The sequence below is a fragment of the Oncorhynchus kisutch genome, linkage group LG1 (genome assembly GCF_002021735.2).
Source record: "Oncorhynchus kisutch isolate 150728-3 linkage group LG1, Okis_V2, whole genome shotgun sequence".
NCBI lineage: Eukaryota > Metazoa > Chordata > Actinopteri > Salmoniformes > Salmonidae > Oncorhynchus > Oncorhynchus kisutch.
This window is the reverse complement of record NC_034174.2, coordinates 2,900,630-2,969,732: the sequence shown is the minus strand read 5'-3', so window position 1 is coordinate 2,969,732 and position 69,103 is coordinate 2,900,630. Positions and strand designations below refer to the sequence as shown.

The following is a 69,103-nucleotide window of genomic DNA, read 5'->3' as shown; positions in this document are numbered from 1 at the left end:
TGTTGTTATTATTCATGTTGCTTTTTGAAGTTTTGATGGTGGAAGTTTGGCCGTATTACTTTGGGTTGACTTGGGATTCAACATCAACATCAGTCCTCGATGGTGCAGGTACTAGGACCCAGTTGGTAACTGGCTGATGTGGTACATATTGGAGACGGTCCTCGATGGTGCAGGTACTAGGACCCAGTTGGTAACTGGCTGATGTGGTACATATTGGAGACGGTCCTCGATGGTGCAGGTACTAGGACCCAGTTGGTAACTGGCTGATGTGGTACATATTGATGTGATGATGATGATGATGATGATGATGATAATCATTGGTGTTTATAAAACAGATTTCAAAGCGCTTTTAATTATAGTTATAATTATCATTATATATAGCAGCATGTGAAATGATGGGGTACAACGATACGTTGTGAAATGATGGGGTACAACGATACGTTGTGAAATGATGGGGTACAACGATACGTTGTGAAATGATGGGGTACAACGATACGTTGTGAAATGATGGGGTACAACGGTACGTTGTGAAATGATGGGGCACAACGATACGTTGTGAAATGATGGGGTACAACGATACGTTGTGAAATGATGGGGTACAACGATACGTTGTGAAATGATGGGGTACAACGATACGTTGTGAAATGATGGGGTACAACGATACGTTGTGAAATGATGGGGTACAACGATACGTTGTGAAATGATGGGGTACAACGATACGTTGTGAAATGATGGGGTACAACGATACGTTGTGAAATGATGGGGCACAACGATACGTTGTGAAATGATGGGGCACAACGATGCGTTGTGAAATGATGGGGTACAACGATACGTTGTGAAATGATGGGGTACAACGATACGTTGTGAAATGATGGGGCACAACGATACGTTGTGAAATGATGGGGTACAACGATGCGTTGTGAAATGATGGGGTACAACGATGCGTTGTGAAATGATGGGGCACAACGATACGTTGTGAAATGATGGGGCACAACGATACGTTGTGAAATGATGGGGTACAACGATACGTTGTGAAATGATGGGGTACAACGATATGTTGTGAAATGATGGGGTACAACGATACGTTGTGAAATGATGGGGTACAACGATACGTTGTGAAATGATGGGGTACAACGATATGTTGTGAAATGATGGGGTACAACGATACGTTGTGAAATGATGGGGTACAACGATGCGTTGTGAAATGATGGGGTACAACGGTACGTTGTGAAATGATGGGGTACAACGATACGTTGTGAAATGATGGGGCACAACGATACGTTGTGAAATGATGGGGCACAACGATACGTTGTGAAATGATGGGGCACAACGATACGTTGTGAAATGATGGGGCACAACGATACGTTGTGAAATGATGGGGCACAACGATACGTTGTGAAATGATGGGGCACAACGATACGTTGTGAAATGATGGGGCACAACGATACGTTGTGAAATGATGGGGTACAACGATACGTTGTGAAATGATGGGGTACAACGATATGTTGTGAAATGATGGGGTACAACGATACGTTGTGAAATGATGGGGTACAACGATACGTTGTGAAATGATGGGGTACAACGATACGTTGTGAAATGATGGGGTACAACGATACGTTGTGAAATGATGGGGTACAACGATACGTTGTGAAATGATGGGGTACAACGATACGTTGTGAAATGATGGGGTACAACGATACGTTGTGAAATGATAGGGTACAACGATACGTTGTGAAATGATGGGGTACAACGGTACGTTGTGAAATGATGGGGTACAACGATACGTTGTGAAATGATGGGGTACAACGATACGTTGTGAAATGATGGGGTACAACGATACGTTGTGAAATGATGGGGTACAACGGTACGTTGTGAAATGATGGGGTACAACGATACGTTGTGAAATGATGGGGTACAACGATACGTTGTGAAATGATGGGGCACAACGATACGTTGTGAAATGATGGGGTACAACGATACGTTGTGAAATGATGGGGTACAACGATACGTTGTGAAATGATGGGGTACAACGATATGTTGTGAAATGATGGGGTACAACGATACGTTGTGAAATGATGGGGTACAACGATACGTTGTGAAATGATGGGGTACAACGATATGTTGTGAAATGATGGGGTACAACGATACGTTGTGAAATGATGGGGTACAACGATACGTTGTGAAATGATGGGGTACAACGATATGTTGTGAAATGATGGGGTACAACGATACGTTGTGAAATGATGGGGTACAACGATACGTTGTGAAATGATGGGGTACAACGATACGTTGTGAAATGATGGGGTACAACGATGCGTTGTGAAATGATGGGGTACAACGATGCGTTGTGAAATGATGGGGTACAACGGCGCGTTGTGAAATGATGGGGCACAACGATACGTTGTGAAATGATGGGGTACAACGATACGTTGTGAAATGATGGGGTACAACGATACGTTGTGAAATGATGGGGTACAACGGTACGTTGTGAAATGATGGGGTACAACGATATGTTGTGAAATGATGGGGTACAACGATACGTTGTGAAATGATGGGGCACAACGATACGTTGTGAAATGATGGGGTACAACGATACGTTGTGAAATGATGGGGTACAACGATACGTTGTGAAATGATGGGGTACAACGATGCGTTGTGAAATGATGGGGCACAACGATACGTTGTGAAATGATGGGGTACAACGATACGTTGTGAAATGATGGGGTACAACGATACGTTGTGAAATGATGGGGCACAACGATACGTTGTGAAATGATGGGGTACAACGATACGTTGTGAAATGATGGGGCACAACGATACGTTGTGAAATGATGGGGTACAACGATACGTTGTGAAATGATGGGGTACAACGATACGTTGTGAAATGATGGGGTACAACGATACGTTGTGAAATGATGGGGTACAACGATACGTTGTGAAATCCCCCCCCCTCTTTTATTTAACTGAACAACGGTTTCAAAGTTTTGATAGGTTTTAAGTCCAAAACTCACTATAGCGTAGGTCACTACAGTCTTTTAAAGACATATTCACTGACGTTGACTGAACTCTGTCAGCCCTCCGCATGGCGGCTCAAATGGCCTTTTAAAAGTGCACTGCGCTGTAACCTGCCTTGGATTGAGTCCACGATTTGGGACCTGCCTTTATAAATTGAAGTTGATCACTTAAGAAACACTGTTGAGTTACACCCCCTTTTGCCCTCAGAACAGCCTCAATTCGTCGGGGCGTTGGACTCTACAAGGTGTCGAGCGTTCCACAGGGATGCTGGTCCATGTTGACTCCAATGCTTCCCACAGTTGTGTCAAGTTGGCTGGATGTCCTTTGGGTGGTGGACCATTCTTGATACACACATGAAAAACCAGGCAGCATTGCAGTTTTTGATACAAACCAGTGTGTCTGACTAGGGCTGTGGCAGTTATATTCTGTCAGCTGGTTATTGTCAAGCAGAAGACTGCCCGTCTCACGGTAATTGACCGTTAATGAACATAAACATGTTGATCATCTCCAGGCCTCCATTCAAGCTCATGATGCACCTTTGGAACATCTACAATTTGAAGTCTAATAAATCACCTGATTAAACATCATCACAATAAACGTATTTATTTATTTTAGGCAGGTCTAAAGAAACACTATCTGAAGAAAATGTATTTCAGAAGAACAGAATATGAGTTGGCCTGCTATGTTATCTGGCTATAGACTGTAGGCTTGTTCATTTATCAGACTAGATACTGTATGTTATCTGGCTATAGGCTTGTTCATTTATCAGACTAGATACTGTATGTTATCTGGCTATAGGCTTGTTCATTTATCAGACTAGATACTGTATGTTATCTGACTGTGGGCTTGTTCATTTATCAGACTAGATACTGTATGTTATCTGACTGTGGGCTTGTTCATTTATCAGACTAGATACTGTATGTTATCTGACTGTAGGCTTGTTCATTTATCAGACTAGATACTGTATGTTATCTGACTGTAGGCTTGTTCATTTATCAGACTAGATACTGTATGTTATCTGACTGTGGGCTTGTTCATTTATCAGACTAGATACTGTATGTTATCTGGCTATAGACTTGTTCATTTATCAGACTAGATACTGTATGTTATCTGACTGTGGGCTTGTTCATTTATCAGACTAGATACTGTATGTTATCTGACTGTGGGCTTGTTCATTTATCAGACTAGATACTGTATGTTATCTGGCTATAGACTTGTTCATTTATCAGACTAGATACGGTATGTTATCTGGCTATGCTCCATGTCATAGGCTGTAGACTAGTTCATTTAGCAGACAAGATATGTTTATAAATCCTATACCATTATTTTATACTGTAAAACACTTACAGTATCAACTTTTTGTGCAATTGGCATGCTGACAGCAGGAATGTCTACCAATGCTGTTGCCAGAGAATTGAATGTTAATTTCTCTGCCATAAGCTGCCTCCATAGTTTTAGAGAATTTGGCAGTACGTCCGACCGGCCTCACATCCGCAGACCAGCCCAGGACCTCCACATCTGGCTTCTTCACATGCAGGATCGTCTGAGACCAGCAACCCAGACAACTGAGGAGTATTTCTGCCTGTAATAAAGCCCTTTTGTGGGGGAAAAACTAATTCTGATTGACTGGGCCTTGTTCCCAGTCCAACCGTAGTGGATCGTTACCATAGGCTACTGTACTGACGTTACCATAGGCTACTGTACTGACGTTACCATAGGTTACTGTACTGACCTGGGCGTTACCATAGGCTACTGTACTGACGTTACCATAGGTTACTGTACTGACCTGACGTTACCATAGGTTACTCTACTGACGTTACCATAGGTTACTGTACTGACCTGACGTTACCATAGGTTACTGTACTGACGTTACTCTACTGACGTTACCATAGGTTACTGTACTGACGTTACCATAGGCTACTGTACTGACGTTACCATGGGTTACTGTACTGACCTGACGTTACCATAGGTTACTCTACTGACGTTACCATAGGTTACTGTATTGACCTGACGTTACCATAGGTTACTGTACTGACGTTACCATAGGTTACTCTACTGACGTTACCATAGGTTACTCTACTGACGTTACCATAGGTTACTGTATTGACCTGACGTTACCATAGGTTACTCTACTGACGTTACCATTGGTTACTGTACTGACCTGACGTTACTGTACTGCTGTTACCATAGGTTACTGTACTGACGTTACCATAGGTTACTGACCTGACGTTACCATAGGCTACTGTACTGACGTTACCATAGGTTACTGTACTGACCTGACGTTACCATAGGTTACTGTACTGACGTTACTGTACTGACGTTAGCATAGGTTACTGTACTGACATAGGTTACTGTACTGACGTTACCATAGGTTACTGTACTGACGTTACCATAGGTTACTCTACTGACATCACCATAGGTTACTCTACTGACGTTACCATAGGTTACTCTACTGACGTTACCATAGGTTACTCTACTGACGTTACCATAGGTTACTCTACTGACGTTACCATAGGTTACTCTACTGACGTTACCATAGGTTACTCTACTGACGTTACCATAGGTTACTCTACTGACGTTACCATAGGTTACTCTACTGACGTTACCATAGGTTACTCTACTGACGTTACCATAGGTTACTCTACTGACGTTACCATAGGTTACTGTACTGACATTACCATAGGTTACTGTACTGACCTGACGTTACCATAGGTTACTCTACTGACGTTACCATAGGTTACTGTATTGACCTGACGTTACCATAGGTTACTGTACTGACGTTACCATAGGTTACTCTACTGATGTTACCATTGGTTACTGTACTGACCTGACGTTACCATAGGTTACTCTACTGACGTTACCATAGGTTACTCTATTGACGTTACCATAGGTTACTGTACTGACGTTACCATAGGTTACTCTACTGACGTTACCATAGGTTACTCTACTGACGTTACCATAGGTTACTCTACTGACGTTACCATAGGTTACTCTACTGACGTTACCATAGGTTACTCTACTGACGTTACCATAGGTTACTCTACTGACGTTACCATAGGTTACTGTACTGATGTTACCATAGGTTACTGTACTGACCTGACTTTACCATAGGTTACTGTACTGACCTGACTTTACCATAGGTTACTGTACTGACCTGACTTTACCATAGGTTACTGTACTGACCTGACTTTACCATAGGTTACTGTACTGACGTTACCATAGGTTACTGTACTGACCTGACGTTACCATAGGTTACTGTACTGACCTGATGTTACCATAGGTTGCTGTACTGACCATAGGTTACTGTACTGACCTGATGTTACCATAGGTTACTGTACTGACCTGATGTTACCATAGGTTGCTGTACTGACCTGACGTTACCATAGGATACTGTACTGACCTGACGTTACCATAGGCTACTGTACTGAACTGACGTTACCATAGGTTACTGTACTGATGTTTGAAGTGTGAGAAGATAGGGAAAGAGGTGTTTTATTAGCTAGAGAACATCAAATTCACTTTTTTAAAACTATTGAAGGATACTGTAAGCCTAGTTATCACGTTTCACAATGGATTTATTCATTACACTAAGGTAAGATGTGTTTTTAATTCTGGTGCCGCTCTGAAACTCAAGCTTGTTAGCTTGCTAGTGTAAGGGACGTCACACTGCTCGCTTAGCAGTACAACTTCCTCCCGATTCGGCCCAAACTTACCAGTCGGTGCCACATGAACAGCTAGCTATTCGCTGGCGCAAGTGGGGATATTTCAGGCTGAGAAGTAAGTTTCACACATCCCCATGTGCTACAGTCACTACTCAAATGTACTCAACAGTGCCCCCCAGTTGTAGATCCAGGTCATTGCACCACTGTGAAGGACTTGCTCCGAATACAACAGGTGTAGATCTTACTGTGAAATGCTGACTTACAAGCCCTTAACCAACAATGCAATATTCAAGAAATACAGTTATGAAAATATTTACTAAATAAACTAAAGCAAAAATATATATTTATAAAATAAAAAGTAACAGAAGAAAATTGCATAATAATAACAAGGCTATATGCAGGGGGTATCGGTACTGAGCCAATCTGTGGCGGTACAGGTTATTCGAGGTCAGTTGTAAAGTGACTGTGCATAGATAATGTGCAGTGGGGGGAGGGTCAATGTAAATAGTCCCGGTGGCCATTTGATTAGCTGTTCAGCACTCTTAAGGCTTGGGGGTAGAAGCTGTTAAGGAGCCTTTTGTTCCTAGACTTGGTGCTCCAGTACTGCCCGGTAGCAGAGAGAACAGTCTATGACCATTTTTGGGGCCTTCCTCTGACACCGCCTAGTATATAGGTCCTGGATGTCAGGAAGCTTGGCCCCAGTGATGTACTGCACAGCATCTGACGCACTACCCGGGTAGTGCCTTACAGTCAGATGCCGAGCTATTGCCATACCAGGCGGGGATGCAACCACTGCTTGCTTAGCAAGTACCTCTTTCTCCCGATTTGGCCCAGACCTGGCACAAACTTGGGACCTCTGCCTTGCTAGCACACATGACTGCCTTCCTGAAGTGTCTTACCAGTTGGTGCAATTCGAAAAGTTAGCTATACACTGGCGCAAGTGGGGACATTTCAGGCTGAGGAGTAAGTTTCACACATCCCCATGTGCAACACTAGCTCAAAGGATATTCAAGATTCCTTCATAGAAGCCTCTCGTCCTAGGTATAATTCTATGGACCTAATTCAGATAATGCTTGTAATAAAATGCTTAGCGCTTCAAGCCTGCTCCTCAACCCTCTCTCTCGCTCTCTCCCAACCTGTCAAATTTCTGTCACATTTTGCAACATAAGCTACACATCTCTGTCCATCATGCATGAGAACAACTAGCTTGTCTGCTCCATCCGCACTGATTGGTGAAGTCATTTAAATGAGCTAAAGGTAAAAATTGGTTGATTTCACAGGTTAAAAAATTAACAGAAAGGAGCAATATAAACCATTACTTTTTGGGGGTTAGATCCGGTTCAGAACTTAATTTTGCTGGTCAGAAACACTGGAACAGAACAAAAAAAGAGTGGTTCTGTTCAAAACGAAACGATTGGGCAATAATTTCGGTTCCAACCCCTGCGAAGCCCATGTTGTCACAGACGCTATAATGGCACAGATACAAAGATGAGTCCTCTACCGATATCTATGGCCTGTTGTGCACTCGCGTATCTGCCGTCTCATTGGCTAGAATGGTCCCACCTGATATCGTCTCCTCCCGCCTGCTTTACATATTTGTGGACATCTATTGCCATTATTAGACTGGTTACTCGAATATCTCGTCAATATAATAGAAAATCTTTGACCGAACTAAAAAAGCTGACTTTTTACGGGACGGGTGAACGTTCACAAACGCCCCTTCTTCCTTATATGGGTGTTCATTCCACCCAGTTTCCTTTTTGTATTTGTATTATCCCCGCCTCTTTTCACTGAGTCAATTCGCCCCATTGCAGCCATTTTAATCTAGACTTCAGTTGCCAGTGGACTGAATGATGCTTGTTTAAGACCGTTGAAAGGTAAGTTTTTATTTAGATTTAAAAAATGTGCGTCTCTTGGTAGCTGTCAGTGTTTCATCTGATGACATTTCCCTCCAATTCTGGGCTCCAATTTCGCGTTGAACGCAGAGAAAGCGTAATGAAACACAAAATCGCATAGCAAACTGTGTTGCTTGATAACTGAGAGGGAAGTGTGTGTTAACGTCAGTCTACTAGTGACCCGGCTGTCGCTAGCTAGCTTTGTGTGAAGTCTAATTTACGTCTTATTACTGAGATTTTAATTTTAAAATACATTTGATTTTCTTTGTTTGTAGTTTATTGTAAACCCCTTTCTGTTCTTACTAAGTTTATTTGTTCATATTTACATTTAATTTAAAACTAGCTAGTTTTGGGATGGGAGTTACCAAAGGTTTTCATATGGGGGGATTTGTTCCTTCATACCACAAGGGGCGCTACCACCAATGTTGGGGTCGTTATGTGTAATAATTCACGACTCGTTACTTCTAAGAACAGTAATCCATTACGTTTAAGCCTAATTTATACCCTACGCAAAACTAAACAAACTACATGCAAAAAGTTAAATTTAGCTACGCAAAATGGCAATAATCCGCTGTAGTTGTTTAGCAAAAAATACAGAAACTTCTCAATTTGTAACTCGGCAGAATTACGAAAGATCACCAATTAACATTTTAGGCCTACTTTCCATCGAAAGTAACTTGTTATATCACTGAAAAATGATCAATATTTAGATCTCACAGTTCAACTGTTGTGGGGGTGAGCCGCGCCCACTGCTTTCCTGTGCTACAACTGCTACACCATAGAGGCTAAATGTGTAGTTTGTGTTTTGTAGTCTCTGATTAGTACTAGGATGCTCACATTATAGCCTACTACCTTTTGTAAGAAGGCATCGCCTAGATCTCTACGGAACAGCATGGGAAACAGTTGGTTGGCAGCCTATTCAGCACAGCGAACATTTTCCCTCCCTTGATTGAATATTGAGTAGTCAAGACACTTTTTGAAGACCATGTTATTGACCAAAGTGATATGGTAGCTAGTAGAAAATACTTTAGGGGTGGCTGCTAACTGTTAATAAATATAGCTAACTAGCCTAGTTTGTCATTTGAGAGGTCTGTATTCATATACTTGTGAAAATATAGTTTACTCTCATTTAAGCCTTTTTAACGTAAAACTAGACTGAAGGCCAATTATTAACTGAGAAGGGAATTTACCAGAACACATTTTCACTGCACTTGACATTAGCGCTGTCAGGTCATTTTATATTTGTATACCCAATGATTATTGATGAAGACCATCATGAAAATATAATAACCTAACAAATAAATGTATATTTTAAATTAACTTCAAGTCCACAAACTTGACCCAAAAGCAGCAAAGTAACGGTAAGCCTGGTTTTCATCTAACGTCAACATCAGGAGAGATGGGAGAAGAAAAACGTACCGTTTCAGTATTATGTTGTGGAACAAACCGCTGATTGAAGGCGGTCAAAAAGATGACGCGTGTATTTTTTAAATATAAAAACATACTAACTTTGTTGCTCCTTATTTCAGCAAGGTGTTGTACTGACTCTTCGGTTGCCTAGGCAAAGCTCCCCCCCTCCTCCCTGCAGCACATGCAATCAGGAGCGGAGGTGAGCAGAATTAGCCGTTAAAAAATATATATACAAGTGTTTAGTCTGTTTTGCTATTAGAATGATTACATTGGTGGCCGTGGTCATTTGGATAACCAATGAAGTCATCAAAAATTCCAAGACCGTCACAGCCCTACTTTGCGGTATACCATATTTTACTACACAGACTATACAGTGCCTTGCCAAAGTATTCACCCCCCTTGGCATTTTTCCTATTTTGTTGCCTTACAACAACCCCCCCCCCAAAAAAAATATATATATATTTTAATTTCAAGGTGTATCATTTGATTTACACAACATGCCTACCACTTTGAAGATGCACAGTATATTTTTATTGTGAAACAAACAAATAAGAATAAAAAACAACTTGAGTGTACTATAACTATTCACCCACCAAAGTCAATACTTTGTAGAGACACCTTTTGCAGCAATTACAGCTGCAAGTCTCTTGGAGTATGTCTCTATAAGCTTGGCACATCTAGCCACTGGGATTTTTTCCCATTCTTAAAGGCAAAACTGTTCCAGCTCCTAGAAGTTGGATGGGTTCCTGCTGGTGTACAGCAATCTTTAAGTCATACCACAGATTCTCAATTGGATTGAGGTCTGGGCTTTGACTAGGCCATTCCAAGACGTTTAAATGTTTCCTCTTAAACCACTCGAGTGTTGCTTAGCAGTATGCTTAGGGTCATTGTCTTGCTGGAAGGTGAACCTAAGTCCCAGTCTCAAATCTCTGGAAGACTGAAACAGGTTTCCCTCAAGAATTTCCCTGTATTTAGCACCATCCATCATTCCTTCAATTCTGACCAGTTTCCCAGTCCCTGCAGATGAAAAACATCCCCACAGCATGATGCTGCCACCACCATGCTTCACTCTGGGGATGGTGTTCTCGGCATAATGAGAGGTGTTGGGTTTGCGCCAGACATAGCGTTTTCCTTGATGGCCAAAAAGCTACATTTATCCTCGTCTGACCAGAGTACCTTCTTCCATCTGTTTGGGGAGTCTCCCACATGCCTTTTGATGAACACCAAAAGTGTTTGCTTATTTTTTTCTTTAAGCAATGGCTTTTTTCTGGCCACTCTTCCGTAAAGCCCAGCTCTGTGGAGTGTACGGCTTAAAGTGGTCCTATAGACAGATAATCCAATCTCCACTGTGGAGCTTTGCAGCTCCTTCAGAGTTATCTTTTGTCTCTTTGTTGCCTCTCTGATTAATGTCCTCCTTGCCTGGTCCGTGAGTTTTGGTGGGCAGCCCTCTCTTGGCAGGTTTGTTGTGGTGCCATATTCTTTAAAACATTTTAATAATGGATTTAACGGTGCTCTGTGGGATGTTCAAAGTTTCTGATATTTTTTTATAACCCAACCCTGATCTGTACTTCTCCACAACTTTGTCCCTGACCTGTTTGGAGAGGCTCCTTGGTCTTCATGGGGCCGCTTGCTTGGTGGTGTTGCAGACTCAGGATCTTTCAGAACAGGTGTGTGTGTATATACTGAGATCATGTGACAGATCATGTGACACTTAGATTGCACACAGGTGGACTTTATTTTAACTAATTATGTAACTTCTGAAGGTAATTGGTTGCACCGGATCTTATTTAGGGGCTTCCTGGCTAAGGGGGTGAATACATATGCACGCACCACTTTTCTGTTTGTAATTGTTTGAAACATGTTTTTTCATTTCACCAATTTGGACAATTTTGTGTATGTCCATTACATGAAATCCAAATAAAAATCTATTTAAATTACAGGTTGTAATGTAACAAAATAGGAAAAATGCCACGGGGGTGAATATTTTTTGCAAGGCACTGTACTAAACACCCCCTCTTTGCCCTCAGAACAGCCTTAATTCGTCAGGGCGTGGACTCGACAAGGTGTTGAAAGCATTTACAGGGATGTTAGTCCATGTTGACTCCAATGCTTCACACAGTTGTCAAGTTGGCTGGGAGGGCGTCGTAATGATATAAATCATTTAGCCAACTGAAAACAGTCCTTTTACCAGATGAACTAATGACAAGAGCAGTTGATTGTTATTAAAGAGAGTCCAGACGTGTTCGTTTAGGACATGTCTCTGAATGGCCGTATAAATCAGACAACGCCCGCCCCAAGAGCGGATATTTAATCCTGTTGTTTCTACTGAGCTCGACAGGCCCAACACTTGAGTTAGGGCTGGGTAGGGATTGTTTTCTCATTAACTAGGTTATGGTTAGGGATCGAGTAGGGATTGTTTTCTCATTAACTAGGTTATGGTTAGGGATCGAGTAGGGATTGTTTTCTCATTAACTAGGTTATGGTTAGGGATTGTTTTCTCATTAACTAGGTTATGGTTAGGGATTGTTTTCTCATTAACTAGGTTATGGTTAGGGATTGTTTTCTCATTAACTAGGTTATGGTTAGGGATCGAGTAGGGATTGTTTTCTCATTAACTAGGTTATGGTTAGGGATCGAGTAGGGATTGTTTTCTCATTAACTAGGTTATGGTTAGGGATCGAGTAGGGATTGTTTTCTCATTAACTAGGTTATGGTTAGGGATCGAGTAGGGATTGTTTTCTCATTATCTAGGGTATGGTTAGGGATTGTTTTCTCATTAACTAGGTTAGGGATCGGGTATCACTGAATTTAACACTAACATTTAGGTTTAGCGGTATCCAGATTGCCACACAATTTTTTTTATACTGACCTAGTGCCATACTGAGATATTTGGTAATACCGGCACTGAACACAAGGGGTGACATTTTCTATCTCCATGTACATGTAGAATCCCATAGAGAATGCCTACAAGCACATTGCAGACATTTTTATTTTTATACAGTCTGATCTAAGCTATTTGCAGAACAGACACCCCAGCTTAAAGTTATACAAGTAACTAAAAAATGCTACACAGTTTGCTGCACAAAATAAATATTACACAGCAAGGCTCTAGATCCAGGAGGGGATTATCTCTACTGTTAATAAGAAAGCGAAGCTTGATTTTTGGAAGAAACTAAGCTAGATCAGGGGTTCCCAAACTTTTTTCTCTCAGGGCCCCCTTCCAGCATTGGGGAATGCGCTGCCACGTCTATTTCTATGGGCTGTTCATGACACAAGCCGTTCACACCCTTCTTGTTGACGGAGGACCCCATGGGTTCGCAAACTGCAGTGAGATTATTGTATGGGAGAATATACAAACACAGTTGAGATTTTGAAAAATAACATTTTACTGGTTTGTTTTCATTTTGATATGAGATGAAAATGTAATGAATTTAAGGTTATTTGTTTATATAAATGTACTGTCTAGGACTGAGGTTCCACTAGCGGCACCATTTCTTGTTAATCCAGCCACAGTGTCTGATTTCAAAAATGCTTTAAAGCGAAAGCTCCACAAACGATTATGTTAGGTCTCACAGAAAAACCCAGCCATTTTTCCAGCCAAAGAGAGGAGTCACAAAAAGCACAAATAGAGAGAAAATGAATCACTAACATTTTATGATCTTCATCAGATGACACTCATAGGACTTCATGTTACATAATACATGTATGTTTTGTTTGGTAAAGTTCATATTTATATCCAAAAATCTTATTTTACATTGGCGTGTTACATTCAGTAGTTTAAAAACATGCAGTGATATTGCAGAGAGCCACATGAATTCACAGAAATACTCATTATAAATGTTGATGAAAATTCAAGTGTTATGCATGGAACTTTAGATAAACTTCTCCTTAATGCTAGTGCTGTGTCAGATTAAAATTTTTAAAAAACTTTACAGAAAAAGCATAATCTGAGAACGACGCTCAGAGCCCAAACCAGCCAGAGAAATATCCGCCATGTTGGGTAGTCAACATTATTCATAAATAGAATTATAAATATTCACATACCTTTGATGATCTTCATCAGAATGCACTCCCAGGAATCAAAGTTCCACAATAAATGCTTGTTTTGTTCGATAATGTCCATTTATGTCCAATAGCCTCTTTTGTTAGGGCGTTTGGTTAACAAATCCAAAATTGCGTTCAGGTCCAGTCGGACGAAAAGTTCAAAAAGTCATATTACAGGTCGAAGAAACTTGTCAAACTAAGTATAGAATCAATCTTTAGGATGTTTTTATCATAAATGTTCAATAATGTTCCAACCGGAGAATTCCATTGTCTGTAGAAAAGCAATGGAACGAGAGATACCTCTCATGTGAAACCGCGTGACTGAGAACGAGGCTGCTGCCAGACCCCTTAGTCAAACAGCTCCCATCCGGCCCCCCTTCACAGTAGAAGCCTGAAACAACATTCTAAAGACGGTTGACATCTAGTGGAAGCCTTAGGAAGTGCAACATAACCCATATCCCACTGTGAATTTGATAGGGGCTGAGTTGGAAAAACTACTGGATTTTTTTCTCCGGTTTTTGCTTGCCATATGAGTTCTGTTATACTCAGACATAATTCAAACAGTTTTAGAAACTTCAGTGTTTTCTATCCAATACTAATAATAATATGCATATATTAGCATCTGGGAAAACCAGGCCTGGTTTTCATAGCTGACTTTGAAAAGGCAGATAAATAAAGTATGACTGGAGTTTATATATAAATGCCTAGAACATTTCAATTTAGGAGAATCTCTTATAAAATGGATTAAAGTCATGTATAGTAACCCTAGGTGTAAAATAGTAAATAATGGCTACTTCTCAAAGTTTTAAACTCTCAAGAGGAGTAATACCAGGTTGTCCACAATCGGCATATCTATTTATATTGCCATCGAAATGTTAGCTGTTAAAATCAGGTCCAACAATATTCTTAAAGGATTATAAATTCAGGGCTTAACACCATACAATGACCCCTTCAGCTCCACCGCCTCATAGAGGATCTAGATACTTTTTCTAACCTCTCCGGATTACAACCAAATTATAAATGCGTATTAGACAACAAAAAAATACAACTTTGGCATTACCATGTAGTTTACCAATAAGATGGTCTGATGGCGATGTGGATATACTCTGGATACATATCCCTAAATAAATACATTCTCACTCAATTCATTTTTTATAGAAAGTTAGCAAAAAGAGAAGCTCTGGCTAACATGGAAAGAAAAATACATGTCTATTTGTCAAACTCACCTTGATTAACTCTTTAGTAATTTCCCATTTTACCTATTTGCTTATGGTTTTGCCTACACCTAGTGACCTGCGTTTATTATTTTATGAGCAAAAAATATTCAATTTAATTCGGAATGGTAAGTCAGACAAAATTAAAAGGGCCTATTTATATAATTCATATATGAATTCTGGGGGGGCAGAAATCATTAAATATTAAAGCTTTAGACCTCCCACTAAAGGCGTCAGTCATACAAAAGTTATATTTAAATCCAAACTGGTTCTCTAGTAAGTTAGTAAGAATTTCTTAGTGCATGTTCAAGAATGGCCTTTTCCCTTTATTCAGATTACAACCTCTCACTTTAGGTTATTTGAAAATGAAATAATCTCCAAAATATGGACATTTATTAAAACCAGCCATAGAAAGTTGGTTGCAATTTCAGTTTAATCCACCAGAATAGGCAGAACCAATAATACAGCAAATATTGTGATTTTAAACTGAAATATACTAATTGATTTAAAAATGGTAGAATCTTTGTAAATTATATAATAAATAAGACTGGTGGTGTTATGTCACACATGCAGCTAACACATAGATATGGAAATATCTGCTCTAACCAAAATGACAACCAACTAATTGCAGCATTACTGAAGGGGGAAAAAGCAAGGAACTTGTCTATCGGCCCTGCATTAAAGACCACAATTGGTTAAAGAAAATGTGATCAATAAAAAAAAAGTGCACCAATTTCATTTCAGGACCAAAAAATTGGCAGCCGTACCATATAGATTGAAAGAAAATAGGGAAGAGATTTTCAATGTACTGAATATATGGCACATGGTTTATGAACTGATACGACGCCAGATTCAAGACTAAGAATTTTTCAATTTAAATTACTATACAAAATTCTTGCAAAATTATAACCAATATGTTATATAAATGGCGTACACAACCTTCCCAGCTCTGCAGATTTTGCTGCGAAGAGACAGTCATTAGATAATTTATTATGGTGCTGTCCATATGTAGCTGGTTTTTGGTCACAGGTCCAGGAATGGCTGAAGAATTGAAATATCTACCTGGGGCTAACCCTGCAGATAGCACTACTGGGCTGGGTTGAATGGAGCTGAAGGGACTGGATGGTGTTAAGAGACAGATGGGAGGGGTTGAATGGAGCTGAAGGGTGGGACTATAATAACCTAGATGACTAAATATACTCTGTCCATAAAATGCATATAGGTTCAGAACCTTTTAACAGAACATTTAAAAAATAAATGGAAAATTAGAAATTGAACTGGATTGACATCAGAAATGGAGGAAGGCCAGGACTTAAAACAAACTAAATAACTATTCTAAAATAGTCAGTAAAATGTATATAGTACGTATAAACTGGAAGTAGAAGCCTAAGTGTTCATTTAGTTTATTCCAATTAGGGGAGCGGTGGTAGTAGAATATAATAAAGGAATATGTAAATGTTTAATCCATTTTAGAATTAGCCTGTAACCTAACAACATGTGGAAAAAGTCAAGGGGTCTGAATACTTTCCAAGGAACTATTGGAACATGCACACATACAGTGCCTTTGGAAAGTATTCAGACCCCTTGACTTTTTCCACATTTTGTTAGGTTACAGGCTAATTCTAAAATTGATTAAATCATTTATTCCCCTATCAATCTATACACAATACCCCATAATGACAAAGCAAAAACAGGTTTGTAGAAATATTTGCTAATTTCAACAACAACAAAAATATGACATTTGCATAAGTATTCAGACCCTTTTATTCAGTACTTTGTTGAAGCACCTTTGGCAGCGATTACAGCCTCCAGTCTTCTTGGGTATGACACTACAAGATCCTCTCAAGCTCTGTCAGGTTGCATGGGGAGCGTCACTGCACAGCTATTTTCAGGTCTCTCCAGAGATGTTCGATCAGGTTCCAAGTCCAGGCTCTGGCTGGGCCACTCATGGACATTCAGAGACTTGTCCCGAAGCCACTCCTGCGTTGTCTTGGCTGTGAGCGTAGGGTCATTGTCCTGTTGGAAGGTGAACCTTCACCCCAGTCGGAGGTCCTGAGCGCTCTGGAGAAGGTTTTAATCAAGGATCTCTCTGTACTTTGCTTCGTTCATCTTACCCTCGATCCTGACTAGCCTCCCAGTCTTTTCCGCTGAAAAACATCTCCACAGCATGATGCTGCAACCACCATGCCTCACCGTAAGGATGGTGCCAGGTTTCCTCCAGATGTGACACTTGGCATTCAGGCCAAAGAGTTCAATCTTGGTTTCATCAGACCACAGAATCTTGTTTCTCATGGTCTAAGACAATTTAGGTGCCTTTTAGCAAACTACAAGCTGGCTGTCATGTGCCTTTTTTTTACTGAGGAATTGCTTTCGTCTGGTCACTCTACCATAAAGGCATGATTGGTGGAGTGCTGCAGAGATGGTCCTTCTGGAAGTTTCTCCCATCTCCACAAACCATCGGGTTCTTGGTCACCTCCCTGACCAAGGCCCTTCTCCTCCGGTTGCTCAGTTTGGCCGGGCAGCTCTAGGAAGAGTCTTGGTAGTTCCAAACTTCTAACATTTAAGAATTATGGAGGTCACTGTTTTGGTACCCTTCCCCAGATCTGTGCCTCGACACAATCCTGTCTCGGATGGTCTACAGAGAATTCCTTTGACCTCATGGCTTTGTTTTTCCTCTGACATGTACTGTCAACTGTGGGACCTTGTATAGACAGGTGTGTGCCTTTCTAAATCATGTCCAATCATTTGAATTTGCCACAGGTGGACTCCAGGTTGTAGAAACATCTCAAGGATGATCAATGGAAACCGGATTCACCTGAGCTCAATTCCAAGTCTCATAACAAAAGGACTGAATACTTATGTGAATAAGGTATATATTTAAAAATAAAAAAATAACGTGGAAATTTCTTAAGCTATTTTGGCTTTGGGGTGTTGTGTGTAGATTGCTGAGGATTTTTTTTTTTTTATGTAATCATTTTTAGAATAAAATGTGGAAAAGTCAAGGGGGTCTGAATACTTTCAGACGGCACTGTGTATCTGTATTTATATTACCAGTCAACAGTTTGGACACAACTACTCATTCAAGGGTTTTTCTTCATTTTTACAAGTTTCTACATTGTAGAATTAATAGTGAAGACATCAAAACTATGAAATAACACATATGGAATCATGTAGTAACCAAAAAAGTGTTAAACAAATAAAAATATATTTGAGATTCTTCAAAGTAGCCACCCTTTGCCTTGTTGACAGCTTTGCACACTCTTGGCATTCTCTCAACCAGCTCTACCTGGAATGCTTTTCCAACAGTCTTGAAGGAGTTCACATATATGCTGACCACTTGTTGGCTGCTTTTCCTTCACTCTGTGGTCCGACTCATCCCAAACCATCTCAATTGGGTTGAGGTCAGGTGATTGTGGAGGTCAGGTCATCTGATGCAGCACTCCATCACTCTCCTTGGTCTGCAGCACTCCATCACTCTGTCTTGGTCAAATAGCCCTTACACAGCTTGGAGTTGTCGGGTCATTGTCCTGTTGAAAAACAAATGATAGTCCCACTTGATGCAGAATGCTGTGGTAGCGATGCTTGTTAAGTGTGCCTTGAATTAAAATTAATTAACTGACAGTGCCACCAGCAAAGCAACATCACACCTCTATGCTTCATGGTGGGAACCACACATACGGAGATCATCTGTTCACCTACTCTGCTTCTCACAAAGACATGGCCAAAAATCTCCAATTTGGAATCATCACAAAGGACAGATTTCCACTGGTCTAATGTCCATTGCTTGTGTTTCTTGGCCCAAGCAAGTCTCTTCTTATTGGTGTCTTTTTAGTAGTGGTTTCTTTGCAGCAATTTGACCATGAAGGCCCGATTCACACAGTCTCCTCTGAACAGTTGATGTTGATGTCTGTTACTTGAACTCTGAAGCATTTATTTGGGCTGCAATTTCTGAGGCTGGTAACTCTAACTTATCCTCTGCAGCAGATGTAACTCTGGGTCTTCCTTTCCTGTGGCGGTCCTCATGAGAGCCAGTTTCATAACGCTTGATGGTTTTTGCGACTGCATTTGAAGAAACATTTAAAGTTCTTGAAATGTTCCGGATTGACAGACCATGTCTTAAAGTAATTATGTTTCTATTAGCTTATTTGAGCTGTTCTTGACATAATATGGACTTGGTCTTTCACCAAATAGGGGTGTCTTCTGTATACCAGCCCTACCTTGTCACAACACAACTGATTTGGCTCAAACGCATTAAGAAGGAAAGAAATTCCACAAATTAACTTTTAACAAGGCACACCTGTTAATTGAAATGCATTCCAGGTGACTACCTCATGTATCTGGTTGAGAATGTCAAGTGTGCAAAGATATCAATGTAAAGGGTGGCTACTTAGAAGAATGTCAAATATAAAATATATATTAACTTAACACATTGTTTTTTGTCAGGCAAGTCGGGAGTATTTTTCACTTGCCCCGTAAATTATATGATTAGCTATTTACATGCAGAAATGCCATATACAATATTGCCTTCCTTTCAGGGGAGGAACCGGATTCTTGGTATTTTGGTTGACTGTATGGAAGAAAAATCAGAGCAAACTCAACTTGCTCAACTGCCATACATTGTCGGTCTTTCACTTACAATACTGGGGAACCAGAAAGATCAGCTTTAGGCTACTGTAATTCTTTGCAGTTTATTTGTTTTCGCCTGTCCAATAGGGCAACCTCAGCGCATGCTCAACTTGCATGACTGCTCAGTTTACTTTGCTCAGGCAATAAGGCAACCCTTTGTGTCAATCCCTGTTTGAAATGTTATATCAACTTGCTAATTGGTTGCATTTGAGAATGTTAAGTACTCATTGGTAACTGAATACAAACCTAGAACCGAATACTTGTGCCCATCCCTACTAGCTAAACAATTAAGTTATTTATGGCTAGTTAGCTATAGCACCGCTCTTTGCAAGCAAACTGGAAAGCCAAGTCTGCTTATGTTTAGCCTACATTACACTTTCCAAGTGTGACAATATAGCTATTTCGTACATGTTTGTGCAGATAGTCACATTGTTTCTTCTTTTGCAATTGAAATAAGTGCTTGAATTCAGTCCCAACCCATAGAAGTGATCCCATTTAGGTACCCTTTCCAGCCTACAGCAGTAAGCATGCATTAGTTTTTAGTTTGTCTTCTCAATTATTATTTTGTTATTGGAAACTGCTACTCTCTATTCTCTCAACAGGGTGAAAAGCAAGACAGACTTCGGGAGCTCTCAAACATTTTACCTCAAGGCAGATGTCATGAATTACACAGACCCGGTTGTGGAGAAGGCCGTCAACTCCTGGTCCAGAATCGCCTCGGCTGGACAGACTGTCCTTCTAGAGGCATTACAGATCCTCAACCCCATGTCAAAGGATCTCTCAGACACCGAGGAACTAGTAACCTTTCTCCAAGGGCTTAAAGAAGAAGGCCACAAGCCCACAGTGCTACGAAGCAAAGATGTTTATGGATATAGATCCTGTACAGCCAGAACACTACCAGAAGAGATGTGCTGTACAGACACAACTAGCAAGGGCTCAAGGACAGGCAAGAAGAGGGGAAGGAAGAAGAAGAAGGAGTCTAACAAGTACGCATCGTGGACTACTAGTGCATCAGAATCTCACAAAGGATCTGTCTTTTCCCGACCTCCGGTTATGACTATTGAACCTCCACTGATACAGCAATGTCTGAAACTAACAAACATTACAGGTTTGACGAGAGGCCACACCGCGAGACTACAGATTCACTCTCAACTTTCAGGGATACCGTTGCAGAACATGGGTAGAACACCAAAGGCAGTGGCATTGGTCGGTCAAAGGTATCATCCCTCCTGTCCGGAATGGAACGGGGCCCTTATCGGAGACTCCGCCCCAGTGATGTATCAAAACGGCCGAGGAGTTTACAACTACAAGATTGACGTGTCAAACCACAGACGGTCCTGGAGGGATGACCAGTCTCTGTGGGTGATGAACAATCAGGAGGAGTGTCGTCTGGATGAGAACAGCCTGCGGTGGAAGGTGGTCAAAGTGGACGACTGCATCACAGTGGAGGAACTGAGGAGGAAGGCCCAGAGGATCCTGCAGGTGAACCTGTCCCCTGTGATACAGATACGACCGCTATATGAAACTGTAGCAGAATACCAGCGTGATATCTCCGGTGACTTCTTGGTTTAGGCTAGCGTTCATTTTGCAACACGGCTTGACTGAGCACGCTGAGGTTTGACTTTTACTGTTGAAGCCAGAAGGGGAACATTACGTCGGCATCGTCTGACTACAGTAAAGTATGTTTCTTGTATTGTGCAACGATGGGATGATGTCATGGATCTAACGTGTCAACAGGACTGAAGAAACTGACGTGTCACAGAAGTTACACACGGTGGTGCTTGAAAGACACTCCATAGACCTTACAGTGCAGAATGGTGCACATTTAGTTGATTTTTTTACGAGCTTCTGTTTTGTACCTTGAGGATGGACTGATGGATTTGGTAAACGGTGTCACTGTAGGACCACTTTTCTTGCAAGAACAAAAATAAAATAAAATGTTTACCCTATTTGGCCTACATGACAGTTTGCTGATTTTTGGTCACCTGAAATGAATGTGCAAGACTTCTCTTGATTTAGCTCTTCCTGTTGTCACTGACTCATTTGATTGCCATTTTTATCTAGTTTTGTGTAGTCTAGACTGTTTCATTGAGTTTAAACTTTGACGGCCTCAGATTTATTCTGTGTTTTCTGAATGTAAGCACTTGAATCGTAGCAATTCCATTGCAGGACTAAGTTTAAAATGGCCTTATTCTTTTTAACTAAAATAAATCGTATTTTTGTAGTGGCTTTTTTTTATTTTATATATATATATAATTATATTTTCTCTGGGCAAAGCATTTAATAGCATCATCAACCACCCTCTTCATCTTTGAAGTATTTTATGGAACCTGGATTGCAGAATTATTCCAGACTTTTGAAAATTGGAAACATGGAACAGATATTAGTTTTAGATCGGACGCTGACTTTGCATCGGTGCTAACTGGGAACCAGCTAAATCTGGCCATTTGTGAAGAAGTTGCCACAAAGTGTTTTGTGATCCATCTTTCATCATTAGTTTAGTTGAATGGTTTCAGATGTGTTGTTTCCATTACTTATTTTAAGTTTGGTATTGAACATGTTGTATTGTAGTGGCACAGTCCATCAAGGGTAGCCTACTTCACGGGTCCTGTCCCAAATGGCACCCTTTTCCCTTTATAGTGCACTACTTTTGACCCGGGTCCCATAGGGTTCTGGTCAAATGTAATGGACTGAATAGGGTGCCATTTGGGAAACATCCATAATTGTGGTTTAGCAACTCTTTAGTGTTTATTTTTATTTTTTATTGGCTTGCTGCGTCTTCATCTGAATTTAATTGAACATTTTCACCATCCCAGAAGTTGCAGAACAAAAGTACAGTCAAATTAAGGAATGGGTTAAGTTTAAGGTTTTTGTTAGGTCGGGTTTAATGTTAGGGAAAGTGAAGTGTTCAAATGTTTTGAATCATGTTGTGGCCCAAAAATCAGGGCCTTAAGTTGATCCTTTGTTGCCATATGTTGAAAATATTGTAAATGTTACTGAATGGTTGTGTTCAGGCCAGGGAACAACCAGTCATTGCGATTGCCAAAGGCGTTCTTCGAGAAAATGACAGCAGATTACTATGGCTGTAAAATTTTGTTTTTTTTCAGCCAATCTTAATTTCAGTGTACCGATATAAAATGACTAAATGAAGTTGCCATGTTATTTTGAACTAGGGTATGTATGTACAATAGGTCATGGGTTTTATACAACACTTATTTGCAGCAAATAAATTTTTTCATGAGATCTTTAAAGCCTAATTTATACCTCATGCAAGTATGCAACGCAAGAACGTAATTATCTACTCAAAATGGCGATCCTGCATAGTTTCGAATTACACAAACATGTGCAGCCCTGCAATTTGTATGTACGCAGAATGGCCATTTTGCTTAGATAATTGTGTTATTTGCGTTGCACTCTTGTGTCTTGTATAGATAAGTACTCTTGTCACATGACACAGTGCTGCAGTTTCTCAACCAACCGTGTGTCTCTCAGATGTGTTTTTTGTTTTGTTGCAGTTGGTTGAAATTTGCTGAACAAAACTGTACAGTGTGTGTTGGATTACATTTTCAGAAATTGCTCAATAAAATGAATCTAAAAAAGGCATTTGAATGAGATACCCAAGGGTGTGGAGTCTACTTCTCCAAGGGTGTGGAGTCTACTTCTCCAAGGGTGTGGAGTCTACTTCTCCAAGGGTGTGGAGTCTACTTCTCCAAGGGTGTGGAGTCTACTTCTCCAAGGGTGTGGAGTCTACTTCTCCAAGGGTGTGGAGTCTACTTCTCCAAGGGTGTGGAGTCTACTTCTCCAAGGGTGTGGAGTCTACTTCTCCAAGGGTGTGGAGTCTACTTCTCCAAGGGTGTGGAGTCTACTTCTCCAAGGGTGTGGAGTCTACTTCTCCAAGGGTGTGGAGTCTACTTCTCCAAGGGTGTGGAGTCTACTTCTCCAAGGGTGTGGAGTCTACTTCTCCAAGGGTGTGGAGTCTACTTCTCCAAGGGTGTGGAGTCTACTTCTCCAAGGGTGTGGAGTCTACTTCTCCAAGGGTGTGGAGTCTACTTCTCCAAGGGTGTGGAGTCTACTTCTCCAAGGGTGTGGAGTCTACTTCTACGTACCATCAATACTTGACTTCCTTGGTCAAGTATATCATGTCAAATACTGGAGCTGCACTTGATTTAGTTTGCCCAGTCCAATGGAACCAACAGTGGTGTAAAACTACTGTACCATTTATATTAACTTTAACTATATTCCTTTCTATTGTATTTAACCAGGTAGGCCAGTTGTGACAAGTTCTCATTTACAACTGCAACCTGGCCAAGATAAAGCAGTGTGACACAGAGTTAAACACACATACAGTCAATAACACAACAGAAAAGTCTGTATAAAGTCTGTATACAGTGTGTGTGCAAATGAGTTAAGGAAATAAATAGGCTAATAGTGGCAAAGTAATTACAATTTAGCAATTTACACTGGAGTGATGGATGTGCAAGTAGAAATACTGGTTTGAAAAAGAGTAGAAAAACAAATATGGGGATGAGGTAGGTGGTTGGTTGGATGGGCTATTTACAGATGGGCTGTGTACAGCTGCAGCAATCGGTAAACTGCTCTGACAGCTGATGCTTAACATTAGTGAGGGAGATATGAGTCTCCAGCTTCAGTGATTTTTTTTTTGCAATTCGTTCCAGTCATTGGCAGCAGAGAACTGGAAGGAAAGGTGGCCAAAGCAGGTGTTTGCTTTGGGGATGACCAGTGAAATACATCTGCTGGAGCGTGGAGATGCTTAATGTGAGTCTGGAAGGAGAGTTTACAGTCTAGCAGTTGGAGGCCACAGAAGGAGTGTTTGTTAACACTGTCCAAAGAAGGGCCAGATGTATACAGAATGGTGTCATCTGCGTAGAGGTGGATCAAAGAATCACCCGCAGTAAGAGCGACAGCATTGATTTATACAGAGAAAAGAGTCGGACTGAGAATTGAACCTTGTGGCACCCCCCATAGAGACTGCCAGAGGTCTGGACAACAAGCCGTCTGATTTGACACTCTGAACTAGTAGTTGGTGAACCAGGCGAGGCAGTCATTAGAGAAACCAAGGCTGTTGACTCTGCCGATAAGAGTGTGGTGATTTGACAGAGTCGAAAGCCTTGGCAGGTCGATGAAGACGGCTGCACAATAATGTCTTTTATCAATGGCGGCTATGATATTGTGTAGGACCTTGAGCGTGGCTGAGGAGCACCCATGACCAGCTCGAAAACCAGATTGCATAGTGGAGAAGGTACGGCGGGATTTGAAATGGTTGGTGATCTGTTTTGTTAACTTGGCTTTCGAAGACTTTAGAAAGGCAGGGAAGAATGGATATAGATCTATAACAGTTTGGGTCTAGCGTATCTCCCCCTTTTGAAGAGGGGGATTACCGCAGCAGCTTTCCAAACTTTAGGAATCTCGGACGATACAAAAGAGGTTGAACAGGCTAGCAATAGGGGTTGCAACAGTGGCGGCGGATAATTTTAGGACGAGAGGGTCCAGATTGTCTAGCCCGGCTGATTTGTACGGGTCCAGGTTTTGCTGTCTGGATTTGGGTGAAGCAAAAGCTGGGGGGGCTTGGCCCAGTTGCTGTGGGGGGTACAGAGCTGTTGGGGTAGCCTGGTGGAAAGCATGGCCAGCCATAGAAAAATGCTTATTGAAATTCTCGATTATCGTGTATTTTTCAGTGGTGACAGTGTTTCTTATTCTCAGAGCAGTGGGTAGCTGGGAGGAGGTACTCTTATTCTCCATGGACTTTACAGTGTCCCAGATGCTAGTGCTGTATGACACGGTGTTTTTCTGCTGGTCAAGGGCAGTCAAGTCTGGAGTGAATCAAGGGCTACATCTGTTCTTAGTTCTACATTTTTTTGAAAGGGGCATGCTTAAGATGGTGAGGAAAGCACTTTTTTATAGAACAACCAGGCATCCTCCACTGATGGGATGAGGTTAATAGCTACACCACCCGATGTCACAGGAAGGCCACAAGGATCATCAAGGACAACAACCACCCGAGCCGCTGCCTGTTCACCCCGCTATCATCCAGAAGGATCATCAAGGACAACAACCACCCGAGCTGCTGCCTGTTCACCCCGCTATCATCCAGAAGGCAAGGTCAGTACAGATGCATCAAAGCGGGGACCAAGAATATGTTTTCCAGCTTCTATCTCAAGGCCATCAGACTGTTAAACAGCCACCACTAACATTGAGTGGCTGCTGCCAACATACTGACTCATCTCTAACCACTTTAATAATGAAAAATGGATGTAATAAATGTATCACTAGTCACTTTAAACAATGCCACTTTATATAATGTTTACATACCCTATATTACTCATCTCATATGTATATACTGTACTCTATACCATCTACTGCATCTTGCCTATGCCATTCGGCCATCGCTCATTCATATATTTTTATGTACGTATTCTTATTCATTTCTTTACACTTGTGTACAAGGTAGTTGTGAAATTGTTAGGTTACTTGTTAGATATTACTGCATGGTCGGAACTAGAAGCACAAGAAATTCGCTACACTCGCATTAACATCTGCTAACCATGTGTATGTGACAGACAATTTGATTTGATCCTTCCAGGATACCCGGGCCAGGTCGATTATAGAAAGGCCTGCTCGCAAAAGTGTTTTAGGGAGCGTTTGACAGTGATGAGGGGTGGGCGTTTAACCGCGGACCCATAACGGACGCAGGCAATGAGTCATTGATCTCTGAGATCCTGGTTGAAGACGAGAGGTGTATTTGGAGGACAAGTTGGTTAGGATAATATCTATGAGTGTACCCCGGGTTTACGAATTTGGGTTGTACATGGTAGGTTCCTTGATAATTTGTGGGAGATTGAGGGCATATAGCTTAGATTGAAGGACGACCGGGGTGTTAAGCATATCCCAGTTTAGGTCACCTAACACTAACAGCACGAGCTCTGAAGATAGATGGGGTGGGGGGGCAGCAATCAATTCACATATGGTGTCCTGGGCACAGCTGGGGGGGGGGGGGGGGTCTATAACAAGCAGCAACAGTGAGGGACTTATTTCTGATAAAATGGATCTTTAAAAGTAGATGCTCGAGCTGTTTGGGCATAGACCTGGATAGTGTGACAGAACTCTGCAGGCTATCTTTACAGTAGATTGCGACTCCGCCCCCTTTAGCAGGTTCTGTCTTGACGGAAAATGTTGTAATTGAGGGTGGAAATTACATAATTTTTGGTGCCAGGACTCAAACACGGCTAGGACATCAGGGTTGGCGGAGTGTGCTAAAGCGGTGAATAAAACAAACTTAGGGAGGAGGCTTCTAATAACAAGCATGAAAACAAGGCTTTTACGGTTGCAAAGTCAACAAATGAGAGCACCTGGGGACACACAGGGCCTGGGTTAACCTCTACATCACCAGAGGAACAGAGTAGGATGAGGGTACGGCTAAAGGCTATAAGAACTGGTCTTCTAGTCCTAAAGAAAATCATGTTCTTTTTACTCTTTTTACTCTACATTTTCCCTGACACCCACAAGTACTTGTTACATTTTGAATGCTTAGCAGGACAGCAAAATTTGTCCATTTCACGCATTTATCAAGAGAAAATCCCTGGTCGTCCATACTGTATCTTGACCTGGCGGACTCTCTAAACACACATGCTTTATTTGTAAATCATACCATCTGGTTTGCATAATATAATGAATTTGAAATTATTTATACTTGAACTTTTTACTTTTGATACTTAAGTATATTTTAGCAATAACATTGACTTTTTAATAGGTCAGTATCGAATACTTTTACTGGGGTATTCTTATTTTACTGGGTCACTTTGTAATCCTTTATGAAGGTATCTTTAATTGGGTACTTTTTCCACCACTGGGAACCAATGACTAGGTTTTGTCCCAAAACTAGGTGCAAACCCCAAGCTTTATCAAGCTCACCCCTAACACCCTACTAAGTAGACCAAATACATTGGTGTAATGGTTCACCAAACCCACGTTTAGGTACTAGGAGGTTTTGGGGTCACGTTTTGGTACAGCAGGGACATTTTTAAATGGTATTCCTGATTCCACATGATCATGAGACCTATACCTGATGAGAGCACCGTCAGGAATAACAGCCCCTTGGATATTCTGAAATGAAAAACAATGGAGCCCTCTTTGTCTGGAGAAGTAAATGGACTGTTCCAGCACTGTGGGAGATGTATCTACTACACTTTGTTTCAGGACAAACTGGATCAATCATTGCACCAATTGTTTGCTTGCCGAGGATTATAGGCTTGAGGTGGCTTCCTTGATCACGCTGGTCGCCAGCCTACGTAAGAAACTGGGGAAAGGGTATGATAGAATGTTTTCCTGGACGGCGCTCGTTGATTGCATCTCCGCCTTGTTATCAGGCCGGGGTTGCCCAGAGTTTGCCAGGGGAGCAATCTCCTGCCTTTCCTCCCCATCTGATAGTAGCGTCGAAGGAGCACAGCAAGAGGAGCATGGCAATCAACGACTGTTCAATCACTGCGGCCGCAGTGCCTATTCCTACGATTTCGAAGGCAACGTCGGCAACCTTCCATCCCTACTCTGGATTGAGCTTCTCCATCTGTCGGAGGCCTGCTCTGGATCGAGTGGGACTTCTCCAACTGTCGGAGGCCTGCGCCAGGAGCAACGGGCTCAAGTTATTCTGCCTCTCGCCTGTCCATAAAGGGTTCTCAGAATCTTGTGATGCGTGGGAGTGGGTGAATTTTCTTGTCCTTCTCGCCAGCTGTGATTTTTGTGCAGCTCCATGGTAAGAAATGTGACCTTCCCCGGTGCAAAAACAATGTCCTATCCTGGAGCTCCAGTAAATTACATTACCAAGCTGCTCCCAAATGTGCTACGACATAGACTGAATCGATTTCCATGTCCTGTCGGTTTTAATGACATTCTGAAGGGCACCTCGTGAACAGTTGAAACTGGGTTTTAAAGAGCCCTGTGCCCTCTGGCCCTATGCCCTCTCTGAATGTGGCATTGAACACTTTAGCCAGATTATTTCTCATCACAACTGGCTATGTGATTATTGAAGATCAATGGCGTGTAACTTTTTGTTGACAATTTCGATACCTTTTGGAAACAACACGTTTTATAAGGAGGATGGGATCCGCCTAAATCATTTGGGTTCCTGGATCCCTATAAGGCTGCATTGAGACAATGACTTATCAATGACCCAAGCCCAGCTCCGTTAATTCCTATCATTGTGATGCTGAGTTGTCATAATGCTTCAACAAATGTACATTATCCCAGGAGTGTTGGAAGACACAATGTAAGTAACCTAATTTATGTCCCTCTTACTGCCCTGAATGCCTCTGCTGATCCTACAGCTATTGTATGCGGAAATCCTATGCCTATGAACCAGAGTTGGTGCTAACAGTATGAGGCGGTGTGCCCTAGCAGGAAGTCCACCGTTTGCAGCTCATCCTGCACTAACATAAATAACCAGAGCATGTTCCATGGTGGAGAGCGCTGTTCCTACATGGTGGAGAGTGCTGTTCCTACATGGTGGAGAGCGCTGGTGGAGAGCGCTGTTCCTATATGGTGGAGAGCGCTGTTCCTACATGGTGGAGAGCGCTGTTCCTACATGGTGGAGAGCGCTGGTGGAGAGCGCTGTTCCTATATGGTGGAGAGCTCTGTTCCTACATGGTGGAGAGCGCTGTTCCTACATGGAGAGCACTGTTCCTACATGGCGGAGAGCACTGTTCCTACATGGCGGAGAGCACTGTTCCTACATGGTGGAGAGCACTGTTCCTACATGGTGGAGAGCGCTGTTCCTACATGGTGGAGAGAGCTGGTGGAGAGCACTGTTCCTACACGGTGGAGAGCGCTGTTCCTACATGGTGGAGAGCACTGGTCCTACATGGTGGAGAGCGCTGGTGGAGAGCGCTGTTCCTACATGGTGGAGAGCGCCGGTCCTACATGGTGGAGAGCGCCGGTCCTACATGGTGGAGAGCGCTGGTGGAGAGCGCTGTTCCTACATGGTGGAGAGAGCTGGTGGAGAGCGCTGGTCCTACATGGTGGAGAGCGCTGGTCCTACATGGTGGAGAGCGCTGGTCCTACATGGTGGAGAGTGCTGGTGGAGAGCGCTGTTCCTACATGGTGGAGAGCGCTGTTCCTACATGGTGGAGAGTGCTGGTGGAGAGCGCTGGTCCTACACGGTGGAGAGCGCTGGTCCTACACGGTGGAGAGCGCTGGTCCTACACGGCGGAGAGCGCTGGTCCTACACGGCGGAGAGCGCTGGTCCTACACGGTGGAGAGCGCTGATCCTACACGGCGGAGAGCGCTGGTCCTACACGGCGGAGGGCGCTGGTCCTACACGGCGGAGGGCGCTGGTCCTACACGGCGGAGGGCGCTGGTCCTACACGGCGGAGGGCGCTGGTCCTACACGGCGGAGAGCGCTGGTCCTACATGGCGGAGAGAGCTGGTGGAGAGCGCTGGTCCTACACTGCGGAGAGAGCTGGTGGAGAGCACTGTTCCTACATGGTGGAGAGCGCTGGTCGAGAGCGATGTTTCTACATGGTGGAGAGCGCTGTTCCTACATGTTGGAGAGAGCTGGTGGAGAGCACTGTTCCTACATGGTGGAGAAAGCTGGTGGAGAGCGCTGTTCCTACATAGTGGAGAGAGCTGGTGGAGAGCGCTGTTCCTACATGGTGGAGAGCGCTGTTCCTACATGGTGGAGAGCACTGTTCCTACATGGTGGAGAGCACTGTTCCTACATGGTGGAGAGCGCTGTTCCTACACGGTGGAGAGCGCTGGTCCTACACGGCGGAGAGCGCTGGTCCTACACGGCGGAGAGCGCTGGTCCTACACGGCGGAGAGCGCTGGTCCTACACGGCGGAGAGCGCTGGTCCTACACGGCGGAGAGCGCTGGTCCTACGCGGCGGAGAGCGCTGGTCCTACATGTTGGAGAGAGCTGGTGGAGAGCACTGTTCCTACATGGTGGAGAGCGCTGGTCGAGAGCGATGTTTCTACATGGTGGAGAGCGCTGTTCCTACATGTTGGAGAGAGCTGGTGGAGAGCACTGTTCCTACATGGTGGAGAGAGCTGGTGGAGAGCACTGTTCCTACATGGTGGAGAGCACTGCTCCTACATGGTGGAGAAAGCTGGTGGAGAGCGCTGTTCCTACATGGTGGAGAGCGCTGTTCCTACATGGTGGAGAGCGCTGTTCCTACATGGTGGAGAGCGCTGTTCCTACATGGTGGAGAGTGCAGGTGGAGAGCGCTGTTCCTACATGGTGGAGAGCGCTGTTCCTACATGGTGGAGAGTGCTGGTGGAGAGCGCTGTTCCTACATGGTGGAGAGAGCTGGTGGAGAGCACTGTTCCTACATGGTGGAGAGCGCTGCTCCTACATGGTGGAGAAAGCTGGTGGAGAAAGCTGGTGGAGAAAGCTGGTGGAGAAAGCTGGTGGAGAGAGCTGTTCCTACATGGTGGAGAGCGCTGTTCCTACATGGTGGAGAGTGCTGTTCCTACATGGTGGAGAGTGCAGGTGGAGAGCGCTGTTCCTACATGGTGGAGAGCGCTGTTCCTACATGGTGGAGAGCGCTGTTCCTACATGGTGGAGAGCGCTGTTCCTACATGGTGGAGAGTGCTGGTGGAGAGCGCTGGTCCTACATGGTGGAGAGCGCTGTTCCTACATGTAAAGCAAGAAAAGCATCCCAGAAAAGTGTTAACTTCTTGATGCACTCATCCCGTTAGCGGGATCATTTTTGTCAACATCTTCGGAATTGCAGAGCGCTAAATTAAATTACTAAAAATATTTACATTTTCATGAAATCGCAAGTGCAATATAGCAAAACACAGCTTAGCTTGTTGTTAATCCACCTGGCATGTCAGATTTCAAAAAAGCTTTTCGGCGAAAGCATAACAAGCGTTTATGTAAGGACATCTCTCTCAGCAGACAAAACATTACAAACAGCTAGCAGCAAAGTAGATTGGCCATGAAAGTCAGAAAAAATAATAATAATCGCTTACCTTTGATCTTCGGATGTTTGCACTCACGAGACTCCCAGTTACACAATAAATGTTCCTTTTGTTCCATAAAGATGTTTTTTTATATCCAATATATCCAAAATACCTCCATTTGGTTGGCGCGTTTTGTTCAGAAATCTACAGGCTCGAGCAGTCACGACCGGGCAGACGACAATTCCAAATAGTATCCGTAATGTTCGTAGAAACATGTCAAACGTTTTTTATAATCCTCAGGTTGTTTTTTCAATATATAATCGATAATATTTCAACCGGACTGTACCTTCTTCAATAGGAGAGAGAGAAAAAATGTCTGCTCCAAGCTGTTGCACATGCAAAACGCTGCTGGCACCCAGCCATTCAATGAATGACGCGATGTGTTCTTTCTCGCTCATTTTTTCAAAATAAAAGCCCGAAACTATGTTTAAAGACTGTTCACAACATGTGGAAGCCGTAGGAAAAGGAATCTGGTTGATATCCTTTAAATGGAGCGAAGGCAGGCAATGGAACAGAGAGCTTTCAGGAAAAACAGCGCTTCCGGGTTGGATTTTCCTCAGGTTTTCGCCTGCAATATCAGTTCTGTTATACTCAGACAATATTTTGACAGTTTTGGAAACTTTCGAGAGTTTTCTATCCTAATCTGACAATTATATGCATATTCTAGATTCTGGACCTGAGAAATAGGCAGTTTCATTTGGGTATGTTTTTCATCCAATACTGCCCCCTACACTGAACAGCTTAATAGCCAACGTTAACATGTGTAGCTTAAGAAATAAGGTTCATGAAATCAAAAATTTGCGAGTAACCGATGACATTTATATTCTGACAATCTCTGAAACTTAGATAATACCTTTTTGATTGGCTTGGTAGCAATACAAGGTTATAACATCTACAGAAATGCCAGTGTTGGAGGTGTTGCTGTTTATATTCAGAACCACATTCCTGTAAAGATTAGCGAGGATCTCATGTTAAATACTATTGAAGTAATATGGCTACAGGTTCATCTGCCTCACCTAAATCCCATTCTGGTGGGAAGCTGCTATAGACCACCAAGTGCTAACAGCCAGTATCTGGATAACGTGTGAAATGCTTGATAATATATGTGATATCAACAGAAAAGTATATTAAATATTGACTGGCTTTCATCAAGCTGCCCAATAAAGAAAAACCTGAACCAGGTTGCAGGCTGGTCAACCTACCAGGGTAGTTACAAACAGCACAGGAATGAAATCATCAACACGTGTTGATCACATCTTTACTGATGCTGTAGAAATTTCTTTGAAAGAAGTATCCAGATCCATCGGATGTAGTGATCACAATATAGTAGCCATATCTAGGAAAGGTTACAAAGGCCTAATAAAGTCTATAAGAAGACATACAATAGGTTGTTTTATAGTGATTCCTATGTTGTTATTTATTGGTTTGTGGTATGTGTCAAGTGCAACCAGATGCTGCACTTGACACATTTTATGACATTTTTTATTCCAGTTACTAATAAGCATTAACCTGTCTAGGACTGGCGGAACCCCCAGCAACAGCCAGTGAAAGGGCGCCAAATTCAAAACCAAAAATCTCACAATTAAAATTTCTCAAGCATACAAGTATTTTACACCATTTTAAAGATAACATTCTCGTTAATCCAGCCACAGTGTCTGATTTCAAAAAGAATTTACAGCGAAAGCACCACAAACGATTATGTTAGGTCACCACCAAGCCACAGAAAAACACAGCCATTTTTCCAGCCAAAGAGAGGAGTCACAAAAATCAAAAATAGAGATAAAATAAATCACTAACCTTTGATGATCTTCATCAGATGACACTCATAAGACTTCATGTTTCACAATACATGTATGTTTTGTTTGATAAAGTTCATATTTATATTTAAAAAATCGGAGTTTACTTTGGCGCGTTACGTTCAGTAGTTCTAAAACATGCGGTGATTGTCCAGAGAGCCACATCAATTTACAGAAATACTCATAATAAACATTGATAAAGATACGACTATTATACATGGAACTTTAGATAAACTTCTCTTTAATGCAACCGCTGTGTCAGATTTCAAGAAAACTTATGGCGAAAGCAAACCATGCAATAATCTGAGTACAGCCTTTAGACAACAAAGCAGCCAAAAAGATACCTGCCATATTGGGTAGTCAACATTACTCAGAAATAGCATTTTAAATATTCACTTACCTTTGAGCTTCATCAGAATGCAATCCCAGGAATCCCAGTTCCACCATAAATGTTTTGATAATGTCCATCAGTTATGTCCAAATATCTCCTTTTGTTAGGGCGTTTGGTAAACAAATCCAAAAGCGTGTTCAGGTCAAGCCGAACGTCGGACGAAAAGTTCAAAAAGTTCCGTTACAGCCCGTAGTTTTGCATGTTTCTAAGTATGGAATCAATCTTTAGGATGTTTTTAACATAAAACTTTAATGATACAACCAGACAATTCCTTTGTCTGTACAAATGAAGTGGAACGTAGCTACCTTTCACATGAGGCTGTGGCTCTGCCAGTCCACTCACTCAAAGAGCTCTTATGAGCCCCTCCTTTAGAGTAGAATCCTCAAAACAGGTTCTAAATACTTTTGACATCTAGTGGAAGCCTTGGGAAGTGAAACATAACTAATATCACCCTGTATCTTCAATGGGAGTGGAGTTGAAAAACTACAAACTTCAGATTTCCCACTACCTGGCTGGATTTTTCTCAGGTTGTTGCCTGCCATATGAGTTCTGTTATACACAGACATCATTCAAACAGTTTTAGAAACGTCAGAGTATTGTCTATCCAATACTAATAATAATATGCCTATATTAGCATCTGGGACAGAGTAGGAGGCAGTACACTCTGGGCACGCTATTCGTCCAAAAGTGAAAATGCTGCCCCCTGTCCCAAAAAGGTTAAGTAAATGACTGTTAAATCCCCCATGATTGATGATGAATTGAAAAATTGTATGGTTGAAAGGGCAGAGGTAAAGGATATGGCAAATAAGTCTGGCTGCACAACTGCTTGGCAAACGTATTGCAAATTGAGAAATCATGTTGCTAAACTGAATTAAAAATAAGAAACTCCACTATGAAACACTGAGAAATTATATCAAGAATGATAGTAAAAAGGTTTGGAGCACCTGAAATGAAATTGGACTCTCCTTGGTGAGGATCAAAGGTGCCAGATCAGCTTGGAACATGGTGGACAGATAACAGCCCACAGGAGAGGAGAGGGGGCAGTTGGGCTGGTTTTATGACTTAACAGCTGGTCGTAAATTTAGAGGGATCTTTCCCTCTCTGCCTTTCAGTATCCACCAAAGGAATGCTTTGTCTAGAGAGTTTGGCCTGCCTAAAAAATACTCTTAACGTCAAAAGTCAAAATCAAATCAAATGTATTTATATAGCCCTTCTTACATCAGCTGATATCTCAAAGTGCTGTACAGAAACCCAGCCTAAAGCCCCAAGCAGCAAGCAAGAGAATTAGAGAGAGCATACTTAAATTCACACAGGACACCAGATAAGACAGGAGAAGTACTCCAGATATAACAAACTGACCCTAGCCCCCCGACACACAAACTACTGCAGCATAAATACTGGAGGCTGAGACAGGAGGGGTCAGGAGACACTGGGGCCCCATCCGATGATACCCCCGGACAGGGCCAAACAGGAAGGGTATAACCCCACCCACTTTGCCAAAGCACAGCCCCCACACCACTAGAGGGAAAGCTTCAACCACCAACTTACCATCCTGAGACAAGGCCGAGTATAGCCCACAAAGATCTCCGCCACGGCACAACCCAAGGGGGGGGGGTGCAACCCAGAGAGGAAGATCACGTCAGTGACTTAACCCACTCAGGTGACGCACCCCTCCTAGGGACGGCATGAAAGAGCACCAGTAAGCCAGTGACTCAGCCCCTGTAATAGAGTTTAAAAAATATATATATATATATATATATATTTCACCTTTATTTAACCAGGTAGGCTAGTTGAGAACAAGTTCTCATTTGCAACTGCGACCTGGCCAAGATAAAGCATAGCAATGTGAACAGACAACACAGAGTTACACATGGAGTAAACAATTAACAAGTCAATAACACAGTAGAAAAAAAAGGGGAGTCTATATACATTGTGTGCAAAAGGCATGAGGAGGTAGGCGAATAATTACAATTTGCAGATTAACACTGGAGTGATAAATGATCAGATGGACATGTACAGGTAGAGATATTGGTGTGCAAAAGAGCAGAAAAGTAAATAAATAAAAACAGTATGGGGATGAGGTAGGTGAAAATGGGTGGGCTGTTTACCAATAGACTATGTACAGCTGCAGCGATCGGTTAGCTGCTCAGATAGCAAATGTTTGAAGTTGGTGAGGGAGATAAGTGTTCAACTTCAGCGATTTTTGCAATTCGTTCCAGTCACAGGCAGCAGAGTACTGGAACGAAAGGCGGCCAAATGAGGTGTTGGCTTTAGGGATGATCAGTGAGATACACCTGCTGGAGCGCGTGCTTACGGATGGGTGTTGCCATCGTGACCAGTGAACTGAGATAAGGCGGAGCTTTACCTAGCATGGACTTGTAGATGACCTGGAGCCAGTGGGTCTGACGACGAATATGTAGCGAGGGCCAGCCGACTAGAGCATACAAGTCGCAGTGGTGGGTGGTATAAGGTGCTTTAGTGACAAAACGGATGGCACTGTGATAAACTGCTGAGTAGAGTGTTGGAAGCAATTTTGTAGATGACATCGCCAAAGTCGAGGATCGGTAGGATAGTCAGTTTTACTAGGGTAAGTTTGGCTGCGTGAGTGAAGGAGGCTTTGTTGTGGAATAGAAAGCCGACTCTTGATTTGATTTTCGATTGGAGATGTTTGATATGAGTCTGGAAGGAGAGTTTAGGGACAATTAGGAGGCCTGCGTCTTGTGACCTTAGCGTACGTGGAGGTATGTATGGCAGGACCAAATCAGAAAGATAGGTAGGAGCAAGCCCATGTAATGCTTTGTAGGTTAGCAGTAAAACCTTGAAATCAGCCCTTGCCTTGACAGGAAGCCAGTGTAGGGAGGCTAGCACTGGAGTAATATGATCACATTTTTAGGTTCTAGTCAGGATTCTAGCAGCCTTATTTAGCACTAACTGAAGTTTATTTAGTGCTTTATCCGGGTAGCCGGAAAGTAGAGCATTGCAGTAGTCTAACCTAGAAGTAACAAAGCATGGATTCATTTTTCTGCATCATTTTTGGACAGAAATGTCCAAAAAGAAATGTTACGTAGATGGAAAAAAAGCTGTCCTTGAAACAATCTTGATATGTTCATCAAAAGAGAGATTAGGGTCCAGAGTAACGCCGAGGTCCTTCAGTTTTATTTGAGATGAATGTACAATCATCAAGATTAATTGTCAGATTCAACAGAAGATCTCTTTGTTTCTTGGGACCTAAAACAAGCATCTCTGTTTTGTCCGAGTTTAAAAGTAGGAAGTTTGCAGCCATCAACTTCCTTATGTCTGAAACACAGGCTTCTAGCGAGGACAATTTTCGGGCTTCACCATGTTGCATTGAAATGTACAGCTGTGCGTCATCCGCATAGCAGTGAAAGTTAACATTGTTTTCGAATGACATCCCCAAGAGGTATAGTGAAATATAGTTTCACTATAGTGAAAACAATAGTGGTCCTAAAACGGAACCTTGAGGAATGAGGACAAACCATTCACAGAGACAAACTGATATCTTTCCAACAGATAAGATCTAAACCAGGCCAGAACTTGTGCTTGTAGACCAATTTGGGTTTCCAATCTAATTTGGGTTTCCAATCTCTCCAAAAGAATGTGGTGATCGATGGTATCAAAAGCAGCACTAAGGTCTAGGAGCACGAGGACCGGTGCAGAGCCTCGGTCTGACGCCATTAAAAGGTAATTTACCACCTTCTCAAGTGCAGTCTCGGTGCTGATGGGGTCTAAAACCAGACTGAAGCATTTCGTATACATTGTTTGTCTTCAGGAGGGCAGTTAGTTGCTGCGCAACAGCTTTTTCTAAAACACTTTGAGAGGAATGGAAGGTTCAATATAGGCCGATTTTTAGTTTATTAAATATTTTCTGGGTCAAGGTTTGGCTTTTTCAAGAGCGGCTTTATTACTGCCACTTTTAGTGAGTTTGGTACACATCTGGTGGATAGAGAGCCGTTTATTATGTTCAACATAAGTGGGCCAAGCTCAGGAAGCAGCTCTTTCAGTAGTTTAGTTGGAATAGGGTCCAGTATGCAGCTTGAACGTTTAGAGGCCATGATTATTTTCATCATTTTGTCAAGAGATATAGTACTAAAACACTTGTGTCTCCCTTGATCCTAGGTCCTGGCAGAGCTGTGCAGACTCAGGACAACTGAGCTTTGGAGGAATACGCAGAATTAAGAGGGTTCCGTAATTTGCTTTCCAATGATCATGATCTTTTCCTCAAAGACGTTCATGAATTTATTACTGCTGAAGTGAAAGCCATCCTCTCTTGGGGAATGCTGCTTTTTAGTTAGCTTTGTGACAGTATCAAAAATCAATTTTGGATTGTTCTCATTTTCCTCAATTAAGTTGGAGAAATAGGATGATCGAGCAACAGTGAGGGCTATTCGATGCTGCACGGTACTCTTTCCAAGCTAGTCGGAAGACTTCCAGTTTTGTGTGGCGCCATTTCCGTTCCAATTTTCTGGAAGCTTGCTTCAGAGCTCGGGTATTTTCTGTATACCAGGGAGCTAGTTTCTTATGACAAATGTTTTTAGGGGTGCAACTGCATCTAGGGTATTGCGGGTAAAATTGAGTTCCTCCTCAGTTAGGTGGTTGACTGATTTTTGTCCTCTGACTTCCTTGGGCTGGCAGAGGGAGTCTGGAAGGGCATCAAGGAATCTTTGTGTTGTCTGAGAATTTATAGCATGACTTTTGATGCTCCTTGGTTGGGGCCTAAGCAGATTATTTGTTGCGATTGCAAATGTAATAAAATGGTGGTCCGATAGTCCAGGATTATGAGGAAAAACATTAAGATCCACAACATTTATTTCATGGGACAAAACTAGGTCCAGAGTGTGACAGTGAGTAGGTCCAGAGACATGTTGGATGGCTCCAAAATCCTTTTGGAGTGGGTCTGTGGATTTTTCCATGTGAATATTAAAATCACCAAAGATTAGAATATTATCTGCTATGACTACAAGGTCCGATAGGAATTCAGGGAACTCAATGAGGAACGCTGTATATGGCCCAGGAGACCTATAAACAGTAGCTATAAAAAGTGATTGAGTAGGCTGCATAGATTTCATGACTAGAAGCTCAAAAGACGAAAACGTCATTTTTTTTGTAAATTTAAATTTGCTATCATAAATGTTAGCAACACCTCCGCCTTTGCGGGATGCACGGGGAATATGGTCACTAGTGTAACCAGGAGGTGAGGCCTCATTTAATACAGTAAATTCATCAGGCTTAAGCCATGTTTCAGTCAGGCCAATCACATCAAGATTATAATCAGTGATTAGTTCATTGACTATAACTGACTTTGAAGTGAGGGATCTAACATTAAGTAGCCCTATTTTGAGATGTGAGGTATCACAATCTCTTTCAATAATGGCAGGAATGGAGGAGGTCTTTATCCTAGTGAGATTGCTAAGGTGAACACCGCCATGTTTAGTTTTGCCCAACCCAGGTCGAGGCACAGACACGGTCTCAATGGGGATAGCTGAGCTGACTACACTGACTGTGCTAGTGGCAGACTCCACTAAGCTGGCAGGCTGGCTAATAGCCTGCTGCCTGCACCCTATTTCATTGTGGAGCTAGAGGAGTTAGAGCCCTGTCTATGTTGGTAGATAAGATGAGAGCACCCCTCCAGCAAGAATGGAGTCAATCACTCCTCAGCAGGCCAGGTTTAGTCCTGTTTGTGGGTGAGTCCCAGAAAGAGGGCCAATTATCTACAAATTCTATCTTTTGGGAGGGGCAGAAAACAGTTTTCAACCAGCGATTGAGTTGTGAGACTGCTGTAGAGCTGAGCTCATCACTCCCCCTAACTGGGAGGGGGCCAGAGACAATTACTTGATGCCGACACATCTTTCTAGCTGATTTACACGCAGAAGCTATGTTGCACTTGGTGACCTCTGACTGTTTCATCCTAACATCGTTGGTGCCGACGTGGATAACAATATCTCTATACTCTCTACACTCGCCAGTTTTAGCTTTAGCCAGCACCATCTTCAGATTAGCCTTAACGTCAGTAGCCGTCAGTAGCCCTGCCCCCTGGGTAACAGTGTATGATCGCTGCATGATTCGTTTTAAGTCTAATACTGTGGATAATGGAGTCGCCAATGACTAGGGTTTTCAATTTGTCAGAGCTAATGGTGGGAGCCTTCGGCATCTCAGACCCCCTAACGGGAGGAGTAGAGACAAGAGAAGGCTCGGCCTCAGACTCCGACTCGCTGCTTAATGGGGAAAACCGGTTGAAAGTTTCTGTCGGCTGAATGAGCGACACCGGTTGAGCATTCCTACAGCATTTCCATCCAGAAGCCATGAGAAAGTTGTCCGGCTGCGGGGACCGTGCGAGGGGATTTATCCTACTATCTGTACTTATTGATGGCAGACGCTGTTTCATCCTTTCCTACACTGCAATTTCCCTTGCCTAACGATTGCGTCTGAAGCTGGGCTTGCAGCACAGCTATACTCGCCGTAAGGCGATCGTTCTCCTGTATATTATGACTACAGCGACTGCAATTAGAAGGCATCATGTTAATGTTACTACTTAGCTTTGGCTGTTGGTGGTCCTGACAAACCACGTCCAGATAAAGCTTCCGGAGTGAAAAAGTTGAATGAAAAAAAGTTGAGAAACAAAAAAATATTAGCGGTAATTAAAAATTAAAAACGTGAAGTTGTCAGGTAGCAAAGTAAGGTTGGCAACAAAACGTACAGCAACACGTAAACAAGTCTGCAAGTTGTGACCGGAAATGACGACCATGGTAACGCCAATGATGGTAACACCAATGTCAAAGATTGGAACATTAATTTCTGACGTCCAAATGTTAAGAATGGTCCAGGGGGGGGGACTTTAAAAAATATTTAACATTTATTTAACTAGGCAGTTAACTTCGCAGGGATATGTGGGACGGTGGCGTCCCACCTTGCCATCAGCCAGTGAAATTGCAAGGCAACAAATTCAAAATAACAGAAATCCCATAATTAAAATGTGTCAAACATACAAGTATCCAGCCAAAGTGTCCGGCTTCACTGCGAAAGCACACCAAACGTTTATGTTAGGTCAACACCTAGTCAAAGAAAACCATACAGCCATTTTCCAGCCAAGGAGAGGGCTCACAAAAATCAGAAATAGCGATTAAATTATTCACTATCCTTAATCACTAAACTCTTCATCAGATGGCACTCACAGGACTTTATGTCCAAAAACCTCATTTGAAATGTGTGTTATGATCAGAAATGCATTGTCTCAAACAAACATCCGGTGAAAGTGCAGAGAGCCACATCAACTTACAGAAAAACTCATCATAAACATATAATAAACATTGATAAAAGATACAAGTGTTATGCATGGAAATATAGATAAACTTCTCTTTAATGCAACCATTGTGTCAGATTTCAAAATGGCTTGACGGCGAAAGCACACCGTGCGATTGTTAGGTCAGCGCTAGTCACAGAAAAACATTCAGCCATTTTCCAAAGAAGGAAAGGTGTCAGAAAAGTCAGAAATAGCGTTATAAATATTCACTTACCTTTGATGATCATTATCGGAATGCACTCCCAGGAATCCCAGTTCCACAATGAATGTTTGTTTTGTTTTGCATAATGCACAATCACTTGTTCAGACAAAATGTCAAAAAAGTTATATTACAGTTCATAGAAACATGTCAAACGATGTATAGAATCAATCTTTAGGATGTTTTTATCATAAATCTTCAATAATGTTCCAACAGGAGAATTCCTTGTGCACTTTAGAAATGCAATGGAACAAAACTACCTCTCACGGGAGAGCGCGTGATCAGCTCATGGCAGACACCTGATTGAAAGAGCTCTCTTTCTCTCCCCCTTCATAGTAGAAGCCTGAAACAAGGTTCTAAAGACTGTTGACATCTAGTGGAAGCCTTAGGAAGTGCAATATGACCCCACAGACACTGTATATTCGATAGGCAATGAGTTGAAAAACTACTACCTCAGATTTCCCACTTCCTGGTTGGATTTTTTTCTCAGGTTTTTGCCTGCCATATAAGTTCTGTTATACTCACAGACGTCATTCAAACAGTTTTAGAAACTTTAGTGTTTTCTATCCAAATCTACTAATTATATGCATATTCTAGCTTTTGGGCCTGAGTAGCAGGCAGTTTACTCTGGGTACCTTTTTATCCAAGCTACTCAATACTGACCCCCAGTCCCAAGGAAGTTAAGAACTAATTCTTATTTACAATGATGGCCTAGGAACAGTGGATTAACACTCTGAAAACATACACATTCTATGTATCAGGTTTACATCTAAATGCTGTAAAAAATTATATGATTAAATATAAGAATACTTTTGTGAAGATAGCAATGTGATTTTAGCCACGACCAGTGAGCTCAGTGGTTGTGCCAGCATAATGGAACGTCCCCTTTGGCCAGAGTGCTTAAAATGACTTGAATTAGCATATCATACCAGAAAGATGTGTGGCTACATGTTGAAATGGTTAGAAACGTTTGTGTACTGAGACCAGACCACGTAGATGGACTGTGAGCCGAACGTCACAAAATGGTTTAAACTCTACAGACCAGCCTGACAGACCGCGTCAGCTGAACGTCACAAAATTGTTAGAAGCCCTGAAACTCTCAATCTCTACAGAAGAAAACCTCACCTAGGAGACCAGAAACATTCCCAGTCTACAGCTGTGCATGTAAAAAGTTGTCCTGGAACTTTGTCTATAGACTCTGATACAAACGTCTGAAGTATCTATTTTAATGTAAAAGACCAGAGAAGTTCTACAACTACAAAGGACATTGCAACCTCTGGTGGACAAACCAGGGTCTTACATCCCTCAACAACTTCACCATAGGAGCCATCGAATTCAACAGATAGACAACAGAGAAAGACATCTACGCGTAAATATATATTGCAGTTTTAATCTGAATGAGTGGTGGTTAGGGTGCTAAGTATTCATATTTCTGTGAGTGTAGCTTCCAAATGTATGAACAATAAGTTCTCTCTTTGTCCCTCTCTCTCTTTATCTTCCCCACCCACTTTCCATTCCCCACCCACTTTCCACTTTCCAAGATGTCATATCGTGTCAGTCCACTAGGGACTTATGTCATGTAAGTGTGTTGTAATTTAGTTAGTTAATAAATAAATAATTAAATAAATTGTGTAGTACTGAACATTCAAAAGGGCTAGGGTTCTAGTTAATAGTTGATTAAAATAGTAGTTCATAGTTGATTAAAATAAGTAAATCATCAGATTAAGCATAGTCACATCAAAGGCAAACTCAGCTCCATCATGCATTGAATCAGATGGCTCATCACAAAAGTGACTGATATTGCCAACTACTTTACATTGGCAAGATTAGCAAATTTAAGCATGACATGCCAGCAACAAACACTGCCACTACACATCCAAGTATATCTGACCAAAATGAAAGACAAGTATTCCAATTTAGAATTCTGTAAAGTGAGTGCGGAAGATGTAAATTAATTTTTTGGTCTATCAACAATGACAAGCCACCGGGATCTGACAGCATGAGATAAATTGATGATACAAATATTGTGGGGGCTGTTTTGTTAGACTTCGGTGCGGCTTTTGACATTATCGATCATAGTCTGCTGCTGGAAAAATGCATGTGTTGTGGCTTTACACCCCTACCATGGGTTACAAGGAATAAGTTAGGCCTAAATATTTCAAAAACTAAACGCATTGTATTAGCCAAATTATTCACTAAACCCTTGTGGTGACTAAACTGCTTAGAGGAACCCTGGATTGTAAACTGTCATGGTCAAAACATATTGATACAACAGTAGCTAAGATGGGGAGAAGTCTGTCTATAATAAAGCGCTGCTCTACCTTCTTAACAACACTATCAACAAGGCAGGTCCTACAGGCTCTAGTTCTGTCACACCTGGATTACTGTTCAGTCGTGTGGTCAGGTGCCACAAAGGGGGACTTGGACAATTGAAATTGGCTCAGAACAGTGTTGTACGGCTGGCCCTTGGATGTACACAGAGCGCTGACATGACTAGTATGCATGTCAATCTCTCCTGGCTCAAAGTGGAGGAGAGATTGACTTCCTCACTACATGTATTTGTGAGAGGTATTGACATGTTGAATGCACCAAGCTGTCTGTTTGAACTACTGACACACAGCTCGGACACCCATGCATACCCCACAAGACATGCCACAAATTCAGAACAGTTCAGAACAGACTATGGGAGACGCACAGTACTAGATAGAGTCATGACAACATGGAACTCTATTCCACATCAGGTAACTGATGCAGCAGTAGAATCAGATAAAATAAAAAAACAGATAAAAATACACCTTATGGAACAGCCGGGACTGTGAAGAGACACAAACAGGCACTGATGTATACACACACACACATGATAACTAGCTCCAAGGTGGCATAGCAGTTCAGACGTCTTTTGTCCTCGTCTTGTCGTGTCCTGTATATATATATATATTTACAACTTTTTCACATACATTTTATTTTTATTTTCCATCAACTCATCTTCAAAACACTCTCCTGCAACCCGCCTCACCAATGTATATTTATAAAAAAGTATTATTTACCTCAGATCTGTAATCCTCCAAGAAGCTAGCCAGAAACTCCAGGAGGCTGGCCTGAAACTAGCCAGAAGCTAATCCAGAAGCTAGTTCAGAAGCTAGTTGGCTCCTTTACTGGCAAGTCGTTGGTGTTCAGCTAACCACGGTTTGTGGTCATCGGCTATCCTTTGGCTCGAAAGTCTATCGCCAGTTCTGTACGGCGCAGCGCGGCTCGGAGCGGAGCATACCGGACCAATTTTTCTCTCCATGTCCCTGGATTTCGACTGCTCTCTGGACATTCATGCCCGGATCTCACAGCTAGCTAGCTGCTATCCGTGTGACTATCGGCCTTCGTCGATTCCGGAGCAAACATCAATTGTTCCGGAGCTAGCAAGCTCCGTCAATCACTCCTGAGTTCCATCAATCGCACCTGGGCTGCAGTCGCCTATCCGGACCCGTTTTGCTGCCTTCGCGGAGCCCCACCGGGCCTTCACAACTGGACTGCCGATGTTATCTACCCGAAGGAGTTATTCGGCTGGCTCCTCCGTCGTGACGTTACCTGAACGCCCATCTGCGGCCTGCTAACCGTTAGCTGTCTTACCGGCTGCTATCTGAATAGACAATCGGACATTTTTTTTATTTTATTTTTATTTTATTTTTTATTATTATTATTATGTTTTCTTCTTGGGCCTCTATAACTATATCTATTGTTTTTATTTTTGTTGTTGTTGTGTGATTTGGATTGATCCCCTCTACCACACGGAACCCCACTAATCTACTGACGGAGCGCAGGAGGTGGCTAACAACAGACCTCCATCCTATGCTAGCTTGCTACCGATGCCCTGGCTAGCTGTCTAAATCACCAACCAACCTCTCCACTCACCGGACCCTTTTGATCACTCGACTAAGCATGCCTCTCCTTAATGTCAATATGTCTTGTCCATTTCTGTTCTGGTTAGTGTTTATTGGCTTATTTCACTGTAGAGCCTCTAGTCCTGCTCACTATACCTTATCCAACCTATTAGTTCCACCACCCACACATGCAATGACATCTCCTGGTTTCAACGATGTTTCTAGAGACAATATCTCTCTCTTCATCACTCAATACCTAGGTTTACCTCCACTGTATTCACATCCTACCATACATTTGTCTGTACATTATACCTTGATGCTATTTTATCGCCCCCAGAAACCTCCTTTTACTCTATGTTCCAGACGTTCTAGACGACCAATTCTCATAGCTTTTAGCCGTACCCTTATTCTACTCCTCCTATGTTCCTCTGGCGATGTAGAGGTGAATCCAGGCCCTGCAGTGCCTAGCTCCACTCCTATTCCCCAGGCGCTCTCTTTTGACGACTTCTGTAACAGTAATAGCCTTGGTTTCATGCATGTTAACATTAGAAGCCTCCTCCCTAAGTTTGTTCTATTCACTGCTTTAGCACACTCTGCCAACCCGGATGTTCTAGCTGTGTCTGAATCCTGGCTTAGGAAGACCACCAAAAACTCAGACATTTTAATTCCAAACTACAACATTTTCAGACAAGATAGAACTGCCAAAGGGGGCGGTGTTGCAATCTACTGCAAAGATAGCCTGCAGAGTTCTGTCCTACTATCCAGGTCTGTACCCAAACAATTTGAACTTCTACTTTTAAAAATCCACCTCTCTAAAAACAAGTCTCTCACCGTTGCCGCCTGCTATAGACCACCCTCTGCCCCCAGCTGTGCTCTGGACACCATATGTGAACTGATTGCCCCCCATCTATCTTCAGAGTTCGTGCTGCTAGGCGACCTAAACTGGAACATGCTTAACACCCCAGCCATCCTACAATCTAAACTTGATGCCCTCAATCTCACACAAATAATCAATGAACCTACCAGGTACCTCCCCAAAACCTTAAACACGGGCACCCTCATAGATATCATCCTAACCAACTTCCCCTCTAAATACACCTCTGCTGTCTTCAACCAAGATCTCAGCGATCACTGCCTCATTGCCTGCATCCGTAATGGGTCAGCGGTCAAACGACCTCCACTCATCACTGTAAAACGCTCCCTGAAACACTTCTGCGAGCAGGCCTGGCCGGGGTATCCTGGAAGGATATTGATCTCATCCCGTCAGTAGAGGATGCCTGGATATTTTTTAAAAATGCCTTCCTAACCATCTTAAATAAACATGCCCCATTTAAGAAATTTAGAACCAGGAACAGATATAGCCCTTGGTTCTCCCCAGACCTGACTGCCCTTAACCAACACAAAAACATCCTATGGCGTTCTGCATTAGCATCGAACAGCCCCCGTGATATGCAGCTGTTCAGGGAAGCTAGAAATCATTATACACAGGCAGTTAGAAAAGCCAAGGCTAGCTTTTTCAAGCAGAAATTTGCTTCCTGCAACACTAACTCAAAAAAGTTCTGGGACACTGTAAAGTCCATGGAGAATAAGAACACCTCCTCCCAGCTGCCCACTGCACTGAAGATAGGAAACACTGTCACCACTGATAAATCCACCATAATTGAGAATTTCAATAAGCATTTTTCTACGGCTGGCCATGCTTTCCACCTGGCTACTCCTACCCCGGACAACAGCACTGCACCCCCAACAGCAACTCGCCCAAGCCTTCCCCATTTCTCCTTCTCCCAAATCCATTCAGCTGATGTTCTGAAAGAGCTGCAAAATCTGGACCCCTACAAATCAGCCGGGCTAGACAATCTGGACCCTTTCTTTCTAAAATTATCTGCCGAAATTGTTGCCACCCCTATTACTAGCCTGTTCAACCTCTCTTTCGTGTCGTCTGAGATTCCCAAAGATTGGAAAGCAGCTGCGGTCATCCCCCTCTTCAAAGGGGGGGACACTCTTGACCCAAACTGCTACAGACCTATATCTATCCTACCGTGCCTTTCTAAGGTCTTCGAAAGCCAAGTCAACAAACAGATTACCGACCATTTCGAATCTCACCATACCTTCTCTGCTATGCAATCCGGTTTCAGAGCTGGTCATGGGTGCACCTCAGCCACGCTCAAGGTCCTAAACGATATCTTAACCGCCATCGATAAGAAACATTACTGTGCAGCCGTATTCATTGATCTGGCCAAGGCTTTCGACTCTGTCAATCACCATATCCTCATCGGCAGACTCGACAGCCTTGGTTTCTCAAATGATTGCCTCGCCTGGTTCACCAACTACTTCTCTGATAGAGTTCAGTGTGTCAAATCGGAGGGTCTGCTGTCCGGACCTCTGGCAGTCTCTATGGGGGTGCCACAGGGTTCAATTCTTGGACCGACTCTCTTCTCTGTATACATCAATGAGGTCGCTCTTGCTGCGGGCGATTCCCTGATCCACCTCTACGCAGACGACACCATTCTATATACTTTCGGCCCGTCTTTGGACACTGTGCTATCTAACCTCCAAACAAGCTTCAATGCCATACAACACTCCTTCCGTGGCCTCCAACTGCTCTTAAACGCTAGTAAGACCAAATGCATGCTTTTCAACCGGTCGCTGCCTGCACCTGCATGCCCGACTAGCATCACCACCCTGGATGGTTCCGACCTAGAATATGTGGACGTCTATAAGTACCTAGGTGTCTGGCTAGACTGCAAACTCTCCTTCCAGACTCATATCAAACATCTCCAATCGAAAATCAAATCAAGAGTCGGCTTTCTATTCCGCAACAAAGCCTCCTTCACTCAAGCCGCCAAGCTTACCCTAGTAAAACTGACTATCCTACCGATCCTCGACTTCGGCGATGTCATCTACAAAATGGCTTCCAACACTCTACTCAGCAAACTGGATGCAGTCTATCACAGTGCCATCCGTTTTGTCACTAAAGCACCTTATACTACCCACCACTGCGACTTGTATGCTCTAGTCGGCTGGCCCTCGCTACATATTCGTCGCCAGACCCACTGGCTCCAGGTCATCTACAAGTCTATGCTAGGTAAAGCTCCGCCTTATCTCAGCTCACTGGTCACGATGGCAACACCCATCCGTAGCACGCGCTCCAGCAGGTGTATCTCACTGATCATCCCTAAAGCCAACACCTCATTTGGCCGCCTTTCGTTCCAGTACTCTGCTGCCTGTGACTGGAACGAATTGCAAAAATCGCTGAAGTTGGAGACTTTTATCTCCCTCACCAACTTCAAACATCAGCTATCTGAGCAGCTAACCGATCGCTGCAGCTGTACATAGTCTATTGGTAAATAGCCCACCCTTTTCACCTACCTCATCCCCGTACTGTTTCTATTTATTTACTTTTCTGCTCTTCTGCACACCAATATCTCTACCTGTACATGACCATCTGATCTTTTATCACTCCAGTGTTAATCTGCAAAATTGTAATTATTTGCCTACCTCCTCATGCCTTTTGCACACATTGTATATAGACCCCCCCTTCGTTTTCTACTGTGTTATTGACTTGTTAATTGTTTACTCCATGTGTAACTCTTTGTTGTATGCTCACACTGCTATGCTTTATCTTGGCCAGGTCGCAGTTGCAAATGAGAACTTGTTCTCAACTAGCCTACCTGGTTAAATAAAGGTGAAATAAAAAATAAAAAAATAAAATAAAAATATCTTTCCGACAGATAAGATCTAAACCAGGCCAGAACATGTCCGTGTAGACCAATTTGGGTTTCCAATCTCTCCAAAAGAATGTGGTGATCGATGGTATCAAAAGCAGCACAAAGGTCTAGGAGCACGAGGACAGATGCAGAGCCTCGGTCCGATGCCATTAAAATGTCATTTACCACCTTCACAAGTGCCGTCTCAGTGCTATGATGGGGTCTAAAACCAGACTGAAGCATTTCGTATACATTGTTTGTCTTCAGGAAGGCAGTGAGTTGCTGCGCAACAGCCTTCTCTAAAATTTTTGAGAGGAATGGAAGATTCGATATAGGCCGATAGTTTTTTATATTTTCTGGATCAAGGTTTGGCTTTTTCAAGAGAGGCTTTATTACTGCCACTTTTAGTGAGTTTGGTACACATCCAGTGGATAGAGAGCCGTTTATTATGTTCAACATAGGAGGGCCAAGCACAGGAAGCAGCTCTTTCAGTAGTTTAGTTGGAATAGGGTCCAGTATGCAGCTTGAAGGTTTAGAGGCCATGATTATTTTCATCATTGTGTCAAGAGATATAGTACTAAAACACTTGAGCATCTCTCTTGATCCTAGGTCCTGGCAGAGTTGTGCAGACTCAGGACAACTGAGGTTTGGAGGAATACGCAGGTTTAAAGAGGAGTCCGTAATTTGCTTTCTAATAATCATAATCTTTTCCTCAAAGAAGTTCATGAATTTATCACTGCTAAAGTGAAAGTCATCCTCTCTTGGGGAATGCTGCTTTTTAGTTAGCTTTGCGACAGTATTAAAAAGGAATTTCGGATTGTTCTTATTTTCCTCAATTAAGTTAGAAAAATAGGATGATCGAGCAGCAGTAAGGGCTCTACGGTACTGCACGGTACCGTCCTTCCAAGCTAGTCGGAAGACTTCCAGTTTGGTGTGGCGCCATTTCCGTTCCAATTTTCTGGAAGCTTGCTTCAGAGCTCGGGTATTTTCTGTGTACCAGGGAGCTAGTTTCTTATGAGACATTTTTTTTGTTTTTAGGGGTGCAACTGCATCTAGGGTATTGCGCAAGGTTAGATTGAGATCCTCAGTTAGGTGGTTAACTGATTTTTGTCCTCTGGCGTCCTTGGGTAGGCAGAGGGAGTCTGGAAGGGCATCAAGGAATCTTTGTGTTGTCTGTGAATTTATAGCACGACTTTTGATGTTCCTTGGTTGGGGTCTAAGCAGATTATTTGTTGCAATTGCAAACGTAATAAAATGGTGGTCCGATAGTCCAGGATTATGAGGAAAAACATTAAGATCCACCACATTTATTCCATGGGACAAAACTAGGTCCAGCGTATGACTGTGACAGTGAGTGGGTCCAGAGACATGTTGGACAAAACCCACTGAGTCGATGATGGCTCTGAAAGCCTTTTGGAGTGGGTCTGTGGACTTTTCCATGTGAATATTAAAGTCACCAAAGATTAGAATATAATAAACCCCAGGGAGAGTGCTAATATGTATCCATAATAAACCCCAGGGAGAGTGCTAATGGGTATCCATAATAAACCCCAGGGAGAGTGCTAATGGGTATCCATAATAAACCCCAGGGAGAGTGCTAATGGGTATCCATAATAAACCCCAGGGAGAGTGCTAATGGGTATCCATAATAAACCCCAGGGAGGATTCTAATGGGTATCCATAATAAACCCCAGGGAGAGTGCTAATGGGTATCCATAATAAACCCCAGGGAGAGTGCTAATGGGTATCCATAATAAACCCCAGGGAGAGTGCTAATATGTATCATAATAAACCCCAGGGAGAGTGCTAATATGTATCCATAATAAACCCCAGGGAGAGTGCTAATGGGTATTCATAATAAACCCCAGGGAGAGTGCTAATGGGTATCCATAATAAACCCCAGGGAGAGTGCTAATGGGTATCCATAATAAACCCCAGGGAGAGTGCTAATGGGTATCCATAATAAACCCCAGGGAGAGTGCTAATGGGTATCCATAATAAACCCCAGGGAGAGTGCTAATGGGTATCCATAATAAACCCCAGGGAGGATTCTAATGGGTATCCATAATAAACCCAGGGAGAGTGCTAATGGGTATCCATAATAAACCCCGGGGAGAGTGCTAATGGGTATCCATAATAAACCCCAGGGAGAGTGCTAATATGTATCCATAATAAACCCCAGGGAGAGTGCTAATATGTATCCATAATAAACCCCAGGGAGAGTGCTAATGGGTATCCATAATAAACCCCAGGGAGAGTGCTAATGGGTATCCATAATAAACCCCAGGGAGGATTCTAATGGGTATCCATAATAAACCCCAGGGAGGATTCTAATGGGTATCCATAATAAACCCCAGGGAGAGTGCTAATATGTATCCATAATAAACCCCAGGGAGAGTGCTAATATGTATCCATAATAAACCCCAGGGAGAGTGCTAATATGTATTCATAATAAACCCCAGGGAGAGTGCTAATGGGTATCCATAATAAACCCCAGGGAGAGTGCTAATGGGTATCCATAATAAACCCCAGGGAGAGTGCTAATGGGTATCCATAATAAACCCCAGGGAGAGTGCTAATGGGTATCCATAATAAACCCCAGGGAGGATTCTAATGGGTATCCATAATAAACCCCAGGAAGAGTGCTAATATGTATCCATAATAAACCCCAGGGAGAGTGCTAATATGTATCCATAATAAACCCCAGGGAGGATTCTAATGGGTATCCATAATAAACCCCAGGGAGAGTGCTAATGGGTATCCATAATAAACCCCAGGGAGGATTCTAATGGGTATCCATAATAAACCCCAGGGAGAGTGCTAATGGGTATCCATAATAAACCCCAGGGAGAGTGCTAATATGTATCCATAATAAACCCCAGGGAGGATTCTAATGGGTATCCATAATAAACCCCAGGGAGAGTGCTAATATGTATCCATAATAAACCCCAGGGAGGATTCTAATATGTATCCATAATAAACCCCAGGGAGAGTGCTAATGGGTATCCATAATAAACCCCAGGGAGAGTGCTAATATGTATCCATAATAAACCCCAGGGAGAGTGCTAATATGTATCCATAATAAACCCCAGGGAGAGTGCTAATGGGTATCCATAATAAACCCCAGGGAGGATTCTAATGGGTATCCATAATAAACCCCAGGGAGAGTGCTAATGGGTATCCATAATAAACCCCAGGGAGAGTGCTAATGGGTATCCATAATAAACCCCAGGGAGGATTCTAATGGATACCCATAATAAACCCCAGGGAGGATTCTAATGGCTATCCATAATAAACCCCAGGGAGGATTCTAATGGGTATCCATAATAAACCCCAGGGAGGATTCTAATGGGTATCCATAATAAACCCCAGGGAGGATTCTAATGGGTATCCATAATAAACCCCAGGGAGGATTCTAATGGGTATCCATAATAAACCCCAGGGAGGATTCTAATGGGTATCCATAATAAACCCCAGGGAGAGTGCTAATGGGTATCCATAATAAACCCCAGGGAGGATTCTAATGGGTATCCATAATAAACCCCAGGGAGGATTCTAATGGCTATCCATAATAATCTGTGCCCTTTTGCGTCTGTAGCGCGGTAAGTCACATTTCCCTCTGGGGTGATGGCCTTTCACTGTTAAGTAGCCTAGCTTAAGTATCTCTCTGTAGAGAGAGAGTTCTCCCTGAAGGTCCATCTGTCTGAAATGCAACGCAGGGTGCATTGGCAAATTCATTGCCAAGTTTGGCTTTAGCTTGCTTATATAGAGCGGGTACTTCCTGTTTGCTGAAATGGGTGTTTTAATAGAGTGGGTTCTTCCTGTTTGCTGAAATGGGTGTTTTAATAGAGTGGGTTCTTCCTGTTTGCTGAAATTGGTGCTTATATAGAGCTGGTACTACCTGTTTGCTGAAATGGGTGCTTATATAGAGCGGGGTACTTCCTGTTTGCTGAAATGGGTAGAGTTCATGATGTGACTCGGTTTCATGAAGTTCTGGCACTTTCTGACATCTTCTCAACCAGCGAGAATGCTGGACGCATATCTGCGGCTATAAACATGCCTATCGTTCTTGTAATTTCTTTGGCCTGTTCAGAATGAGCTGTGAAAGGGCTGCTTAAATGCAGAGGGGAGACAAAGTTATTTATTTGCGTTTCTGTCTTGCTCTGGTGCTAGGAATACCGGGGTGTTGTAAATGTGTCAACATGTCTGAGATGTTGGCAGCTGCATAGGTTATTCTTGTTGAGCTGTGGCGACATACTCTTTGTCCGTCGGCGTTGTAATCTACTGCAATGTTAAAATGGTCCCAAGTTGGAGATTTGGCTCACAAAATGACAGTTTGTGTTTTTAATTTTGTGTGTACACACACGATCAATAGCATGTGGACAGCTGCTCGTCGAACATCTCATTCCAAAATCATGGGTATTAATATGGAGTTGGTCCCCCCTTTGCTCCTATAACAGCCTCCACTCTTCTGGGAAGACTTTCCACTAGATGTTGGAACATTGCTGTTATAACAGCCTCCACTCTTCTGGGAAGGCTTTCCACTAGATGTTGGAACATTGCTGCTATAACAGCCTCCACTCTTCTGGGAAGGCTTTCCACTAGATGTTGGAATATTGCTGCGGGGGACTTGCTTCCATTCAGCCACAAGAGCATTAGTGAGATTGGGCACTGATGTTGGGCGATTAGGCCTTGCACGCAGTCGGCGTTCCAATTCATTCCAAAGGTGTTTGATGGAGTTGAGGTGAGTGCTCTGTACAGGCCAGTCAAGTTCTTCCATACCGATCTCGACAAACCATTTCTGTATGGACCTCGCTTTGTGCACGGGGGCATTGTCATGCTGAATCAGTGACTGGTGTTGGCTAATAAAGTATCTGAGAGAGCCATCTGAGTGTTGAGGTGCTTCGGGGGACGGCAGCCGGGAGAAGGGAATTATAATTATTATATTCAGCCCAAGGGCACAACGGCAACTTTGGCCGCAAAAGGCATACATTTTTTTAGGGGACACTACGGCCACACAAGGGGGACACCGCTGGGAAATTCGAGGCCTGGTGAGGATTTTATCAAGTGCTAGTCAAATTGTGAATGGGAGCCTGATGAAGTCTGTGCAGCTTGAACAAGAAACTAATCAGAGCCTTTCAAATCCAAATGAAGTGTTATTGGTCACACACATACAATTAGCATATGTGATTGGTCACACACACACACACACACACACACACACACACACACACACACACACACACACGCACGCACTTAGCAGATGTGATTGGTCACACGCACGCACTTAGCAGATGTGATTGCAGGTGTAGTGAAACTCAAGTGTTCCTAGCTCCCACAGTAATATCTAACAATTCACAACAATACACACATCTAAAAGAATGGAATTAAGAAATATATAGGAATATTAGGACGAACAATGTCAGTCCTGAGAGAGAGTGTGTGTGTGCAGTGCATTCAAGAAGTATTAAGACCCCTTGACTGTGTCCATGTGTTTTTGTTATTCTATTATTCTATTTATTCTATTATTCTATTATTCTATTATTCTATTTATTCTTATTCTAAAATGGATTAAACGTTTTTTTCCCCCTTATCTACAATACCCCATAATGACAAAACAAAAACAGATTTTTAGACATATTTGCAAATGTATTAAAAATAAATGAAATCGCATTTACATAAGTATTCAGACTCTTTGCAGATCCAGACCCAAGCTCAAGACTTGAAATTGAGCTCTGGTGCATCCTGTTTCCATTGATCATCCTTGAGATGTTTCTACAACTTAATTGGAGTCCACCTGGGGTAAATTCAATTGATTGGACATGATTTGGAAAGGCACACACCTGTCTATATAAGGTCCCACAGTTGACAGTGCATGTCAGAGGAAAAAACCAAGCCATGAGGTCGAAGGAATTGTCCGTAGAACCCTGAGACACAGATCTGGGGAAGGGTACCAAAATATTTCTGCAGCATTGAAAGACCCCAAGAACACAGTGACCTCCATCATTCTATAATGGAAGAAGTTTGAAACCACCAAGACTCTTCCTAGAGCTGGCTGCCAGGCCAAACTGAGCAATCGGGTAGAAGGTCCTTTGTCAGGGAGGATCACTCTGACAGAGGTCCTCTGTGGAGATGGGAGAACCTTCCAGAAGGACAACCATCTCTGCAGCATTCCACCAATCAGGCTTTTATGGAAGAGTGGCCAGACGGAAGCCACTCCTCAGTAAAAGGCACATGACAGCCCGCTTGGAGTTTGCCAAAAGGACTCTGACCATGAGAAACAACATTCTCTATTCTGATGAAACCAAGATTGAACTCATTGGCCTGAAGGAAACCTGGAACCGTCCCTACGGTGAAGCATGGTGGTGGCAGCATCATGCTGTGGGGATGTTTTTTTTTCAGTGGCAGGGACTGTGAGACCATAAGTACAGAGAGATCCTTGATGAAAACCTGCTACAGACAGGACAACGACCCTTAGCACACAGCCAAGACAACACAGGAGTGGCTTCGGGACAAGTCTCGATGTCCTTGAGTGGTCCAGCCAGAATCTGGACTTGAACCTGATCGAACATCTCTGGAGAGACCTGGGATGCTGCCTGTGCATATTTGTAAACAACAGCTGGTGCACGAAACCTAAGGAAGTCTCTAGACTACCTGAAGTAGAATATTTTATGATAAAATGCAGACCACACTATTTGCTTAGAGAGTTTCCAGCTATACTTTTCATGGCTGTTTATTTACCACCACAGACAGATGCTGACACTAAGACCGCACGCAGTCAGCTGTATAAGGAAATAAGCAAACAGGAAACCACTCACCCAGAGGCGGCACTCCTAGTGGCCGGAGACTTTAATGCAGGGAAACTTAAATCAGTTCTACCAAATCTCTATCAACATGTTAAATGTACAACCAGAGGGGAAAAAAAATCTCCACACACAGAGACGCGTACAAAGCTCTCCCTCTTCCTCCATTTGGTAAATCTGACCACAATTCTATCCTTATTCCTGCTTACAAGCAAAAATTAAAGCAGGAAGCACCAGTGACTCGGTCTATAAAAAAGTGGTCAGATAAGCTACAGGACTGTTTTGCTATTTTTACTAGCACAGACTGGAATATGTTCCGGGATTCTTCCGATGGCATTGAGGAGTACTCCACATCAGTCACTGGCTTTATCAATAAGTGCATCAAGGATGTCGTCCCCACAGTGACTGTACGTACATACCCCAACCAGAAGCCATAGATTACAGGCAACATTCACACTGAGCTAAAGGGTAGAGCTGCCGCATTCAAGGAGTGGAACTCTAACCCGGAAGCTTCTAAGAAATCCTGCTATGCCCTGCTACGAACCATCAAACAAAGCGTCAATACAGGGCTAAGATTGAATCATACTACACCGGCTCCGACGCTTATCTTATGTGGCAGGGCTTGCAAACTATTACAGACTAGAAAGGGAAGCACAGCCACGAGCTGCCCAGTGACACGAGCCTACCAGACGAGCTAAATCACTTCTATGCTCGCTTCGAGGAAAGCAACACTGAGGCATGCATGAGAGTATCAGCTGTTCCGGAAGACTGTGTGATCATGCTCTCCATAGCCGACGTAAGACTTTAAACAGGTCAACATACACAAGGCTGCGAAGCCAGACGGATTACCAGGACTTGTGCTCCGGGCATGTGCTGACCAACTGGCAGGTGTCTTCACTGACATTTTCAACCTCTCCCTGTCCGAGTCAGTAATACCAACATGTTTCAAGCAGACCACCATAGTCCCTATGCCCAAGAACACAAAGGCAACCTGCCTAAATGACTATAGACCCGTAGCACTCACATCAACACCATTATCCCAGAAACCCTAGACCCACTCCAATTTGCATACCGCCCAAACAGATCCACAGATGATGCTATCTCTATTGCACTCCACACTGCCCTTTCCCACCTGGACATAAGGAACACCTACATGAGAATGCTGTACATTGACTACAGCTCAGCGTTCAACACCATAGTGCCCTCAAAGCTCATCACCAATCTAAGGATCCTGGGATTAAACACCTCCCTCTGCAACTGGATCCTGGACTTCCTGACAGGCCGCCCCCAGGTGGTGAGGGTAGGTAGCAACACATCTGCCACGCTGATCCTCAACACAGGTGCCCCTAAGAGGTTGGAGGCTTGCTAGTAATTGCTATATAACAGTCTGATGGCCTTGAGATATAAGCTGTTTTTCAGTGTCTCAGTCCCAGCTTTAATGCACCTGTACTGACCTCGCCTTCTAGATTATAGCGGGGAGAACAGGCCGTGGCTCGGGTGGTTGATTTAGCTTTTTGACCTCTCTGTGACATTGGGTGCTGTAGGTGTCCTGGAGGGCAGGCAGTGGGCTCCTAGTGATGCGTTGTGCAGACCGCTGTTGTGCCCTTTTCACCACACTGTCTGTGTGGGTGGACCATTTCAGATTGTCAGTGATGTGTACACTGAGGAACTTGAAGCTTTCCACCTTCTCAACTGTGGCCCTGTTGATGTGGATAGTGGGGTGTTCCCTCTGTTTTATTTTTTATTCCACCTTTATTTAACCAGGTAGGCTAGTTGAGAACACCTTTATTTAACCAGGTAGGCTAGTTGAGAACAAGTTCTCATTTGCAACTGCGACCTGGCCAAGATAAAGCATAGCAGTGTGAACAGACAACACAGAGTTACACATGGAGTAAACAATTAACAAGTCAATAACACAGTAGAAAAAAAAGGGGAGTCTATATACATTGTGTGCAAAAGGCATGAGGAGGTAGGCGAACAATTACAATTTTGCAGATTAACACTGGAGTGATAAATGATCAGATGGTCATGTACAGGTAGAGATATTGGTGTGCAAAAGAGCAGAAAAGTAAATAAATAAAAACAGTATGGGGATGAGGTAGGTAAAAATGGGTGGGCTATTTACCGATAGACTATGTACAGCTGCAGCGATCGGTTAGCTGCTCAGATAGTAGATGTTTGAAGTTGGTGAGGGAGATAAAAGTTTTACCTAGCATGGACTTGTAGATGACCTGGAGCCAGTGGGTCTGGCGACGAATATGTAGCGAGGGCCAGCCGACTAGAGCATACAAGTCGCAGTGGTGGGTGGTATAAGGTACTTTAGTGACAAAACGGATGGCACTGTGATAAACTGCATCCAGTTTGCTGAGTAGAGTGTTGGAAGCAATTTGGTAGATGACATCGCCGAAGTCGAGGATCGGTAGGATAGTCAGTTTTACTAGGGTAAGTTTGGCGGCGTGAGTGAATGAGGCTTTGTTGCGGAATAGAAAGCCGACTCTTGATTTGATTTTCGATTGGAGATGTTTGATATGAGTCTGGAAGGAGAGTTTACAGTCTAGCCAGACACCTAGGTACTTATAGATGTCCACATATTCAAGGTCGGAACCATCCAGGGTGGTGATGCTGGTCAGGCGTGCGGGTGCAGGCAGCGAACGGTTGAAAAGCATGCATTTGATTTTACTAGCGTTTTAGAGCAGTTGGAGGCCACGGAAGGAGTGTGTTTCCTGAAGTCCACGATCAGCTCCTTTGTTTAGTTTAGGTTATTTTCCTGCCACCACTCTGCCAGGGCCCTCACCTCCAGTTGCACAGGGCGGGGTTCAGACCCAGGGCCCAATGCTTACTGATGATCTTGGAGGGTACTATGGTATTGAAGGTTTAGCTATAGTCAATGAACAGTGTTTTGATGTAGGTATTCCCCTCCCGAATGGCGCAGCTGTCTAAGGAGCTGCATCTCAGTGCTAGAGGCATCACTACAGACCCTGGTTCGATCCCGGGCTGTATCACAACCAGCCGTGATCGGGAGTCCCATAGGGCGGTGCACAATTGGCTCAGCGTTGTCCGGGTTAGGTTGAGGTTGTGGCCGGGGTAGGGGAGGTTGTGGCCGGGGTAGGGGAGGTTGTGGCCGGGTTAGGGGAGGTTGTGGCCGGGTTAGGGGAGGTTGTGGCCGGGGTAGGGGAGGTTGTGGCCGGGGTAGGGGAGGTTGTGGCCGGGGTTGGCCGTCATTGTAAAATCATTTGTTCTTAGCTGACTTGCCTAGTTAAATAAAGGTTAAACACATATATATTTTAAGTAGTCGTATTCCTCTTGTCCAGATGGGATAGTGCAGTGTGCAGTGCAATGGCGATAGCGTCATCTGTGGGGCAGTATGTAAATTTGAAGTGGGTCTAGGGTGTCAGGTAAGGTGGAGGTGATATGATCCTTAACTAGCCTCTCAAAGCACTTCATGATGACAGAAGTGAGTGCTATGGGGCGATTAGTTATTTAGTTCAGTTGCCTTTGCTTTCTTGGGTACAGGAACAATGGTGGCCATCTTGAAGTAAGTGGGGACAGCAGACTGGGATAGGGAACGATTGAATATGTCCGTAAACACACCAGCCAGCTCGTCTGCGCATGCTCTGAGGACGCGGCTAGGGATGCTGTCTGGGCCTGCAGCCCTGCGAGGGTTAACACTCTTAAATGTCTTACTCACTTCGGCCATGGAGAACGAGATCCCACAGTCCTCGGGAGTGGACCGCGTCGGTGGCACTGTGTTATCCTCAAAGCGGGTGAAGAAGGTGTTTAGCTTGTCCAGGAGCGTGGGTGTTTTCTCCTTTGTAATCCGTGTTTGTCTGGAGTCCTTGCCACACGTCTCATGTCTGAGCCGTTGAATTGCAACTCCACGTTGTCTCTGTACTGACATTTTTCCTGTTTGATTGATTGTCTTACGGAGGGAATAACACTGTTTGTAATCAATCATATTCTCAGTCACCTTGCCATGGTTAAATGCTTTGGTTCATGCTTTCAGTTTTGCGTGAATAATGCCATCTATCCACGGTTTTTGGTTTGGTTAGGTTTTAATAGTCACAGTGGGAACAACATCCCTTATCCACTTCCTGATGAACTCAGTCACCGTGTCAGTGTTTATGTCAATGTTATTCTCAGAGGCAACCCGGAACATATTCCAGTCCACGTGATCAAGACAATCTTGAAGCATGGATTCTGATTGGTCAGACCAGCATTGAATAGATCTTAGCAAGGGTGCTTCCTGTTCGAGTTTCTGCCTAAAGGAAGGGAGGAGCAAAATAGAGTCGTGATCTGATTTGCCGAAAGGAGGGCGAGGGAGAGCCTTGTCGAGAAGGTGAGTAGCAGTGATCTGTTTTTCCTAAGCGAGTACGACAGTCAATGTGTTGATAGAACTTCAGTAGCGTTTTCCTCAAATTTGATTTAGTCCTCGGCTACAATAAATGGCCTCGGGATACGTGTTTACCAGTTTGCACCACGTCCAGTGTAGTGTAGTGCGACTTTAAAAAAATCATAATTTGACTCCCATCATGCAGTATTAAAAATCAAAACATATAGGCCAACGTTTTGTATCACAACTAAAGTTACATAAATAACTATAAATTAAGCATATTGGAGGCCCAGTTTCTTTGTTAACCCCTCAACACAGAACAGCCGAAAGTGCCTCCTTTTGAAATCGTTTGGAGAAAATACCCTTTCTATGTTATTAAGCTATGTTAAACTGTATTCTTCATACTATCAAATAATAAGAAATGCCACAGAATTCTAAGCATATCTTTTCTGCTAAATGAACGAGTGTAGCCCACAGCCATATGGCATTGCCATATCAGGGCCTAACATAAGGACAACTCAGAGTATGCTATTCAGTTCTTTTGACTACACTTTAATTATGGGTTTTAGTCAGCACCGTTCCTGGGTCAGGACTTAATGAGGGGTATGGCCAATTACCACCTAAAATATTCTCATGCCTGTTTTCTCTCTCTCTCTCTCTCTCTCTCTCTCTCTCTCTCACACACACACACACAGAGAGAGCTAGGCATAATTAATCAACTGTAGAGATGTAGATGCTAGTATAAGCTTTTAAATATTGTAATGAAACATTCAAGACAAACATCAAATAAAACAGTTGAGAAGTGAATAAATGTCATCACTCTAAACCTAAACCAAAGCCTTATTCTAAACCTAAACCAAAGCCTTATTCTAAACCTAAACCAAAGCCTTATTCTAAACCTAAACTAAAGCCTTATTCTAAACCTAAACCAAAGCCTTATTCTAAACCTAAACCAAAGCCTTATTCTAAACCTAAACCAAAGCCTTATTCTAAACCTAAACCAAAGCCTTATTCTAAACCTAAACCAAAGCCTTATTCTAAACCTAAACTAAAGCCTTATTCTAAACCTAAACCAAAGCCTTATTCTAAACCTAAACCAAAGCCTTATTCTAAACCTAAACCAAAGCCTTATTCTAAACCTAAACTAAAGCCTTATTCTAAACCTAAACTAAAGCCTTATTCTAAACCTAAACTAAAGCCTTATTCTAAACCTAAACTAAAGCCTTATTCTAAACCTAAACCAAAGCCTTATTCTAAACCTAAACCAAAGCCTTATTCTAAACCTAAACCAAAGCCTTATTCTAAACCTAAACCAAAGCCTTATTCTAAACCTAAACCAAAGCCTTATTCTAAACCTAAACTAAAGCCTTATTCTAAACCTAAACTAAAGCCTTATTCTAAACCTAAACTAAAGCATTATTCTAAACCTAAACTCCATAGACAAACATTAGCAGTAGAATGGCCTTAAAGAGCTCATAGATTTTCAACGTAGCACCATCATAGGTAGGTCAAATTTAAGTGCTGTTTTTGAAGTGAAAACGTGTAGGAGCAACAACGGCTCAGCCGCGAAGTGGTAGGCCACAAGCTCACAGAACACGACTGCCGAGTGCTGAAACGCATGTTGCGTAAAAATTGTCTGTGCTAGTTTGCAACACTCACTACCGAGTTCCCAACTGCCTCTGGATGCAACTTCAGCACAAGAACTGTTCGTCGGGGGCTTCATGAAATGGGTTTCCATGGCCGAGTAGACGCACACGAGTCTAAGGTCACCATGCGCCATGCCAAGCATCGGCTGGAGTGGTGTAAAGCTCACCGCCATTGGACTCTGGAGCAGTGGAAACGCGGTCTTTGGAGTGATTAATCATGCTTCACCATCTGACAGTACAACGGATGGATCTGGGTTTGGCGGATGCCATGAGAATGCTACTTGCCCCAATGTGTAGTGTCAACTGTAAAGTTTGGTGGAGGAGGAATAATGGTCTGGGGTAGTTTTTCATGGTTCGGGCTAGACCCCTTCGTTCCAGTGAAGGGAAATCTTAACACTACAGCATACAATGACATTCTAGATGATTCTGTGCTTCCAACTTTGTGGCAGAAGTTTAGGGAATGCCCTTTCCTGTTTCAGCCTGACAATGCCCCCGTGCACAAAGCGAGGTCCATACAGAAATGGTTTGTCGAGATCGGTGTGGAAGAACTTGACTGACCTCAACCCCATCGAAAACCTTTGGGATGAATTGGAAGGCTGACTGCGAGCCGGGGCTCATCACCCAACATCAGTACCCGACCTCACTAATTCTCTTGTGGCCGAATGGAACCAAGTCCCTGCAGCAATGTTCAAACATCTAGTGGAAAGCCTTCCCAGAAGAGTGGAGGCTGTTATAGCAGCAATGTTCCAACATCTAGTGGAAAGCCTTCCCAGAAGAGTGGAGGCTGTTATAGCAGCAATGTTCCAACATCTAGTGGAAAGCCTTCCCAGAAGAGTGGAGGCTGTTATAGCAGCAATGTTCCTACATCTAGTGGAAAGCCTTCCCAGAAGAGTGGAGGCTGTTATAGCAGCAATGTTCCATCATCTAGTGGAAAGCCTTCCCAGAAGAGTGGAGGCTGTTATAGCAGCAAAGGGGGACAAACTCCATATTAATGCCCATGATTTTTGCAATGAGATGTTTGGCAAGCAGGTGTCCACACACTTTTGGTCATGTAGTGTGTCAACTCAATTGAAAATATCTTTACATTTCGATCGCTTCAGTGTTAGATTGAATAAATATCTTGATTTTGACAAATCTGTTTGGGTTACAGTTTTTTTTTTAAAGATCAGTTTCCACTGTCAATCTTGTTCGTCATCCCAGCAGCCATCTGACAAAGGTCAATCTGCTGGGATGACTAAGATGATGCTTTGTCCATTCATATTGAACCATTTCCATGCTGCTCCAGCCAACACTGCAGCTCGGCTCCCCCTCTCATTCCCTTCTCTCTGTTCATGCTGCTCCAGCCAACACTGCAGCTCGGCTCATCTCCCTCTCTCCTTCTCTTCCCTCCATTCTGGGGGGGATGGGTGCACTGCTTTGTGAGAGCAGAGTCCCGGGGGTGGGGCATGGAGCTCCCGAGGAGCAGAGCACTGGGGGGGGGGGGGCTCCCTCTGAGGAGCAGAGCGCTGGGGGTGGAGCTCCCTCTGAGGAGGAGAGCGCTGGGGGGGGGTGGAGCTCCCTCTGAGGAACAGAGCGCTGGGGGTGGAGCTCCATCTGTGGAACAGAGCGCTGGGGGTGGGGGGGTGGAGCTCCCTCTGAGGAGCAGAGCGCTGGGGGTGGAGCTCCCTCTGAGGAGCAGAGCGCTGGGGGTGGGGGGGGTGGAGCTCCCTCTGAGGAGCAGAGCGCTGGGGGTGGGGGGGTGGAGCTCCCTCTGAGGAGCAGAGCGCTGGGGGTGGGAGTGTGGAGCTCCTTCTGAGGAGCAGAGCGCTGGGGGTGGAGCTCCCTCTGAGGAGCAGAGCACCGGGGGTGCAGCTCCCTCTGAGGAGCAGAGCGCTGGGGGTGGAGCTCCCTCTGAGGAGCAGAGCGCTGGGGGTGCAGCTCCCTCTGAGGAGCAGAGCGCTGGGGGTGGAGCTCCCTCTGAGGAGCAGAGCGCCGGGGGTGGAGCTTGGAGCTCCCCCTTTGAGAAGGTTTGCGGCTTTAAAGGGAAGCTGAGGTGACATTTTAGAATAAAAAAATGGATTTCTACTAAAGTCGGGTAAAAGTGAACTTCAGGTTCTAATGGTGTCAGTCCAGTAGATTAACATATTTAGAAAAAACGAATCTGGTATGTGTTGTATAATACATCTTAAATAAATAAAAAAAACGATGAATCTAAAATCACATTTAAATGAAAAATGTGATTATTGGGTGAAAGGGAGTTCATATGTATAAATGGTTATTGTTGTAGTAACAGAATTTATACCATCAAATAATGACCAATAATCTATACAAGGGATGCATAGAAGGAATATTTTAATACAGTGTCGTATAAACATGCCTGGCATTTTGCATCAGTGTTTCTGTGTGGAGGGTCGAGTCTTCAACCCAGTTCTGAACAGCCTAATCCTAGACCTTAACATTGTTTTGGGGAAACAGACCTACTGCTGAGTTTAGGCCGGGATTCAATTCAAAGCATGTAGTTAGAATAACGCATAGGACTGCTGGCAATGCGCCTTTTTAAAGGAGGCCTCGTTTTAACAAGTTTGATATTTTAAGGTCAATTCTAATAGTGTTTGCCAGTAATGCCATCGCCGCTTTAAAAAGAAAGCATAGATAGCATTTTATGGATTGAATCCCAGCCATCTCCTTTAAAAAGCACAGATAGCATTTTATGGATTGAATCCCAGCCATCTCCTTTAAAAAGCACAGATAGCATTTTATGGATTGAATCCCAGCCATTGTCTTTGGAAAATATAGGCCTAGGTCATATTTTATTTACACATTCCCAGCATAGTTTGTTCAAATGCAGAAAGTCAATTCACTCCAGCCCTTTCTTAGAGCCCACATAATGCTTTTAGAGTTCTCATAAATCCAGTAGTCGAGGAACTGGTTCTTCTGGTTCTGCTGCTGCTGGTTCTGCCTCTTCCTAGACAGGGAAAGAAAATGTTAAACCATCAGGCTAGATGATTACTCCTGAGGTTATTTCTGAACAGTATTTCTGTCCATTCAGGGGACCCCTTTTGGCTCAAGAGCACAGAAGGCAGAAGTTTGGATTTAAGAGGAAATCCAATGAGGGTAAAATAAAGCGTGTTTGAGATCAAAACTGAGATATAAAATTGACTTAGGTCAACATTCAATCTGATTTTGGGTTGTTGACAACGCAGCTTTTAAAGGCAATGTTCCCACATTTCACAGACTGCATCCACACTACGTGCCTCAATCAGTAATTACCTTTAAATATAGCGTTGTTGACAGGCGGGATCAGATTGAATCTTGGCCTTACATATTGATCAGTTGTGTTATTGAGATATAACACATCATTATTGAGACTTACACATTGTTCATTGATACCAAAGGGTTGGTTGAAGGCCCTGTAACCGCTGTAGAGCGGGTTGGGAATAGACACCAGAGCAGGCTTATCCCCCTCTTCATTCTGTCACCATGGGAGACAAGACATGTCAGTCAATCAAATCTGTTTTTAGAAAGCTCCTTTATCTGGGCATATCGTGTCATTTCAACGTGGACATGTGGGTGACCTTGATTCACCCACTCAGAGACAGGCAAATTCTCAATGTGTGCTTTTACAGGCGCTTCTACACCTGCATTGCTTGCTGTTTGGGGTTTTAGACTGGGTTTCTGTACAGCACTTTGAGATATCAGCTGATGTAAGAAGGGCTTTATAAATAAATTTGATTTATCACTGTGCTTTTATTTATTTTTTAATGATTTATTTTTTACCCCCTTTTTCTCCCCCATTATGACCTTGTCTCATCGCTGCAAGTCCCCAACTGGCTCGGGAGGTGAAGGTCGAGTCATGTGTTCTCCGGAACATGACCCGCCAAACCGCGCTTCTTAACACCCGCCCACTTACCCCAGAAGCCAGCCGCACCAATGTGTCAGAGGAAACACTGTTCAACTGACGACCGAGGTCAGCTTGCAGGCCCCGGCCCGCCACAAGGAGCTGCTAGAGCACAATGAGCTAAATAAGGAGGTAGCCTTTATTTCTAACATGGTAGCCTTTATTTCTAACATGGTAGCCTTTAATTCTAACGATGTAGCCTTTATTTCTAACGTGGTAGCCTTTAATTCTAACGATGTAGCCTTTATTTCTAACGTGGTAGCCTTTATTTCCAACGTGGTAGCCTTTATTTGTAATGTGGTAGCCTTTATTTCTAACGTGGTAGCCTTTATTTCTAACGATGTAGCCTTTATTTCTAACGTGGTAGCCTTTATTTCCAACGTGGTAGCCTTTATTTGTAATGTGGTAGCATTTATTTCCAACGAGGTAGCCTTTATTTCTAACGTGGTAGCCTTTATTTCCATCGTGGTAGCCTTTATTTCTAACGTGGTAGCCTAGCCGTTATTTCTAACGAGGTAGCCTTTATTTCTAACGTGGTAGCCTTTATTTCCAACGAGGTAGCCTTCATTTCTAACGTGGCAGCCTTTATTTCCAACGTGGTAACCTTTATTTCTAACGTGGTAGCCTTTCTTTCTAACGTGGTAGCCTTTATTTCGAACGTGGTAACCTTTATTTCTAACAAGGTAGCCTTTATTTCTAACGTGGTAGCCTTTATTTCCAACGTGGTAGCCTTTATTTATAACGTGGTAGCCAAGCCCATTATTTCTAATCTGGTAGCCTTTGTTTCTAACGTGGTAGCCTAGACGTTACTTCTAACGAGGGCGCCGTTATTTCTAACGTGGTAGCCTTTATTTCCAACGTGGTAGCCTTTATTTGTAACGTGGTAGCCTTTATTTCTAACGTGGTAGCCTTTATTTCCAACGTGGTAACCTTTATTTCTAACGTGGTAGGCTTTATTTCCAACGTGGTAACCTTTATTTCTAACGTGGTAGCCTTTATTTCTAACGTGGTAGCCTTTATTTCTAACGTGGTAGCCTTTATTTCTAACGTGGTAGCCTTGATTTCCAACGTGGTAGCCTTTATTTCTAACGTGGTAGGCTTTATTTCTAACGAGGTAGCCTTCATTTCTAACGTGGCAGCCTTTATTTCCAACGTGGTAACCTTTATTTCTAACGTGGTAGCCTTTCTTTCTAACATGGTAGCCTTTATTTCCAACGTGGTAGACTTTATTTCTAACATGGTAGCCTTTATTTCCAAAGTGGTAGCCTAGCCGTTATTTTTAACGAGGTAGCCATTATTTCTAACGTGGTAGCCTTTATTTCTAACGTGGTAGCTTTTGTTTATAACGTGGTAGCCGTTATTTCTAACGAGGTTGCCTTTATTTCTAATGTGGTAGCCTTTAATTCTAATGTGATAGCCTTTATTTCTAACGTGGTAGCCTTTATTTCTAATGTGGTAGCCTTTATTTCTAACGTGGTAGCCGTTATTTCTAACGTGGTAGCCTTTATTTCTAATGTGGTCATCTTTATTTCTAACGTGGTAGCCTTTAATTCTAACGTGGTAGCCTTTAATTCTAACGTGGTAGCCTTGGTTTCTAACGTGGTAGCCTTTATTTCTAACATGGTAGCCTTTAATTCTAACGTGGTAGCCTTTATTTCTAACGTGGTAGCCTTTATTTCTAATGTGGTAGCCTTTATTTCTAACGTGGTAGCCTTTATTTCCAACGTGGTAGCCTAGCCGTTATTTCCCAACGAGGTAGCCTTTATTTCTAACGTGGTAGCTTTTGTTTATAACGTGGTAGCTTTTATTTCCAACATGGTAGCCTTTATTTCCAACGTGGTAGCCTAGCCTTTATTTCTAACGAGGTAGACTTTATTTCTAACGTGGTAGCCTTTATTTCCAACGTGGTAGCCTTTATTTATAACGTGGTAGCCAAGCCCGTTATTTCTAATGAGGTAGCCTTTATTTCTAACGTGGTAGCCGTTATTTACAATGTGGTAGCCTTTATTTCTAATCTGGTAGCCTTTGTTTCTAACGTGGTAGCCTAGACGTTACTTCTAACGAGGGCGCCTTTATTTCTAACGTGGTAGCCTTTATTTCTAACGTGGTAGCCTTTATTTCTAACGTTGTAGCCGTTATTTCTAACGTGGTAGCCTTTATTTGTAACGTGGTAGCCTTTATTTCCAACGCGGTAGCCTTTATTTGTAACGTGGTAGCCTTTATTTCCAACAAGGAAGCCTTTATTTCTAACGTGGTAGCCTTTATTTCCAACGTGGTAACCTTTATTTCTAATGTGGTAGGCTTTATTTCCAACGTGGTAACCTTTATTTCTAACGTGGTAGCCTTTATTTCTAACGTGGTAGCCTTTATTTCTAACGTGGTAGCCTTTGTTTCCAACGTGGTAACCTTTGTTTCCAACGTGGTAGCCTTTGTTTCCAACGAGGTAGCTTTTATTTCCAACATGGTAGCCTTTATTTCCAACGTGGTAGCCTAGCCTTTATTTCTAACAAGGTAGCCTTTATTTCTAACGTGGTAGCCTTTATTTCCAACGTGGTAGCCTTTATTTATAACGTGGTAGCCAAGCCCATTATTTCTAATCTGGTAGCCTTTGTTTCTAACGTGGTAGCCTAGACGTTACTTCTAACGAGGGCGCCGTTATTTCTAACGTGGTAGCCTTTATTTCCAACGTGGTAGCCTTTATTTGTAACGTGGTAGCCTTTATTTCTAACGTGGTAGCCTTTATTTCCAACGTGGTAACCTTTATTTCTAACGTGGTAGGCTTTATTTCCAACGTGGTAACCTTTATTTCTAACGTGGTAGCCTTTATTTCTAACGTGGTAGCCTTTATTTCTAACGTGGTAGCCTTTATTTCTAACGTGGTAGCCTTGATTTCCAACGTGGTAGCCTTTGTTTCCAACGTGGTAGCTTTTATTTCCAACGTTGTATCCTTTATTTGTAATGTGGTAGCCTTTCTAATGGAGCAGGGACAAGGAAAGGGAATGTTTGGGGACGAGCAGCCGCCCGCCGATATGTCGGCTCATATCGCAGTTAAACCTCCAACACCGCCAAAACATATGCTATGCGGATGCTAGTTAATGCTCGATCTGATTGAATCCATGCCTCAATCTATTATCACTGTGCTCCATCTAATAGCAGAACCAAATGACCTGGATTGGAGTTGAGATTCCATTAAAAGTGATCAGCGCTGTTCCAGATTCTGCACAGATTTATTACAGCAATAGTGAAGCTCTCCACAGACCTGCAACCTTTACACGGCATCAAGAAACATTACTGTGCAGCCGTATTCATTGATCTGGCCAAGGCT

The 69,103-nt window shown here is 43.0% G+C and overlaps 2 protein-coding genes and 1 pseudogene across 3 annotated transcripts in view; 2 read left to right on the top strand and 1 right to left on the bottom strand.

The window, feature by feature from the left end:
- Positions 1-3,612, top strand: part of LOC109881411 (BTB/POZ domain-containing protein KCTD6 pseudogene) — a 6,125-nt pseudogene extending 2,513 nt beyond the window's left edge.
- A 4,822-nt stretch (positions 3,613-8,434) lies between these two features.
- On the top strand, positions 8,435-23,467 carry LOC109899968 (uncharacterized). Its single transcript, XM_020495647.2, has 2 exons — positions 8,435-8,554; positions 20,469-23,467. Exon 2 carries the CDS (start codon positions 20,527-20,529, stop codon positions 21,436-21,438), a length of 912 nt encoding a protein of 303 aa, XP_020351236.1. The 5' UTR covers positions 8,435-8,554; positions 20,469-20,526; the 3' UTR covers positions 21,439-23,467.
- Positions 23,468-64,215: 40,748 nt separating this feature from the next.
- The window catches only part of stab1 (stabilin 1), a 177,534-nt gene continuing 172,646 nt past the window's right edge, over positions 64,216-69,103 (bottom strand). For both annotated transcript variants that reach the window (XM_031836604.1, XM_031837078.1), the window contains exons 68-69: positions 65,254-65,352; positions 64,216-64,845 (exon numbers count right to left, since the gene is read on the bottom strand). In XM_031836604.1, coding sequence (XP_031692464.1) covers positions 64,783-64,845; positions 65,254-65,352 — 162 coding nt within the window. In that variant the 3' untranslated portion in view covers positions 64,216-64,782. The remainder of the gene's footprint in view (positions 64,846-65,253; positions 65,353-69,103) is intronic.

Coding starts and splice junctions, on each gene's coding strand:
- LOC109899968 (XM_020495647.2), top strand. CDS start 20,527: ATGAATTACACAGACCCGGTTGTGGAGAAGGCCGTCAACTCCTGGTCC.